A 72,089-nucleotide genomic window follows, 5' to 3' on the forward strand; every position below is an offset into this window, starting at 1 on the left:
GAAGTCATTAAAATAGAAGAAGAGAGAAGAGCAAAATAGGACTAGTGCTTATCCATAAATCAAAGTTGCATGTGTCAGAGCAAGTACACCTACCAGTCAACAAAGGACAACGCCTCTATAGCTACAACACCAAGAAAGTACAGAGATATCTAGGTCATGATTAATGCTAGATATACAAGCAAACATTTAATGCAAGATCAGATGCATTAAAATCAATGAATCCTGTGCAAACTAAAGAAGAGAATTAGATGATGGTTAGTCAAGCATCAAAATGAGGTCTGCTCACAGATGGAAGAACATTCAATAAACATCAAATGAGGACCACTACTAGAAAGAGACATTGGAGTATCAAAAGAAAAGCCAAAGCGAGACCAAACCTGGAACAAGGAAAGCGGTCTCAAACATCAGAAGAAGCCAACTCTATCAAAAGAACAGTTAAGGCAAGTCACATCATGAGAACCAGACAATTCGAGCCAATTGAATAGACAAAATACAATATGTGAAACAGACGACTATGAGTCCAATGTCATATGAATGTGTGTCAAGAACAACTTCTAGTACAACATGAAGAAATGGACCAAGCGTGATACAAAGATAAGAAGAAAGTCAACCATGCATCAGACGAAGGACAACACAAACAAAAAGACACTCCAGACAGAAACAATGTTTGTCTATTCACATTGTTGACCAGAACAAAAGAAAAAACAAAGCATTAAATTTAGACGCTGAGGCAAAGGTTAAGATTGAGATGCACAAGACCAACGGACGAAGATAAAGACTGCCATGCAAGCAATTAAAGAATCAAGTCTCAAGAAACAAACTAAGACATCATCTATAACAACACAGAAGCTCTCAACGTAAAACGCGTGATCTAAATAAAGGAACAAAGAAGAAGAGAAGAACGCAAAAGAAAAGCATGCATGTGTTAGAAAAAGTGCATTACTTTTTTAGAAAAAGACAACGGGTATATTGCTGCATGACCAAAAAAAGACAAATAATTTCTACGTCTCAAGTAAAGTCAAACACTGCTGACAACAAGACAGAGAAGAATATACGCAATGTCTAAAAATAGGAAGCAATATTTAATGCAAGATCAAATGCATTAAATGAAAGGATCAAACTAGTCATGAACGACTATATTAGCTTCAACGGACATATGCAACGGGAAAATTTTACAGACTTATAAGTATGCAATAACATCAAACTGAAAAAGGTTGGCAAGAAGCAACAAAAGAATAACTATAGGCATTGCCCTAGGCTCTAAACATTAAGCACCGAAAGTAATATCAAGCCCAAAAGAAAAATAGAGAGATCAAAGATTGATTCTTCATAGTCAAATCTACAATGTATCATTGTATCCTTCTCTGTAGTCTAAGGTGTTTCAAGTGTATCTTAGGTAAGAAACCTTAGTGAGTGTAGTAATCTTATGTATCCTCTTTGTAAAGACTAAACCACACACTCAGAATCTCTGTAAGACTAAGGTAGTGAAACCTTAGTGAGTGTAGAAACCTATGTATCCTCTCTATGAGAGTAACTCATACACTCAAACCAAACCTGTCTATCTACCATTGTAAAGCCTGAAGAGGCTAGGGAAAGAATACTTGTAAAGCTTGGAGGGGCTTGTCAAAGAATACTCACTGCTAGCCAGAAGTGACAGATAAGAGAATACTAGCACCGGTGAGTGAATCTGGCGGGTCAGGAGTGGTCGAGAATACTTGGGGAACTAGAAGTGGTTGAAGAATACTAGAGCTGGTGAGTGAAGCTAGCCAACCAGGAGTGGTTGGGAATACTCGTGGCCTGGAGAGGTCGAGAATACATGGACCAGAAGTGGTTCTGACCTGGACGGTACATAATACTCAATGCTAGCCTGATAGGCTATGGCCAAGGCCAAGGAATCCAAGAGGTGATACATTGAAGGAACCAAGAGGAATGGGATGATGGACCATGGGCCAAGGGCCCAATCACTAGAGCTATGGCTACCTTGAAGACCAGTGGACACCTTGAAGACCAGTGGGCTTTCCAAGCCCAAGGTACTCTTCAATTTGGACCACTCTATCATGAAGAGAAGGCATAGTTCTAGTTTTAAATATCTTGTACATAGTTCTCTTCTATAGGCTTATTTTCGCCTTTGTATTTGTGAGGCACTTTAGTTTCTTTTATTAGTCATTGTATATTGATTTTAGGGTGGGTTACTTGGAGAGTTTGACTCCATTTAACCTCCTTTGTTGATACACTCATTTTCTATTTTTTCAGTAGGAAAAGAGGGGTGGCATTAAGCAATGCTTGAGGGTGTGACTAGTAATTGGGACAGAATTGGGCCTAGGCAAAATTTTACATATTGGACTCATTTTGCTCCTAATTTTTCATATATTTGATTTAGCTAGGTTTCATCATCATTGGATGAACCTAACTAAACCAAATCAAACATTTTTGAAATTAATTCAAGGAGCCAAAAGAGACCAAAACCGTCCACCTTGCCTAGTCTCCTTTCTTTGACCAGATTGCTTCTCTAACCTTCAAGGAGATGAGAAGCTTGTGCTACAAGCTTCTCCTTAGCTTGCTTCCCAAGCAAGCTAAGTGAGAAGCTTGCTCCACAAGTTTCTAAACTCACCTGGAAGGTCAACTAACCTTACCATGGTTCCTAGTGAACCATGGTCAAGGTTAGCTTGCTCCTTAAGCTACCTACCTCTATATATTTGTAATTTCTTCTCTTGTAATGACTTTTGACATTTATGAGACTTAGAATTCAAAAATTCTCTCTCATTTCAAGAGTCCAATTTCGTGGAGAATCTCCTTCTCCTAGAAGCTTCACAAAGGAACTTTTCCTTTGTGTTTGGTTCCTCAAGTTTCTCTCTTTCAAGAGAAACCGAAGCACCTTGGGAAGCATCTTCAAGCTTTTGAAGCTTGAACTCATCCAAATCTTCCATTAAAGTGAAGAACCTCAAGAGAAGAAGGGACTTAACATGGTTCAACTTGAAGAACATCAATCTTCTCCAAGTAGTTCCATCAGTTTTGGTATTTAGAGCCTTGGTGCTCTTGAGGTTATGTGTTCCTAAAATTTGTTTGAATCCGTGTTGTCTCTTCCATATTTTACATGTCACTTATTGTGTTTGTTGTATGGATCTAGGTTTAATACATATTTTTATGGATCCTATATGTCACATGAGAATTGATTGATTCACATTTTGCTTGTTCCATTAATCTTGAATCAATCCGGTTTTGGTGCTTTAGGTTTCTATGAACTTGTGTGTTTTTTATTTTGTTGAGTCTTCTCTTATTCCTTATGACCTGAATCCGTGATTGGATTATGATAATGAATAGCATGTGTTTTTGGTTTATAATCTTGTGTTTTGTCTAGAGTCATGTGTAGTCATTTACATGTCATTAATTCCTAGACTAGCTTGTTTAACCTTTTGTTTTTGTGTTGTTTTTGGTCAATTCGTTTTGTGCAATTTATATACTCTTTGTACCTGACCTATATGTGCTTTGCTTTACTTGATTGAGTTCTTAATTTGCTATTAGTCCTAGCAAATTTCTTAGAGTTAGGTTTCCTTTATGTCTTGTTAAAAGTTTTGTCAAAAAAAAAATTGTTAAACACTTTTCCTACTAGGTTTCTTTGTGTCTTGCTTTGTGGCTGAAACTTTTAACAGATTTTAAGTACTCAAAACAGAGGCAAAACAGAGGTATAAGAGTTTTAAAAAAATTAGAAAAGCAAAAGAAAAAGTGCTTAAAAATTTGACCTAAAATAGCACAAAATTGTGAAGCACTAGTTGATTAACTCATTTGTATACCTCTTGTTTTGTGATAAATTTTTGGCAGAATTTTTCTTTCATTAATTCAGAGATATATTCATGTATAAAAGGCATTAAACTCCTGTACAAAAGCAAAAGAAAATGTTCAAAAAAAATTTACAAAAAGTTACAAGAAAAAGTCAAGGAGTAGAAAATTGTGTACTAATTTGTTCTCAGTTTTGACATTTATTTTTGCTTGCCTTATAAATTTTCTGTCCAGCCACTTATTGATTGTTTTGAGTCTTATTTTGTTTTATAATCTTATATTTTATTTTTTAATCTACTCTAGTGCCATTGTTAGGTTTTCCTTTGTGTGCTAGCCTTTCAAATTGTGTCTTATTTGTTGCTTGTCTTACTTTGGATTTCTTTCTAGTCTTGTCTCTTTAATTCTACCACTTGGTGTATTTTTCCTAATTGTGCTTTTTCAGTTTTTCCTACATAACTCCAGCAACTTAAGGTGTGTTGAGTGCCTCTTTGAAGGTGGGGAAAGCCAAGTACAAGGGTAGCATCTTGAAGTGTTTGTGGAAGCCTAGGAGATTGCTATTCTCTTTGGTGGAAAACTCTTGGTGGGAGACAAACACCTAGGAATAACCAACATCAAGGTTATCCCTAAGAGAGGAGAGATACACTTGGAGAGGTTGCTGCACTTGGTAGAAACTTGGAGAGGGACACAACAACAATTTTTGAGAAAATTTATGAAAACTAGTGACTAGTTTAAAGACGGAAATTTTTGTTTCAAAAATTTTCTTTGTTAAATCTGTCTCTAAGTTTGTCACTAATTTAGTGGCTAAATTTTTTTTTCTAAAATTTGGTGCATTTAGTGTGAATTTACATTTCATTTGGTGTAATTTTGCATTTCATTTATTTTTGTAAATTTTTCAATTTCTTTCATTTTTTGTACAAGGCCTTTATTAGGAGTATCTTGGAGTGCCTTTGGTGTATCTCCATCTCTTCTTAGTGTTTTCAAACTAGGGTAATACGCTTAGTACTAGTGAGAGTGGTCCTTGGAAGTCCTTGGTACTTTCCAAGCTCTCACATAGGTTTACTTGCTTAAAATGCCTAGTTTATGTTTTCTTGTCTTTATGTTTTCATGTCATTTATGTTTTAAGCAATTTATGTTTTCATGCAATTTATGTTTTCAAGCAATTTATGTTTTCAAGTCTTTAAGTTTTGATTGCATTGCTTAATTGTACACATTAGGCACTTGTTTGTTATTTTTCTTTTTGAAAAAGAAATTTGTGAAAACATTTTGGTGCAAGGAAAAGTACAAGGGGGTTTAGAGATTTTTACTTGAAGAGGCTTGGTTATTAAGTGGCTCTTTAGTAGCTCACCTCACTCCATAGTTCAATTTGTACACTTAGACCTCTAAGTGCCAAGTCTACGCACTTCAAAAATATTATTTTCTTAAAATCTATTTTTGTGTGAAGAGAAAAATCTTGTTGTTTAAAATGTCTTAACAATCCAACTATAGTGGAAGTGATAGCTCTCCTAAAATCATTTCTTACTTAACAAAAGAGCTAAAATCACTTAAACTATGGAAGAAGCAAGAGGCCTTTCAAAAAGAGAAGGAGAAAATTGAAAGAGAGGTCAAACTTGCTATCCTAGAAGAGAAGTTGAGAATTCTTAAACAAGAAGAAGAAAAATTGAAAGAAGACATGAGAAAACACAAAAGAAGAAGATAAATGAAAATCAAAAGAAAAGAAGAAATAGAAAAAAAAAAAGAAAGAACTTTGTGTAGGGAAGAGTAAAGAGGAAGAAATATGCTCTAAAGGATTTGTGACTAAAGAGAATTGTTTTAGTACTAAAAATCCTATGAAAAAAATTCTCTTTATTCATAAAGATCTTAACTCTTGCCCTCATTCTGCCACTATTCTTGAGGAGGAGATTCATAAATCCATTATTTTTAAAGAAAAAAAGTCTCAACTTCAAGATTTGGTGAAGGAGAAGTGGACTTCACTTAGTTCCACTTCTCATGCTACTTCCTTAGTGGTGCCCAAGGTAGATAGCCTTCCTTTGTGCAGGACTTTTCCTACCTTAGTTGATGGAGAAGGTTAGGAGGAGTGATGAATGTTCTTCTCCTTAGCTTTCCTTATGCACGGATCTTCTTCAAGGAAATAGAAACCAACGTGATGAACACTAGATGGAGGAGATTCTCGGATAGGAAGAAGGCTTAAGCCTTGGATGGAAGCATCCAAGCTTAAGGTGCAAGGGAAAGCTCACTTCAAAGAGGAGGAAATCCTAGAAGGGTTCCTAAGGTGAAGCTTTCTCTCATGGTGACTCTTGAACGAAATTTGGCTGAATAAGCTCTCAAATTTCATTATTCTCAAAAGTGAATACAAAAATGTGAAGGGAGGACTTAAGTATGCACGGAAATGAAGCACATAGGCACCTAAACCAAAGCTACACAAATTGGCGCCTAAAGTTTGAATTCAAATTTGAAATTTGAATTCAAACTTTGGTGCACATGTGTAAGTCCGAAAATTTAGGTACCTGTCGCCACCGGCCCGAAACGGGCTTTCGGCATTCGCGATGGATGGTTGGACTCTTTTATTTGTTTAAAAATATGGATTGCTAGAATGACTTATTCTCAAACTGAGACCTTGTCAAACGAGCAATTTTATTAAAAGGCTCACCAATCCATGTTAATCCCAAGCGGGACCCTCCATGGATTAGCGGTTTTCATAAAAAGGAAGGGTTCATGGAGTCGCCACCAATGTTTTACTCAAAACATTGGAAAAAGAAGTTTAAGGCAATCGATTCAAAAATCGACTTCGGCCATTACAACCAGAGTCGGGTAAGGGAGTCGGTTACGCGTGGGGAAGGTGTTAGCACCCCACAGCGCCCCTTTCGGGTTCCCTATGACAGATTATTTCTAAAAATAATAGTGCAAAATTACTAAATTACCCCTATTTATTCTAAACAATTATAACTTAACTATCTACATGATGACAGTTAAATATACACACAGAAAACAGTAAAAGGAAGGTCTTAAGAAGAAACCTTTGAAGCGTGCTTTTATATTCAAGTAAAACTGGGAAGCTTTTTGGCGTTCCCTCGCTCTACAAGCCCGCTCGCTCCCTCCTAGAAAATTTTAACTATGGAAATCCGGAGGATTTCCCTTCGACTCAGTTCGAGACTCAAGCAAAAAGCTCAGAACTCGAGAACTTTGTCGGATCAACTCTCCGAGTGATTTCTAGGCAGAGCACTGCTCAAAAAAAACCCAGAATACTCAAGAAGAGGGTTAAAACTCAGTGTCAAAGTGTAGAATGACGTCCAATTGACGTCATATTTATAGGGATGAGGCGCAATACGGCCTCTGGGGGTCAATACGGTCCGTATTGAAGTTTTGAACTACAATACGGCCGTATTGAATTCAGTACGGCCGTATTGAAGTTCAAAAAAACTCAATACGGCCGTATTGAGTTCAGTGCAGCCGTATTGAAGTTCAGTGCAGCCGTATTGAAGTTCAGAAACTTCAATACGGCCGTATTGAGTTCAGTGCGGCCGTATTGTAGTTTAAAATGTTCAATACGGCCGTACTGAACTTTTGGGAGGCCGTATTGGGCTTCATTCCCTCCACTTTCTTATTTTTTGCTACTCTAAGACCTCTAAACCTACAGATTGTCATCCCACGGTCTTCTAAGAGTCCCTTTGGCTGACTTTCCTTTGATCTTCGAGAGTCTTCGAGTCTTATTTCCGACCCGGACAATTTTAAGGGTCTACAGTACCAAGGTGCATTTAGGTCTGATTTGAGAGTCATTTAGGGTTAATTTGAGTGTCACATGTTCAGCCACCAATGGTGCAAAACATGTGACTCAAATGTAACTTAAATGGCTTCCAAATTAAACCTAGTTTAACCTAATTAGCATACTTTAGTATTCCTTGTATTTTCCTATTCTAATGACCTAATTACATTGGTCAAACAATTACAATGGAAAGGAAAAATTACAAGAATGAAAATGAGCCCAATATTGGGTACCAAAAGCCCAAAGGCCCATGAAGCCCAAAACTAGGCCCAACAAGCCTAAACCTAAAATGCTACTCTATGTGGTCCAAAATACAAGACCAAAATATATGATACCTATACTAACATGATGTATACAAAACATATGAAAATAGCTATAACAAAATATGGCCCATGAAAAGTTCAACTTGGGCCTTCCCAGGCCCATCAGGCCCATTGGGCCCTAACTGGCCCAAACCTTCATGTCTAGCCAACTCCTCTTGGCTCCTTCAATATGTCACCTCTTGCCTTTCTAGGCATGATTCCATCATTAGTTGTTTCAATAATGCACCCAATTTATGGAATATATTATTTGTTCGATATAATATATGAACCTTCAAGGTTCCTTGTGACAAATTCTTTTCATAACTATCCAACAAATAATATAATCCAAAATTTCTTAGGAAATTTTCTAGTTATATTTTCTTTGTTTTCTAGGAAATGCCTAGGTTACCACATAGGGTACTTTAGGCAAGATGTTCTAGTTGTTAGGATTGAGTCTTTAGTGTGCTATAGTTTTAGTTGTAGCACATTTTTAGGATTTAGTAATATCTAGTCTATGTTTAGGACAGGATCCTATTCATTATATTATAAGGTCTAGTATCATTGATTTCTTTAGGTTCCATGAAAGGATTCCTTCTAGGATATACCTTTCACATTTATTTGTTGAGAATATCACCTCTAATGAATTGAATTATATATTTGTAGGTTTGGTCAGTAATCATGAAGACCCTCGAGATTTGAGGTCAAATCCTTTTCAAGAGGGAGGGGATGATAGGCTATGGCCAAGGCCAAGGAATCCAAGAGGTGATACATTGAAGGAACCAAGAGGAATGAGATGATGGACCATGGGCCAAGGGCCCAATCACTAGAGCTATGGCCACCTTGAAGACCAGTGGACACCTTGAAGACCAGTGGACACCTTGAAGACCAGTGGGCTTTCCAAGCCCAAGGTACTCTTCAATTTGGACCACTTTATCATGAAGAGAAGACATAGTTCTAGTTTTAAATATCTTGTACATAGTTCTCTTGTATAGGCTTGTTTTTGCCTTTGTATTTGTGAGGCACTTTAGTTTCTTTTATTAGTCATTGTATATTGCTTTTAGGGTGGGTTACTTGGAGAGTTTGACTCCATTTAACCTCTTTTGTTGATACACTCATTTTTTATTTTTTTAGTAGGAAAAGAGGGGTGGCATTTAGCAATGCTTGAGGGTGTGACTAGTAATTGGGCCAGAATTGGGCCTAGGCAAAATTTTACATATTGGACTCATTTTGCTCCTAATTTTTCATATATTTGATTTAGCTAGGTTTCATCATCATTGGATGAACCTAACTAAACCAAATCAAACATTTTTTAAATTAATTCAACGAACCAAAAGAGACCAAAACTGCCCACCTTGCCTAGTCTCCTTTCTTTGACTGGATTGCTTCTCTAACCTTCAAGGAGATGAGAAGCTTGTGCTACAAGCTTCTCCTTAGCTTGCTTCCCAAGCAAGCTAAGTGAGAAGCTTGCTCCACAAGTTTCTAAAATCACCCAGAAGGTCAACTAACCTTACCATGGTTCCTAGTGAACCATGGTTAAGGTTAGCTTGCTCCTTAAGCTACCTACCTCTATATATTTATAATTTCTACTCTTGTAATGACTTTTGACATTTATGAGACTTAGAATTCAGAAATTCTCTCTCATTTCAAGAGTCCAATTTCGTGGAGAATCTCCTTCTCCTAGAAGCTTCACAAAGGAACTTTTCCTTTGTGTTTGGTACCTCAAGTTTCTCTCTTTCAAGAGAAACCGAACCACCTTGGGAAGCATCTTCAAGCTTTTGAAGCTTGAACTCATCCAAATCTTCCATTGAAATGAAGAACCTCAAGAGAAGAAGGGACTTAGCATGGTTCAACTTGAAGAACATCAATATTCTCCAAGTAGTTCCATCATAGCCTGAAGAGGCTGATAAGAAGATACTAACGTTGATGAGTGAAGTCAACGAGCCAGAAGTGGTTGACAATACTTTTGTACTTGAGTGTATATTTAGTGGAACCCTTCAGTTGAAGAGACTGGACGTAGCTCGGTCTGAGTGAACCAATATAAAATAACGTGCACTACGAATTCCTATTTCTCAGATGCATATCCTCATTTCTGATTAAATATTTGTGAAAAACTTCATCCACCCAGAATCTCTTAGTGAAATCAATTCTCAGACACAGACGCAAACTTTATTTAATATTTAATTCATTGAAAAGTTTTATCTATTACTTATCTTTAAATAAAACTATCTTGAAAAGGAAAATGCAAGAACCTTGATCATTATTGTTATATGAAACATTTTCCTTCAGTAGTCGATAAATCGTTCAAAGGCAGACCTTGTGTTAAGCAAATTCTGCATAACTATCTGGTATTTAAAAGTACATTGGACGAAGAACATTACTCTTGTGAAATGGTTATAAAATTCCTTCGTACTAACACACACATATTCAAACCCCCCTTCTATGTGTTTCATGTCCAACTTCAATTAAGGTTTCTAGAAGGAAGGGCTGCACATGGGGAGCTAAAGTGGACGTCCAAAATTTGAATTCAAATTTGAATTTGAATTCAAATTTTGGCGCCACCTTTGGACCTTAGGAGTTGGCGCCACTCACTTGATTCCTATGCCTATATATGCTTAGTTCCCTCCATTGTGTAATCACTTTGAATAGTAATGAGAATTTCTAAACTTCCATTCAGCCAATTTCTCTCAAAGTCACCCTCACCTAACCTAGTTCTCTTTGAACTTCTTCTAGGAAAAGCACCTTTGTGAGTAATCCATTACTCACCTTGCTTTGGTGCTCCATTCTTCTTCATTCTTCATTCTTCTCTCCGTCATCAAGGTTCTTCCTAGCTGGAATTTTTGTCCAGCCACCTCAAGGAGAAGATCAAGTGGTCGGAGCAAGCTTAAGGTGAAGATCATCCATCCTCCTCACCTAGGTTTTCCATCATGTACAATACAAACAGAACCTCAAACAGAGATTACAATCTGCTCAAGAAGCCAACCCCAAGGGTTTTAGCCTTCCATTAAAACGAAAATGTAGTAGAACATAGTCAACAACGAAGAAGAAGAAGAAACTAACAATCTGTCTTCATTCAAATGTAAAATGCAGTCTCAAATACAAGCAGAAAAGAAAAACGTGAAAGAATAAGCAAAATAGAGAAGAAAAAATGTAAAGGAATAAGAAAAACATCAAACTAAATTGTGGTCACATCATTAAAGGGTGGTGGCTGCATGGTTAACCTACCCTGGGTCCCTAAAACCCTAGAAAAGTCAAATGGGCCCCTAATCCAAGTCTGACCCAAAAATACAATAAAATAAATGAAAAATAAACAAAATGCTGATATGGCGCTGATATGGTGAAGTGGTGCTGACGTGGCACCTTGTCTCTTAAAGTCTAAAATATCCAAGCCCAAAAATGCTCCACAGTTAACCTAAAAATAATTAATGGACCGAAATTAGACCAAGTGAACTAGAATTAATTAAAATTCGAATTACTGGCCCAATGAAGCCCAAACAATAAAACTGAGCAATTAATAAGAAATTAAGCCCAAATCATTAATTAAAATAAGTACAAGATATGCACTGAAATATCCAAGCCCAAAAATGCTCCACAGTTAACCTAAAAATAATTAATGGACTGAAATTAGACTAAGTGAATTAGAATTAATTAAAATTTGAATTACTGGCCCAATGAAGCCCAAACAATAAAACTGTGCAATTAATAAGAAATTAAGCCCAAATCATTAATTAAAATAAGTACAAGATATGCACTGTATCTCTCAAGTGTTTAGGCTATTGTATACTCTTGAAGCACTCATGAAAAACAAGCAACAAATAGACTTGGCAAGCCTCTAAAATCAACACCTAATACATAAGCACATAAGGATCAAAACGTCATTTTAGGGTTGTAATGAGGCCAAGGACAAGGTAGAGGATAATATATGGGATAAGTAACTACAAACTAGAGGAACTAGAGGAGCAATGGGGAATAAGTCAAGAATAAGCATAAGAAGCAAACCCAGAAACCTTTAATAACCTTTACAATTAATCCTCTTTCTCTTGCCTCAAACAACTTCTTTTTCATTTTTTTTTTATTTTTTTAAGAAAGGAAAGATAGTGTGAACAATACATAGTTTTTCTCTCTTTGATTCTCAATTCATTCTCTGTTTTGAAGTTTCAAAGTGTGAAAGCTATTTATAAAAATTTCAGAACTAGATAATCGATTATTTTAAAGGATAATCAATTATTTTTTTCTTCATTATTTCTAGAAACCACTCAAGAACAAAATAATCAATTATTTTGCAGGATAATAGATCATTCCAGAGAGTGCTTCCTAGAATAATCGATTATTTCACAGATAATCGATTATTACAACAAGGTTCTTTTTACCTGTTGCTGGAATAATCGATTACATTTAATGATAATCGATTATTTTGAGTTAGTTTTCAAAAACTCAATTTTATACTTCAAAAATCTTTCCAAGTATTTTAAATCATCATCATACTCACTCTTAGTCAAATTAGATTAAAATTTACTCATGCACAAAGCATACACATGCAAAACAAGCTAATCAAAACAATACAACTCATAAGAACTTATAAGCTACCCTATTACACATCATGATATTCATATCTTCCTTTCTTGACTGATTTGTATCCTTGATTAGCTTTAACTCCTTTGTTATCATCAAAACTCTCATACTCCAAGTCTGAGTTGATTCACTACTTCATGAATCTCAACAATCTCCCCCTTTTTGATGATGACAAACCATACAAGCCACTACGTTTTGCAAACCAACATTCCACATTTTTAGATATGAGTAGCTTATCATGCCTTGTTCATATTTAGTCCTGCAAAACAAACTCAAACCTTTCTCCCCCTTTGGACAACATAAAAAACAAACAGGTATATATATGTCCAGATATAGAGAAATAAATTTTGCAGATTGCACATGTATAGATTTATGTACAAGAGTCATTTGCTCAAAATCAATGCTACAAGACTAACTTAATACCAAGAAAGCAGTCAAGCATTATCAGCATAGGCATTGTTCCAATTAATCCAAAAAAAAAAAAGAACTTGTATTAGAGAATTTGATACCACATGAACACATATGTATTTCATACACCAATGATTCCACATGATACATCAGCTACAATAAGCATTATCTCAATTATACCAGCAAATGTGCATTAACATATATGCATCAATCTTATCACACACACACACACACACACACACACATATATATATATATATAAATCAATGTTCAATTCAATCAAAAATACATACCAATGCACAAAATAAACCAATATGGAAACATCAAAATTCAAATCAAAGTAACCAAACACAATATATCCAAAATTAAAATTGTACCTGAATTAAAATTGTTCAAACCAAAGACAACCAACATAACCAAATTCAAATGTTCAAACATTAAACTCATTACAACCAAATTGAAATTTTAAACAGAAATTTAAAAACTAAAACTAGAACTTCTAAAATAGAACACTAAAACTCTTAAACGCATCACTTCGAGTTCTCTTGCATTCCAAGCTGAGCCTTAATCCTAGCAATCTCATGATCAAGGTTATCAAATCGATCAAGAATACCAGAATAATATGACTCATGTTTCCTTGACATTTCCATCACAACATCAAGCTTATTGATCATAATCTATTCAAATGGAGAAAACGCTTTAGGTTTCGGTTCTTGCTCTTGCACTGGTTCATGCTCCACTTGAGGTGGCAGTTCCTCATCATGAGATGGAACTCCATCTTCATCCATCGTCGGTTCAGGTGCTGGATGAACATCACCTTTGAACACCCATTTATCTTTTTGCTTTAGCGTCCCCATATGATGCAAAGAAGATTTTTCAATTTTATTTGAGGCATGGAGAATTATCTTTTTCTCCCCTTTAAGATCCACACCAGCTTTCTCAAAAATCCTAGATAGCAATAAAGCATAGGGTATTGGACCATCCTCCTTTCTCCTAGCCTTCCAGATACAATCATTCACAACAGACACTCAGTCTATTTTTATCTTTTTCTTAATGACGTGTATAAGAAAAATATCATCTCTAGACATTTGAGTATGGTTATGAAGCCTAGGTTTAAGCATCCAAGCTATTATGAAAGAAATCAACCTAGAGTTTTTCTTCATACCTTCAGCAGCAACCACCTTTTCAGTCCGAGGTGGAGAAGTGCATGTTGACTTATTTGGTACAACCACCTTTGATGCTAGTTTTATGACCCTCTTCTTCTCAAAGTGAGGTGGTGTTACAAAAGGTGGAGGATAGACTTGTTCAATATTTGTTGGTATATCTTAGCCTTGTCGTCAAGCTTGTTGTAGGCTATTGGTCCCTCTTCTCCCTCCTTGTGAAGAGTTTTGGTAACTTTTGTTAGACCACCAGCATCAGACATCCACTCCCTGGAGTAGATTTTCCCTTCTCTTACGCACGCAATGGCTGATGGTGGTAGGGGAGATCCTAACTTCCACGTCTAGCACGGTTCCTTTGAAGAACCTTTGAGAAATCTTCAACGAGTCATAGAACTTCTTTATCAAGCCATGATAAACTACCTCCTTGATATTGAAATATCCTAGGATCCCACAGTCTTCCAGGTTCTTGTAGATGGGTATCCCCCATTCCTCCATTTTTGCGATGTTAAAGTGATGCTCCAGATATATCACCGGCTTCTCCTTCGTGGAGAAGGTGTGAGTACAATTAGTTGCCTCACGCATTTCATCACGGATGATCACGTTTCCAACGTTCTCAACTAGTGCAGCCATTGTAGTAGATGGAGAGATTCTTAGGGTTTGAGTTCAGAGAGAAGGCTTGAGAATGCGAAGTGTCGAGCATAGAGAAGAAGATAATGAGTGCGAGGGAAGTTAAAGGATTTTTTTATAAATAAAAAATCTGTTTTTATTTTTTATTTCCTGTTTGCATAATATGATGTACTTTTCGCCGTCTCGTGCAGAGTGATGTGCAGCTTGCATTAAATTTAGGGTAAGGGATATGTCTTATCAGTTGAAAAATCCTAAATGATGGTTTATTTATTTTTATTTAAACAAATTTAATTCTTTAAATGCGAAAAATGTTTGTTTTCGACTATCCTTAACATATTCATTCGTCTATTATTAAGGATCATTAATTGAAAATATGATAGATTGAATTTTCAGACGCAAGGACCGAATATTTAGACTCATGAATATTTAGACTCATGGGAGATCAGCTAGACTATTCATCAGACTGAATTTTTAAGCATGAAAAGCATACATTAAACACATCAACCCAGGTGACGTTTTTAAGCACCAAAGCCATGCTTAATTGACGTCAAATTCCATGACGTTTTCATGGTTTTTTTTCTTCTTATTTTGCCATGCATATAAAAAACGCATATAAAACCTAAACATATATATAAAGCGTCAAAGTACATGACACTAAAACAATTTATTTTGATAAATAATTTTTTATTTAATTTATTTCAATAATATTTTTTATTTATTATGACCAAATTGCCAAATTTAAAACTTTTAAATAGAACGTCTGAAATATATTTATTTATGTATTTAAAATTCAAAATTATAAATATACAAAAGTAAATTAGATTTAAAATCATTTCCCTGCTATTGAACTAAAAAACAAAAAAATTACATTTTTTCCTCCATTAAAATTTCTTCCTCATGTTAATCAAATAACATTTCTAATTTTTTTTCTTTTCTTCCTTCTATTAAAATACTTTTTTCCATTGTTCCTTTATGATGTGGTTCAAAGGTGAGAAAAGGAAAAATTGTAATGAAAGAAAAGGAAAAAAATTAGAAGTTTTGTTTGATTTAAAAAATGCAAAAGAGATTTTAATTAAAAAAAAAGAGGAAAGATAGTCTTTTCTTATTTAATTCTCACACAAGAGAAAAAAAATATTAAAAATTTATTTTTATATTTTTATAATTTTAAAATTAAAAATATAAAGAAAAATATTTTAGACATTATAAAAAATTGTCTTAAATTCTTTTCCTTCATGTCGAAATCATTTGGTCAATAAAATAACCTTTGATTTTACATGGAATTTTTTATTTATTTTATAGTTATATTTTCATAGTATAATTTCCTTTTTCTTATATACTTATGGTTATTTTATTTAATAGTTATATATTTTTTACAATGTTGGTTTTAAATAAAAGGTTAAAATGACGTAGAATTTGTCCTCTTACAAATTTTCGATACAGAATTAGGGTTTATTAAATTCAACCCTATTGCTTATGCTACTGTTGGGTTTTCTTCTGCTATACGATTGAATTTCAATATAGGTAATGCTGCATTACCCATCTTTTCTATTTTAATTTTTCTCTTTCTTTTTTGTTTTTCCTTTTAATTTAAACGCCAGCAATAAAACACCGAGAAATAAATTTACTTTGTAGCTTTATGAATTTGCCTTGGCTGATTGCAATGGTGGATAGAAAAACTAGGGTATGTTCTTTGGGGAATTTTACATTCGAAAATTTCATTTTGCCTGTTTATAGCGTTTCTTCATTTCCCTTTTTATTTATTTGTTGGAGAAAAAAAATGGAGGATGGGGAGTTGTTCGGATAATGGTTCCTTCAATCTTCTTTCGTTTTTTTTTTTCACCTCTTATTTGTCTTCAGTTTTTGCAATGGGTTGGTGTAGGAGGTTATTGTGTTCCCATGTGTGGTTAAATTTTGGAGATGGGTGATGCAAAAGAGAGTGAGGAAGCAGGGCAGAATGTACCCTTTGCTGAAGCACAGGTTCAGCCTGAAGGTTTGGCTGCTCCTGTGTCCGTTGAGGATACTTTAAATTATGTTGAAAATTGGAAGGTGGAGGTAGACGCACCTATGGAGGATAAAAATGTGAAACCAGAAGCCAATTCAGAGTGCATTCCACAACAAAATGTTGTAAATAGCAAAAATACTCTTCACTCAGTCCCTGCAATAGACAGTGTTCAAGCTTTAAATAAAACCGAAGGTGAATATGCATCAGTTGTGAAGACCAAAGCTGAAGAAGTTCCTCAGTGTGATAAGGGCATTGAGAATGATGCTAATGTTTGTCAAAACAATGCTGATGTTGCTGACACGGCTGTAGAGGTGAAGCCGAAATCTTTTGAAGTGACTGATAGTAAAACTCACAATAATGATGACTCCAACTCCATAAACTCTGGTCATCATGAGCCTAATACTCCAGAAGCTGTTCCTGCTGATATAAAACCTGAAATCAAGAGTGGATTAGACATTGAGAATAAAATTAATGAAAAGCAGGTTGCTGTTGCACATGTAGATAATGGAAATTCGATCTCAAAGAACTTGTGTTTTTTGGATCCCGACTATTCATATGATGGTAATGAGTCAGGAACAGAAGAGGAGCAGTCAGCTTTTATGAAGGAGCTTGAAAATTTCTTTAGGGAGAGGAGCATGGAATTCAAACCACCCAAGTTCTATAAAGAGGGGCTCAATTGCCTTAAGTGAGTTATTCATGTTTGTTTTAAGTTTTCGTCTATATTTAAATATGGAACAACTTTACGGTACTCTGATATGATCACTTTTTCCTAATACTTAATTGACTGGATATAAGGTTATGGAGATCTGTAAACAGATTGGGTGGCTATGATAAGGTATTCTTTTTCTATTCTTCTTTTGCTAAAGCACTAATACAAACTTATGTAATGAATTTTGTGTGAAATGTATGATCACAATTCACAAGACATTAGATTAGGGCTCTTAATAATTCCAAATAGTGGTTACTGTAAAATTGACACCATCCGTATGTTTCATTGTTCTTCATTTTTGTGGACTGTAAAAATTTTCAAGTGTTAAGATCAGTTCTAGACATTTTAGCCAATGCAAGTAAAATAAACAATTACATGAGCGTTTTTACTCTCTCACACATAAGACCAGAGAGATTTAAACTTCTATTAGGCATTTAACATGAGTTAATCTTTAATCAGTTTGTGAAATACTTTGTTATCAAATAACAATGTATCTAGGGTCTGTTAAGATAAGCTTTTCCAGAAGAACTTTTAGGAGAAAAAATATAGAGGAAAATTAAAATAAGTTTCTCCATAAGCTTAAACTAGCTTATGCTCGAGTTAAAAATAAGATTAGAGAGCTTCTACAAATTAGGTGTGCATAAGCTAATTTTACCTTGTGAAGAAACTTATTTATTTATTTTTATATTTTTTTCTTCTAGAAGTGTTTTTTGGAAAAGTTTACCCAAACTTGTCCTAAAGCATGATATGTTTAGAGTTTGTTTGGATACAAGTTAGAGACACTTTTGAGAGCTTTTCTAGTAGAGAAACTCTCAAAAGTGCTTCAATGCGTGTATCCAAACAGGCTTAGTATGCAACTTAAACATAATTAAAAATAATATACATGGAATGGGACTTGCAACATTTAGAGATCAAGGATTTCAAAGAATGCTACATTTCCATGACAATGGCATTCCAAGAATTGTTATTCTAGATAGGGCGGTATCTCAGACAGCTATCAGTTTGTGGAAATATTTTATCATTTGACTAAATAATTACAAACAAAAAAACACATTGTTTTCACTTTTTTCCTTATTTCAAAGATTTACAGTAAATGGTGAAAACAACACTTATTGGTAGCATTTTTGTTATTATTTGTGAAAATAGAAACATAAATTATTTCGACGAACCAAAGACTCACTAAAATACTATTATGAAGATACCTACCTTCCAAATGCTCTCTTAACCAAGGTTATCAATAAGGTTATACGGAGGATGGCGGCAAGGACCTTTAAGTGCCATATTGCCATGGCGGATGCCATGGCGGTCTATGGCGGACATCATGGCGGACAAAAAAAAAAAAAAAAATATATATATATATATATATATATATAATATGATGCAAAAGTAGAAAAATAACAAACACAGTCACATATTAAAACCAACAATATAACAATCTAAAATTCATGGCATTTATAATCTATTGATAGTCATCATAAAGAAACATAAACCCCTAACCAACAAAAATAGCCATCAAAACAAAGCAACAATGTTAAAAAATAACAAAACACAATTGTCATTCCTAAAACTATTTTGTTTAATCCTAAAACAAAGCAACAATCCTCTGCCTCCCCTGACATTGTCGGATTGTCGGATGTGGTGGCAGTTGTGATGGCAAAACTCAAAGGAGGAGGAAGAAAATCTTGTCAGAGGTCACGGTGGGTGGCGTGCAGAGGTGACGGCGGAGGTGGTGGTGGCTCGCGGGGAGGCTAGGGTGGCGTGCGCGGAGGCAGCTGCGGTGGTGGTGGAGGTTATGGTGGCGCGACAGTGATGCAAGCGGAGGAGAAGAGACTTCTTAGTTCTTACGTGATGGTGGCGGCTGCGTCGGAGGCTGCGACGGTGGCAGCTGCGTCGGAGGCGACAGCGGCGGTTGAGTCGTCGGCGTCGGTGGCGGTTGCGTCGTCAGCGATGGTGGCAGATGCGGCGTGGGAGTCGGAGCAGTTGCGGGGGGGGGGGGGGAGGTTTGCACAAAAGGGACTGTAAGTGATTTAGGGTTTCTAATGCCCTATTTCATCTGTTGGGTGCCCAACCCGGAAAACAAACCCGGGTCCAAACCAGAAAATAAAAAAAAAGGCCCAAAACGAAAAAAAAAAGGGCCAAAACGAAAAACAAAAAAAAAATGGCCCAAAAACGGCGCCATGTCCGCCACGGACCGCCACGCCAAACCCGCCGTAACGGCCGCCATCTCCAAAATGGCGGAACCCCGCCATTTTCACCCTAAACCGCCATAAAGGATTGCGGCCGCCGCCGCGACGCCGTTATGGCCCCGTTATGGCGCTGCCATAACCGTTTTTTGATAACACTGCTCTTAACAATTCTGAAATATTTTCTGTTTGATTTGAAAATAAATGAATAATAGGTCATGATGCATCTTAACAGTTTGTCACTTCATATGTCACATATAAATTGCATCTATTGAAAATACTTTCAATTCTTAAGTAACTATCATATGATTTTACTGTTGAGCATGTTTGAAGGTTGTTTTCATTAATTACAGTAAGCTTCAAGTTAGTTTAGTTCTAAGCAGTTGTTTTCATTGTTGCAAATTTGCCATGATGTATGCCTAATTGAGATTATATTTATGAATAGGTCACCTCATGTAAATTGTGGCGGCAAGTGGGAGAGTCTTTCAAACCTCCGAAGTAAGGAAAAGGAACACCTTAAGGTTTCTTGTCTTCATCTTGTTTTGTAGCTCCAAAAATGAAAAGTTTCCTTATCTTAACATGTTACATTATTTTGGTCAGTTTCTGTTTAAGTATTATTGAAATTTTGTTGTGTGTTCTATCTATTTTACAAGGATGCTTTTCAACTGTTATATTCTGTATTGGAAAGTGTTGAGAGAAATTGAATTGTCCATTTGAGTTCTAATTGTTGATGGAAAACAAACTAGGATGGATGCTTCTATTTAGTTATGCATGATTGATTGATTTTCATATTGATTGTAAATCAAAATGTTGAAGCACTTTCCATTAATAAGATATGCATTTGTTTAATCTTTCAACATTTGTTCTCTAGGCCCTCTCAACTACATAAATTATTTTAGTTCTTTACCTTTTGCTGTTCTTCTTTTCTGGGGCGTGGGGGTGCAAAATGGGTGATTGGATACCAGATGTTATTTATGATATACTAAAATAATGCTATTTTCTCAATTTTTGCAGGACATGCACCACAGTTTCATGGTCTTTTCGGGTTTTTTATGAGAAGGTGATTCTAGATTAATAAGGTGTACATTAGTCTTCAGCTCTTCTGCATTTTCTTTAATGAAATTCTTTGACAAATATGTTTTCAAGATACCCTTGATTGCTCAATATTCCTGTAAATCTTATAAGTGGATCTTTTTCTTTGGAAACAAAATTGTAATGTTGGTATAGATGATGTGCATTTGCCCAAATTTATTTGTCAAATATTTATCATACTTTTCCTGATTGATATTATTTGAGTACTATAGCTATATTGCGTTACAGCACAAATTATCTTAGCTTTATGCTGTGGCCCTGAACCTTTATCAATATATTTGTGTGTCATATTCCTCTTGGTTATTATTCCTACCAGCATTAATAATAGAAATTTTTAAATGACATGTAATAATATACCGTGACATACATAGTAGCATGCTGCATGGAAAATGATTTACCAATTAAAGATGGAGTCATGTATTTTTTTTAAGTAAAACATAACTTCGTTGTTGAATAACAAATTATCTACTAGGAATCCATGGTGTTATCATTAAACTTCCATTATAGTTCTGAAAAGAGAAGTTAAATTATTCTAAGTTGTGCTTAATTTTCTAGAGGCTGTCTCTTTTTGTTATCACAGGAGTACATTTTTTTTTGGCACATATATAAACAGATTGGAATATGTTAAATTTTTGGCGATGTTTTTAATTAGTCTTTATTTGGATTTGGAGATGTCTCTGTTGGCTTTTATATAAAACCAAATAAAAAAAAAATGTAATATCATAAATTAAGGGGCATTTGATAGGAATGGGAAATAAATAATGGAATTGTTAGTTCCAATTATCCAGTTTATTTTTAAAATCTGTATATTGAAATTGTCAAAAAAGGTGTCCTCTCTGACTTTAATTGGTTTCTCTTGTACATGTAATTTTTATAAAGTGAGACCATTGTATATTGTGAAATGTAAAAGAACCAAATCATGATTAGTATGAATGGTTAGTATAGTATTTAATTTTGATCATTTATGCAATATCCCATGGTCCAGACCAGATGCTTTTTTTGCTTCTCATAAATCATAATAACTGTTGCTGCATTCTCCTAATTTATTTCACTTATCTTGTTACTAAGATGTGTAAAATTTATTAATTGTTATGAACTACTGATTAAAAATTGTATTCATTAAGAAGTTATTGGATGGTGTTATATATTTAATAACTACTGCCAATAACAAGCTTTCTGCATGCTGGTGTTTATTAATCCCTCACAAACAATGACATTTTAATCAAATTATTACTAATTTATAACTAATAGGGGTTTTACCACTACTTTCCCAGAAACATTGTCTAATGCTTCCTCCGTTCCTTTTCTCCCTACATGCACTTTTAACCAGTACATAGGGTACATTTTCTGTTGGCCACAATATCTGTTCTTTAACCATCCTTGTGCTAGAGTTCAATGACATATGGACTTATTTAGTTAGCATTTTACCTATTTGAAAAGTGTCAGAAAACAATCTCAAGTATTGTGTAAAACTATCAACTTTTTTATGTTCACTATCTATTTCATTATTGCTGTTTTTGATATGCTACTCCAGGCACTTCTTGACTATGAAAGACATAAAACAAAAGGTGGTGAGCTGAATCTACCTATTACTTCCCATTCAGAGCCAATGAATTTTGAAAATCAGGTAATATATTTAATTGTGTATATTATCATTTTACAAGCAATATAATGGCCAACTGGGTCAATTTTTTTGTTGAGTTTATGAACTTCTGACAAGATCATTCTCTGAAATGAGATAGGACCTGTTGGAAACGAAAACCACATTTGGCATCTCCATTTTATTATTTATCAATTTCATGCTATTGGTTGTATCCGTAATGGGGTTGAAATTCTCATTCACATTCTATCCTAAAGTTATTTGTTGTTTTAAGGAAGGGACTATTTTATGATCTCTCCAAATTCAAATTGCTGGACATTTTTTTTAATGATTAGTAGTTTTAGCTGTGCTTATATTTTTCACTTCTAAGGATCATTTGAAGATTGTTCTGAAATGAGATAGCATTATTGTCTTGTAGTAGCTGCCTTAAAAAAATTAAATTATATGCTGAGCTGTCTCCTCTCCGTTACAAAACGGCTGTCTATGCCTTAGTTATGACTATATGTGTTTGGACATGTTTTGACCATAGAAAGCCACATCCAAATGGTTACAAACGTGATAGCAACAATGGATAGCTTTTAAAAGACGTGGAAAATCATGCCACAAATGCATATGCATGGACGCTGTGTGTTGGCAGACTCTGATTAAAGGATTTAGGATTCCCTACAGTTGAAAAACTACTGCAGGGTGGTACGGTCATGATCCCATGGGTATAAAATATAAAATCAAAAGTTAAGATTTTGTGCAGTTGAAAAAGCAACTGCAAGGAATCCATTTCCCTTATTAAAAGGGTCTAGGTTTAGATAAAATAAGAGGGTTGTTAATAGCTTAATTGAGGAGTGTAGGACCCCAAATATGTTGATAATGGATAATCTACTTGTATTCAAAAAAGAGGGGAAAGGGGAAGGGTTAGAATCAGCTGAGAAATGGGAGAAGGAAATTGGAGGGAGAGAACTGTCTCTCAAATAACTGTGTGAAGGTAGGAAAGGAATCATCTCTGGCACTAGTTGTGTTCTTTGATTTTAATCTATATTTCATTGATAATAGTGGAGAATGATTGGTCGCAGTGAATATTAATTAGTTTTTCTCATACACTGGTCCAGTTAAAGGAAAGTATTGAGTGGATGTTGGGTTTAAGGCATTATTAACCTTGTCAATTTTTGTGTGAAATTTTCTTTAATGTTATTTGAAATTGGTCTGAATTTGTAACTTGCAAGCAAGGTTATCAATCTCGAGAGTTTACGTAATCTCGTGAAGGCTCCGTAAACTCGTATCGTAAACTCGTCTTGTAAACTCGTAAGAGATTACTCAATAAAAAAATTATAAAAATAATTAGAAATAACATAATAATTGAACATTTTAACTCCATAGTAAAATAACAAATTACATTAATAATAAAAAAAAGTAAAAATAAGTGAAAACCCTAACCAGAGTCGCGGAGAAGTAGAGTCATGTACTAGCAGAGTCGTGTACTTGAGAAGTCGCGCGACTCGCGAAGGAGAAGACAGACGATCGCACACAGAGAAGAGTGGTTGCGGAGGAGAACGGTGGTTCACGCACGGAGAAGAGTGGTTCGCAAAGGAGAACGGTGGTTTGCGCACAGAGAAGAGTGGTTCGTGGAGGAGAACGATGGTTCGCGGAGGAGAACACACGGAGAAGAATGCGCAGCAGTTTGCCTTTGTCGTGGAGAAGACAGCGGTGCCGCGGAGGAGATCATTCGAGAGTGAAATGAGAGTCACTGAGTCAGTTCTCAGCCCTAACCCAAGACAAGTGTTTTGTTTATTTGAAAAAAAAAGTGATCTCTTAAACTCAGGACTGATCTTGCAATATTACATGAGATCACACGAGATCACCGAGATTACTCAAAAATGAGTTTACTCCTAAGTTATACAGGTAAGCTATCCTAATCTTGTAAACTCGTTTACGAGTTATCACTAGAGATTGACAACCTTGCTTGCAAGGCACTAAATTTTCTCCTTTATTTGTGCTAGGCTTTGCAAGTGGAACTATTTATGTCATAAGTAGCACTACTGCGATAATTATACTTATTTGTCTTGCAATCTCTTTCCTTTTAAGTGTGTCCAGGGTTCAGCATCAGGTAGGGCACGGAGAGATGCTGCAGCAAGGGCTATGCAGGGTTGGCACTCACAACGTCTCCTTAGCAATGGTGAAGTTGGTGATCCTATTATTAAGGTTTGGTGAATTTTTGTGATGGTGACTCATCTTCTCTTTAATTTTATTTTTACTGACAAATAATTGTTTAATACTTTGTTTTTCATAGGATAGGAATTCTTTGTCTACGCAAAAGCGTGAAAAGCAGCTTAGAAGCATCAGTACGGAATTCATCCTATTGCTATCATTTTTAACTTTAATAATTTCTCAATGATTCTAAAGATTCTCCCCCGTTACTGGCTCAGATTTACTTAAACGCAAGAAACCTTCAGACATGGATAATGCAGTCAAAATGGCACTTAGTAAACCATCTAAACCACAGTTGAGACACGTTACTTCATTTCTCCTTTTATCACGATTGTGTTGTGCTTAAATTCTTAATCTACTTGTATAATTGTCGATCCATGAAATATGTTATTAATTTATACCGTTAATAGAGGTTTTTACTTTTTCATTTTGATTCATTTGCTGAATTGCCTCTGTTGGTATGTGTGGTGGACTAGATTGGGGATATCTGTGGTAGACATTGGACCTCCTGCTGATTGGGTAAAAATCAACGTTCAAAAAACTGTAAGTTTATCTCATGTTCAGATTGCATATAATGTGTGCAATTATGTAAATTTACTCATCAAATGAAAGCTTTGTTCACAGAAAGATTGTTTTGAGGTCTATGCTTTAGTTCCTGGCCTTCTTCGGGAAGAGGTAATAAGCTATTTTTTTTTTCTATAATAATAGCAGTTCTGCACTAATATTAGAAATTTTGGCTTTATAATTTTCACTGTTCCTTGCTAAATTGGCAAGCATATTAGTGGTGTCAATCCCCCTTTTCATATATAAATATAATGAACTTAAATATTGTATAGCAAGGGCATCTGCAGTTTTTGAGCTACATACCTGCACATCTGCGTGTTTACTTTCCTAATTTTTTTTCTCTTTTAAAAATAAAGATTGTAGAAATTAGATGGGTTTGGGATATGGGGTTCAGAGTTAACGTCTAGTAAAGGGCTTTCATTGACCCATTTTACATTTTCCTTTCTAGTATTTATGTAAGGTTTGTTAGTTACTAAACTTTGCCTTTAGCTTTGGATGCAATAACCATAAATTTAAAAGTGTAATTTTAAGTTACCAAAATGCAATTGAATCGAGTATAATCTATTTACTTCATGAGATCAGGTGCGTGTTCAATCAGACCCAGCTGGACGCTTGGTCATTAGTGGTGAGCCCGAGCATTCTGACAATCCATGGGGGGTGACACCATTCAAGAAGGTAGATTCTCTTTTTATTTTGACGGGAAGGATCTATCCGCCTTTATCATTCTCTTCGATTTGATAACTTAATTATCTTACAATACCTTTATATCTATGGTCTCTACGTGCTGCGATTTATTCTCACAAAAATACAACTTTAATACTTGTGACTGACTTCGGTGAAAGCTACCAGTTTTATAACACGTTAGTAGTACTTGTTAACAAAAAATATATTGTGCTTTCCATCTTAAAACATTAATGTTGGCACATTTTTTAATTCTATCTTTAATGTTTCTCTAGGTTGTCAGCTTGCCTTCAAGAATTGATACTCAACAGACGTCAGCTGTGGTGACCTTGCATGGACAGTTGTTTGTTCGAGTTCCATTTGAGCAATCAGAATAGATAAGGCTCATATGAACTATGAACTAATTTACCATGGCTTATAGGATAATTGACCCCCAAGCTTCCAAGTTCCACTAACTTTGAATTCTGTTAACAATATTTATTTAAAATTTCCAACAAATTTTCTCTGGTCAAGCTTTAAGATTTTAACCATTTCAGCTAGGTAGGGTTTTCTAATTGTTGAAAATCATACCATAATAAAGTGGCAGCGTTGGTAGTGAAATTACAGTTGGCTGTTGATCTTTTGTTTGTAAACACAATACTCTGCTACATTTGCTTCAATATTTCATTAATAAAATCACATTATTAATCTTTCCCCAAATCTAAGAGGTAAAAGAATAACATGATCAATGTTATATGGTCTAGCAAGTATAACTTCTAGTTCTGTCCAATTAATACCTCTAATCATGACTCCATGATTAATGTAAGGATCAAATTTTGATCTTTGACAAACTAATATAAATGTCGAATAACTTGAATTAACGATTTTTATTTAATTTAAAAATTATTTTAATATTTAAAAAAAATACATAAAAAGTATAGCTCGATAATTTTCAATTTTTAAACCTAAATTTCCTTTTATGTTCTATATGATAATCTATTAAATCTGAAACACGTTTAGTTGAAATTTTTTCCTTTTAAAACCAGATTCTCTAGTAGGTCAAGATCCCCAACCATTAAAACTATTAATTAAACTATTAAAAAAGTAATTTAAGATTTAAACTGCAGCTCCTGCAGTTATTTGCAGAGGATTAATATCCCTCAGTTGTATGTTCAACAATTCGACTATTTCCAGAAAACGGTCTTGAATATCGCCTTAGCAATTGCAATTGTTTTCCTTGCATAAATGAAATGCGGGATATGAAGCAACTGTCTAGTAACTTACTTTTGGGTCAATTGATTTCACAAACTTGATAAATCGGATATATGATTAATAATTATCTAAGTTAATGATAAAATCTGTATTTCGAAAAAATAAATAACAATACAATTTTTACAAATCTGACAACTTTTCTTCTCACAAAATTTTCTCAAGTAGTTACCATGGAAGCCAAGTCCAATTCTTCATCGGAGTCTATCACCTCTACGTAATCGTAATAGGCATTCACCTGCCCCACAGAACAACATACAATTATCAATTTTATACAAATTTTATTATTACAAACTTCAGATATAATGTAATTAAACCCATTAATTCAAAGAGTCCCTGATACCCTCAATGTATAGAAAATTCATTAGATATCTAGACGATCATATATTCATTGACATTCAGGTGAGTATGATTGTTTTACCTTCGGCCTTGGAGTAACTGCTGAAAAGCCATGAAATGTAGGATTATCAAAATTCGGGGGTTCTAGGACTACATAGGCACCTTTGTTGTTATACCTCTCCTCCGTTGCCTGAAGGAAAATGAAAAACAGTCCAACATTTAACAAATAAAATTATTAATATTTACAAGTCAAAGCCAAAGCCCCTCTCTGAACTCGTCTGCATTCCAAAACTTAGTCGTTGCATTAACCATTATTTCTTCTGAAATGAATCAACGCAAAAGTCCTAAAATCCTAAATCCCAAAAGGAGGGTTATCATAGCTGGTGACAGACACAGTTCGTTTTATTTTGTATAAGGAATAAATATATTAACTAGTCATAAACTTACTCTGACCAGTGGTTGCTATCTATGTTTTATTCAATCGTAAAGCTATGTGGGTAAATCTCAAAAAGAGGAAAAAAAAATTATGCAAATAATACATCTTCAAGAACATAATAACAGGTCCGTGTGATCTTTTCCTTTCGTGAAGTGTTGCAACAAAGAAATGAAATGAAAGAAGTCTCCAAATAAATTTAAGTTACAATTTTCCTATCCTTCGGAATTGTTTCCTCATAAATGCAAGGTAGTCAAAATCGCATGTAAGGACATAGAATCGTCTGATTCAACAATTTCACCCCCCCCTACATCCCATAACCCAAACTTAACCTATCTTGTATTCAATATATCACACGACATGAACGTTCAGCACAGGAACAGTCCATGCACGCACCTTTCTTTTCTTATTCTTCACATATCACAACTGCAAGACTGTAAGGGCAATGCTCTATCCCTAAAGCTACCAAAGTCGTTCACTAATTCCATGGATGTCAAAATCGAGTTTTAACTCATAAAAACTACCAAGTTTACAAGTTCAGATGCACCAACCTTTTTAACTTGGTTACAAAATCGTTTTTAGTGGAATTGCGTAATCTCAAGCAAGCTTGAGTAGTAGACATGATCACAATTGCAAGTGTATGCATGATTCAATGTGTCTACAATGGTGACTACATGAGACCCCAAAATGACAAAAAAAAGGATGTTTCAAGTTAGTTTTTTTCTTTCTCCCACAATGTGTTTCCCGCACGATTTGGTGTGTTGTACTCTAAACCCAAAAATGCAGAGACCATAAGCTCTCATGGGGTGTTATTTGCACGTTTGTCTTATGCTTGTCGACGTCAAATCTCGTTGGGATTCTGGTCAGCATTCTTTGTTCTAGTCGGCATGAAGGTTCTCTATTCTTGTAGGGTTCTCTATTGCTTCTTTGTTGTGGTTCCGGGGTTGTTCTCTTGGTGTCGTGGTTCAAGATTCCCGTGGTTTTGAGTACTCATTTAAGTTAATTTTTAAATGTTGTCACTTTAAGAACTTGTACTTATATTTTTTATGCATTGATTTGGTGTAGTTTGATCTTATTAAGTAGTAATGTACTACTACTAAACTTTGCAACTTTATTATTGTAATTTTCTATTTTACTTTAATATTGAGTTGAAATGTTTAGATATTATATTATTTATAGATATTTAATGTTTTTTATATTAAGTAAACTCAAATGAGTTTATGGAACCTCCACAAGTTTACATAAATTCTCAAGTTTGACAACCTTGTCTGCTTCCCTTAGACTTCTCCACCACATTCGAGGTAATCTCCCATTTCACTACACTATTTTGTTCCATTGCGACTCTACCTTTGTGGTTCAGGACCATTTTTTATCTCTGTATTTGTGTCTCCATTTCTAAATTTCACGCTTCCCATCTATTATTTCAATTTTAGAGTCTATTTTTTTATTATTATTGAAGATGTCAACAACAACATCAGGTGGTGTGGTCAGCCGTCTTTAATGTAAATATGATGTGTTAATAGTGATCAAAATAAGTTTAATGTAAATACCGTCAGAAAGTACTATAAGGAGGGGTTTATCACTTGGCTATAACATAGAAAGATGTTGGAGCTTGCAAGAATGTTCCAAATTAAGTGAAAAAAAAAAAGAAAAAAAAGTGGAATATTGTTTATAATTTACAATAAAATTTGATGAAAAAAACAAAATCTAATGTGTTTGAGGATGAAGAGGACGTATAAGTTGGTGATAAAAGGAAGAATAATAAAACTAAAATTGGTAGCTCTTAATACATTTTTAGGAAAATGTATATATGCACACAAGCCACAAAGAATGTCATGTTCAAGAAGGATATGCGAGACAATATGTAAATATATTGCAAGGTTTTCCTACATCAAGCCATACCATTCAATATGGCTGGCAAGGAGTGAAGAATTTGCAATTATGCTCAAGCCTGTTTCAAACCATGGTCGAGGATTTAAAAAACCATCTTACCATGAATTAGAGTGAAATACTTGAAGGAAGAAATTGAGGCTACAAATCAATCTTTAGAAGCACATAGAGATGCATGAAAGAGAACAAGGTGCACCATAATGACTGATTGGTGGACTCAAGAGGACAATATTAAATTTTCTAGTGAACAGTCCAAAGGGAACATTTTTTTCTCAAGTTTGTTGACCAAACAAAGAAAATATTAAATTTTCCAGTGAACAGTCCAAAGGGAACAATTTTTTCTTACATCTATTGATGCATTTGTTGTATTCGAAACAGATGATAAGAGCTTTGTGATGATAGATAAGATTGTTAGAGGTTGGTGAAGAGAATGTTGATGCAATGTTGCAACAGACAGTGCAGCAAACTACAAAGCTGTTGATGCAATATTGATGGCAAAGTGGCCAAAAATGTATTGGGCACCTTACGCAGCACATTGTATTGACTTGATGTTGGAAGACTTTGAAAAGAGGATGCCCATTCATCAAGAGACAATTCCAAAGGGAAGAAAATGACTATTTATATTTATTTAGGAAGCTATCTTGTTTCTCTTCTACAGCACTTCAATAAAGGAGAATAGGGTCTTAACTCGCTTTGCAACATCCTACTTAGCTTTAGGTTGCCTTTTTGAGAATAAAGGACCTTTGATTAGAATCGTCAAAAGCAAGCAATGGAAAGACAAGTTTTCAAATACAAAGGATGGATGATGATTGGGGATGTGGTTCTAGATAACAAGTTTTGGAAGAATGTGGTAATTTGTCTAAGGGGTGCATCTCTAATTAAAGTGTTTTGAATGGTGGATTCAGATAACAAACCAGTCATGGGATATATTTACGAGGTAATGGACCAGGCTAAGGAGAAGATGGAAAAAAACTTGAATGGTGTAAAAAAAAGTACCTATTATTATTAACGTTGTTTTGTGGTTTTGGTTTCAAAAGCAATTAACTAATTAAGCAAGCGCTAATTCTATTTATTTTATTCTTTACTATTTAGTTATGAGCCTTTACGGAATATCATTGATGAAAGATGGGACAAGCAACTTCAATGACCATTGCATGTTGTGGCCTATTATCTGAATCCTGAATTGCATTATGATTCTAACTTTAAAGTTGATTTGGAAGTTAAAGAGAGTTTAATTACATGTATACAAAGGATGGTGCAGGATCAAACGTTGATTGCTGTTCAAATAGAAGATTTCAAGGCACAAAACATGGTGTTTGGTCATCCTATGGCAATTAGGGCAGTTGGTAAGAAGACTCTAGCAACTTGGTGGGAGACTTGTGGAGATAAACATCCAAAGCTCCAAAAGTTTGCTATTCAGGTCCTATGTTTGACATGCAATTCTTTTGGATGTGAGCATAACTAGAATGCATTGAAGATGATAATTAAGATTTCATTTGAATTGTAAATTATGTTAGTAGTAGAGTTACCCATTACCAAATTTGCATTTTTCTTTAGGTCCACACAAAGAGAAGAAATCATTTGAAGCAAAAGACAATGAATGATGTTTTTGTCATGGCTAATTTAAAATTGGCTAAGCTGCCTAAGAAAAAGCAAGCTTAGAGATGATCGTCTAAGATTGAGTTATTTGAAGAGTTGTTTGATGATCTTTCATTCGATGAAGAGTGGATTATGGAAAATGATGACGAAGAAGTGGAAGAGAACAAAGATTTGGATCCTCCAAATCCAAATGAGGATGAGGATGATGTTCTTGGTGATGGGGCTCATCTTGCTAATATGGTTAATGAAGGGCAAGAAGAAGATGATGGAAGAAATAAGGATATCTTAAGTGATTATTATTTTAATTTGGAGGATCTATTTGAGCCATAAAGTTGGTCTATTAGAGGTCTAAACTAGGTGGTTTATGTTGTTTTGTTACTGTATTTTTACTTTATAAGTTGTTTTGTTGGTTATTTCAATTTTGTATGGAGTTTAAATATTGACTTTATTATGCTTATGAATCTGTTATTATCAATTTAAGCTTAATTAAGTATTCCATGTGTTATGATGCCTTTTTCCCCCACTTATTTATACTATGTTGATTCTGACCTTTCAAATAAATGCAATGTGCCGCAAAAGAGGTCCAACAAAATTTTGTCCTTTTATGCATATTGACAATTGAATAAACTTTTATTTAGTTGTAAATTTTGGTAGTTAAGATCAAAATCAGGTTTACTCTGATTTGATTTATTCTCTTTTATTATGGGAGATTTAGTTGGATGGGATCAATATCAGATTATTCAAATCTGATTTGATTCTCCTTTATTATTTCTCCTTATCTTATCTTTACATTTATTTTGTAATTAAGGTGATTAGGATTTCTTCTAATCATTTTTGTCTATATAATCTCCTCATGTAATTCTGATAAATGTACAAAAATAAATCTTTTTCTTCTCTAAATTATATGGTATCAGAGTTTTGGCTCTGATCCTGTGTTTGCCTACCATGATTTCTGAAAATTCTAGATGCAATGAAGTTGCATCATCATTGTTTGTAGCCTTAAATGGAGAAAACATGAGACAAAAGGGCGACTCCAAGTCACTTCTTTTAACAAAGGAACAATTGGATCACTTATACATCTTTTCATTGTAAATATCAGTTAAGTCATCATCTTCTCCAGCCCAAAAAGGTATTTCCTTTTCTAATGCCCTTGTTAGCGCCAAACAAAATTCTAAAGCTCCATGGATCGGTGATTCTAGAGCTACTAACCACAAGAGAAATTGTTCAAAATTGTTCTCCACATATAGTCCTTGTGCAAGTCATAAAATGATTAGAATTGCATATGGTACATTATCTACTATAGCTAGTGTTGGTTTCACTCCTATATCTAAATCTTTAACCCTTCACAATGTCCTCCATGTCCCAAATTTGTCATGTAACCTTTTGTCCATTAGTAAATTGACACACGATCAAAATTCTTTGGCTATTTTTGACTCCTCTACTTGCAAATTTCAAGAGTTGAGTTCGGGTAGGATGACTAGTAGTACTAAGGAGGTTGATGGACTTTATCTCTTTGAGGATGAAGCTAATTCTAAAGAAAAAACCCAGGATAGCTGTCTCAATTCAGTTTTTGTTCATGAAAATGAAAAAATAATGCTATGGGTTTACTTGATGAAAACCAAATGTGAAGTTGAGAGCATTTTCAAAAAAACAAATTTCACATGCTCCTTTTGATGTTTTCACAACTTTTTTCCCAAATAATAGACTCTCTTGTACTTTACCCCTAAGAATTTTTGGGTGTTCAACTTTTGTGCATACTCATGAGCCAAATCAAAGTAAAATTGAACCTAGAGCAAAAAGGATACAAATGATTTGATCATGTTTCCAAGAAAACCTTTGTTTTTATGGATGTTACTTTTTTGAAAAGACTCCTTTTTTCCAAAATCATCTTCAGGGGGAGAAAAGAGAAAAATGTTTTCAAACCTCAGATTTTCCTATCTTACAAACTTTACAAAATTCAGATTTATTAACTTTTGATTCCATACATAATGAAGGAAGTTTAGAGACTCAAAACAAGGGTGAACCAAGTCAACAAAATAAATACAGCATTTTAGAAACTATTTCAAAAGCTGAAATTTCAAATTTACAAGTGGTGTCAAATTCTGAAATGATTGAAACTAAGCAAAATGAGACAGTTGCAATGGGTAATAAGGGTGTAGCACACTTTGATCTTGTCTATTCTAGAAAGAAAAAAAATCAAAGAATAGAGCCAAATGATCCTCAAGACTGCCATGAATCCAATGATCCATCTGGTAACAATTTTTCTAATTTTGTCCAACCTGTTCAAACTATAGTTGAATTTGTCCTTGATGATTCTGGCCTTCCTATTGCTATTAGAAAGGGTATTAGATCGTGTACAAAGCATCCTATCTCAAATTTTTATGAAAACTTATCCCCCCATTTCGAGCTTTTACTTCATAAATGAGAAAAACAAAAATTCCAAAAGATATACAGGCTGCTACGAGGGTTCCTAAGTGGAAGGAAGCCGTCTTGGAGGAGATGAAATCTCTAGAGAAGAATCAAACTTGGAAAAAAGTTGACTTGCCCAAAGGAAAGACAATTGTCGAGTGTAAATGGGTGTTTACCATCAAGTATGAGGAAAATGGATCTATTGGGAGATACAAAGCCATGTTAGTTGCTAAAGGTTTTATTTAGACTTGTGGTGTTGATTACTCATAAACCTTTGCTCCTGTTGCGAAGTTAAACACCATCAGAGTTCTTTTTTCATTAGCTGCAAATTTAGATTGGCCATTGCAACAACTAGACATAAAGAATGTCTTTTTAAATGGGGATTTAGAGGAAGAAGTTTATATGGATGCGCCTCCAAGTTTTGAATCACATTTTAATCAAAAAGTATGCAGGCTTCAAAAGCCTCTCTTTGGATTGAAACAGTCACGTAGAACTTGGTTTGAGAAATTTGCCCAGTTTGTTAAGACGCAAAGATTTGTTCCATGCCAAAGTGACCATAAAATGTTTGTAAAACATTCTTCTATAGGAAAAATGGTTGTTTTGATTGTTTATGTGGATGACATTGTGATTATTGGAGATGATTTTAATGAAATAAATAAGTTGAAAGCTTCTTTTGCAGCTGAGTTTGAGATTAAAGACCTTGGATCCTTCAAATATTTTTTGGGGATGGAGGTAGCAAGATCAAAGAAAGGAATTGTTGTCTCAAATAGAAAGTATATTTTACATCTTAAAGAAATTGGGACGATGGTTTGCAAGCCAACTGAAACTTCTATAGATCCTAATAAAAAACTTTGAAGTGAAGAGAAAGGTGATCCAGTAGATACTTGGTACCAAAGATTAGTGAGAAGATTGATTTATCTATCTCATACATGACCAGACATAGCCCTTTTAAGTTTAGTGAGTCAATTCATGCACTCACCACATGAAGAACACCTTGAGGTAGTCTATAGGATCTTGAGTTATTTAAAAAGTGCTCCAAGAAGAGGGCTATTTTTTAAGAAAATTGGGCAGCAAGGAATGTAAGTGTTCCCTAATGCAGACTGGGTTAGATCCATTATTGAACGAAAGTCAACATTTGGCTATTGTACATTTATTTGGGAAATTTTGGTTACTTGGAGAAGCAAAAAACATAATGTTGTGGCTAGAAGTAGTGCAGAGCCTGAATATAGGGAAATGGCACAACAAGTTTGTGAAATTCTATGGCTTAACAGAAGAATACAGAAGAGTTACAACTTCCTATAACTCTACCCATAAAGTTGTATTGTGACAACAAAGCTGCAATTAGTATTTTCCAAAATCTAATTCAACATGATCGAACCAAGCATGTAGAAATTGACAAGCATTTTATAAAAGAGAATGTGGATGCAGGCCAAATTCGCATGCCATTTGTTCCTTCTTCACAACAAGTGGCAAACATTCTTTCAAAAGGATAGTTTAGACCTAATTTTGAATTCTTTGTCAAGTTAGACATGTTAGACATCTACACACCAACTTGAGGGGGGTGTTAACAGCTGAATATACTTTCATTTAATTGTAAATTTGGGTAGTTAAGATCAAAATCGGGCTTACTCTGATTTGATTGCTTACTCTAATTTGATTTTATTCTCTTTTATTATGCGAGATTTAGTTAGATAGGATCAATATCAGATTATTCAAATCTGATTTGATTCTCTTGTATTTTCTTCTCCAATGCACCTAGTGTTTTTGCCACCCTTAATAGTACTAGATTACTCTCCCTTCTAGTGTAATGATTATTTACTGTCTATTGACATAATACAGTAAGATATTATAAAATCTAATAATATCGATATTGGAAAAAATAACTTATCGCAACAATTTGCCAAGTGAGGTTCCTCTTGACAAATTTTGCGATCCTGTTACTAATATCAATATTATTGGAAAATATAATCTCTTATAGTATTATGTAAATAGACAATAAATAGTCACTACATTTTGCTGGGTTGCACATAGAATAGAAGGGAGAGTAATTTGGTACTATTAAGGGTGGCAAAAACACTAGGTGCATTTTTCTTACCTTTACATTTATTTTGTAATCAGGGTGATTAGGATTGCTTCTAATCATTTCTGTCTATATAATCCCCTCATGTAATTCTGATCAATGAACAAAAATAAAGATCTTTTCTTCTCTAAATTACAATGCATCAACATTTCCCCCAACAACTTTGTAATTTATTGCGTTGTCCGTCACAATGTGAACTACATTTTCTTCCTCAATCTCTTCAACAACACCATCAAGAATCTTACATACTTTGTGCTGTTTTCTTCTCTCTATTTTGGAAACATCAATAGACCTCAAAAATACCGTTCCTTCAAGGCTATTCACCAAGAAATTCAATACTTTCCCCATCTTGTCTATCCACCAATCAATTATTATGGGCACCCAAGTTTCTTTCATTGAGCTTTACGTTCTTGCAAAATCACCATTGTCAAAACTCTATTTCTTCCTTCAAATACCTCACTTTAATCTCGTGATAGGATGGTGGGTAAAATCCTTGGCCATGTTTAACAATTAATTAACACAGAATATGAATTTCTTCACCTCTTGCCACATTGAATGATTGATATGGCATCATTGTAGAAATATCTCACAATTGCTTGACAAGTTTCCCCTCTTACATTCCTCATATACGAGCCATGACTATGGCTTGGGTGAACTCATACCCATTTTACTAAATATTTCCTAACTTCCAACATCAACCACCTCATTGTTTTTTCTTCTTTTTACACTAGTTTCAAGATCCCGTTATAGATTCTACCTGAACTTCACTTTTTGCTTAGTTTTGCTTTCTCACCATAGACAATGTCCCACATTTCCTTGCTCACATCATCAATAACAGCTTTGCAAGGTTCAACTTCCTTATTTGTTTGAAACAAGTGATGCTTCAACTGATAAGCATCTCCTGTTACTACCTTTGAACAACATTTGCATTGAATCTTTCTACTGTCTTCAACTGAAATCCCATGTTTCCATGCCACCTCACTCTTGTCCCCTGGAGCATTCCTTGGCAATTTAAAAGACACTAAATACAGGATTAGCACCAGAGCTAGCAGTGCCAGCATTACTGAGTTTGAACTAACTGCATCACAACTAGCTTTTGAAGCCAATTTTAGTGGAGAAACAGCAGAACAAAGACAGAGGAACAGAGAGACTGAGCCAAACTTAGGCATGTGTGGCAGAATAAACAAGGCAGAGAGAGTGAAAAAGAAGCAGACCAACAAAATGAAGGAGATGAGAGAAGAGATAAGAGGCAGATGTACAAGGCAGAACCACGAAACAGAACAAAGGGGATGAGACATGAGGCAGTGACAGTGATGCACCAAAAAGAACCAGAAGAGAGACGCAACTGAAACAAACCAAAAAGTGAAAAAGCCAAAACTTTTTTGTCTAGGGTTTTTGTGGAACTGGGTAAAAAAGGGCCCATGGAATTTTGGGTTCAGATTAAAAAATGGATCAACAATCAACATGAAATTTATAGGGATCACAAAAACCTACTTAGTTTACTTGGTAATCCCACCAATTAAAAAATAAAATAAAATAAGAGGTTTCCTGAGTTTGGGATTGCCAATGGCAGATTATACAACCAATGACCACACAATTTTACAAGTTAACACAATTTTAAGGTGATAGTGGTCACCTTTTTCCTATAAGAGCTGATATATATTTTCTAGATTGCTAAAACGCTCTTGTTAACATATAAATGACAAACGAATGGAATGAAAACATCAACAAAGCATTTCAAGAAATTTAAGGGTAAGCTAGACTCCTAGAGTATGAGGCTCCCAATAGTGTGGGGTTTGGAGAGGGTCAGATATATTCAACCTTTATCCCACAAGACAAAAAGCTTGTTTCCACAACCAGAACCTGGGCAACTAAGTCACAATGCAGTAAAAACTTACCACTGGGCAAAGGATCAACTTCCATAATTAATTGAAGGACAAAACTTAGGTACAATTCTTTAGGTGCAGTTGGTGTTGTTCTCCAATAAGTGTTGGAGTTTTACATCAACATTATGCACTTGTATTTAATGTAGATCTCATTAATATATATTTACATATACTACCGAAGTAAAACTCAACACTGTTTGGAGAACAACACCAATCGTACCTAAGGAACTACACCTAAGTTTTGTATTTAATTTAATATTAGTCGTTATTGTTCCTAATTATATATTAATATTATATATATCATACAAATACAGTCAGCTTTTAAAAGGAGAATGGCAATTGGCAAGTAACATGTGTGGTTTTATATTTTTACCCACTCAACCTATGAATGATACTATCCCTTAACACACACACACCCCCTCCCCTGCCCAAAACAAAGATTTTAACATCAGCAAATTCTGTTGAGGCTTGCAGTATGTAACCAGTAAAAAGCCCTGATACATAAGGAAAAGATTGGAGTATAGACCATGTGTAGCCAAGACAATTATTAACAAACCTGAAATTGTGGGTAATCTGGAGCACTAAACACAGTAACCAGCTTTCCAGAATCTACAATATGATCAATAGTGTAACCTTCATCCATTCCACCAAAACCATCCCTTTTTTCCCTAGCATCAGGACCTTCATGTGACCTGATGACCAACTGAAAATTAAAAATATAAGTGACAATCCATATATCAGAAATAATCCTAAACACGAGTTACCAAGATATACAAGAAATTATGTATCATACCGTATATACAAAGAAGCAACATAAGAACATAGAATATTGCAGAACCATGAGACAAAATAGTAGGTAAGCACTCAGAGCATTTAGTCATTATGTAGTTTATTAAACATTAAGGTTCAGAGTAACATGTACATCTGATTGCTCATATAAACAAGCTAAATCAGTAGTTAGACACTAAGTAAAGCTTGAATTGTGAAGCAAATAAGTGAACATGGAGAGCACAATGAAAATCTTAAAAAAATAAGGGCAAAAAGTTATATAAATAACAAATAAAGTGATTATATAAGCATAAAATAATCAACATATACAATAATAATAAAAATCTATTTGACTCACGTTTATGTTTATAAAGTGTACAATTGATGCAAACTATCTACTAATTTAATCTGAAAATTACTGTTCAAAGGTAGTTTCAAATACCAAAGGATGGAATACATGTGAAACACAGACCAAACTTGCTTTCTTTAGTGTTAGTGCTTCAAAGCTTTGATACTTTTCCACCATGATGTACTTGGCTTTAGCAATATGTCAATAACATAACATAATAACATATATAAATATCAACTCAACTTGATAACCTGTTACATACTTACGTGTCCAGTTGGTTTACACTGATTCAAAGAATAACTGATGGAGAGCAAAGGTGCATTATTTTCATGTTCATCAAGATTTTCAGTAGCTGATGCTTAAATTTGTATTGGTTGTGTTAGATATTTTAGCTACTGAAGAGTCATTTTTCTATTGATTTTACAAGTTAACTTGGCCAAGAAAAGTCCAATCTTGCAATTAGGGCGATAGGCAAATAATTATAGAAAGTCCAAAAGTCATCAACTAAGCCACTTAAGGGCCTAGTTAGTTTTAGATACATATCGGATCTATAAAAATAAATATCTTCTATGTAACTTCAACAGAATTAAGAAATCAGTAACTAGTACCAAGTGAAGTATATTCAAAAAGCTATCTTTTGGTGTTCTTTTCCCCTAAGAATTAAATTTCTATTTGTAAACAAGTTAAGATTACAATTCATTCTGATCATATCAGATTTCTCACCAAAGAGGTGGACTCCTACCACAAAAACTCTTCATCCCTCTGTCCTACCTATCCTATTTTTATAATTTCCCTTTCCATCTAATCTAAACCTAAACGAATTCCCTGACTGCATCAAATACACTGCATTAAACTTAGGTTTCAATCAGTATCATTATTGGCTAGTACAGTAAATAAAAGTAAATTATTCAGCCACCGAAGGTCCCAAGTACATATTTAACAACAAACTTACTTTTACTTTTCGGGGTTTTACTCCTTTTATTTCCCCTCTCTTTGAAAGTTATCTGAAATAGTAGCTATCAATATCTAACCACTTGATTTACCATTCCTTTTTCCCTAGATTTTTTTTTTATCGTGTGTTCACTTCAATATCATGTTAAGCAAAAGTCTGAAGCTGGTAAAAGAGGATACATGCACTCATGATATCAATGTACAACAAATAATTCTTCTCTCAGAAATATGATATGATAAAATTTCTTATAGATAATAACAACTTAGAAATAATATAACGATTTGAGATAATCCATCAAGACAATCAAATGCATCACTATAAAATTATGAAGTAAACTTATTTTATTACCTTCAGTTGGTACTTCTTCAAAAATTCTTCAGTACAATCAGGACCCCACAACAAGCCAATGCCTCTTTCTTTGTTTGGAGCAAGACCAGGAGTTTTTGATGGATCGGACCACAAAACATCACCAGGAATCAAGTTTGGGCCTTCCCAAGGAGGATCCAGCACTGATCTACGAGCCTTAGACAATTCTTCCAAGGAACCTAGAGATAGAATTTTGCTATCATGGTTAACATTAATCTTCCGGTTCTTCTTTCCTTTAAACCTCTTTGATGGTGTCACAGTTACACTGCGGAAAAGTCCTCCATGAGCTGTGTATACACACCCAGCTATAATAGAAGCCAAAGGAAGACCTTCAAAGCACCCCAAACATTTCCGGTACACATGCTTACCTTTATCACCATACTTTACCATTACTTCTTTCTCAAAACCATAAACTGATGTACAGTATTTTGATTCATGATTCCCTCGTAACATATATATGTTATGTGGCATGAATACCTGACACAGTAATTATCGTGCTATCAATATCATAAAAGTATATAAAAAAAATTACCCCCTTCCTCAATGTTCATAAGGGAATAACCATATTTCGAGCAATTAAATCTTTCAGTCAAACAAAAGCCTTATCCCACCAAATGAGGTCAGCTACACTACTAAGACAAATTAGCATAAAAAATTAAGACAATCAAAGCAGTGGCATACTAGCATCTATCTGTATAAACTGTAAAACAAAGTGTGGCACATGATTTACATAAACTCTGCACATTAACCATTAAAGCTGTTACATTAATACCACAAAATTCAACAAACACAAAAAGCTTTTGAACTGACTCAAGTGTGAATGTTCATGGAAAGCATTAAAAGCAGAGACAACAGAATCCAAAAACTGAAACTTCAATTTCATCGAATGAAAAAATTAAAACTAGAAAATGATTGAAAAGTTTGAAAATTCACCTTACAAGCCATTCTTTTCTAGAAAATAATGAGTTTAATTTTCATGCATCAAGATCTTTACATTGTCAATCAATCTGAAATCATCCTTGGGTTGAGTCTTAAGATTTTCATTATAAAACTCAACAAACTTATTCTGTGATCGAATGAACTTTTACACTGTGAGTGAATTTAAATAATAACAAAACAAATCTAAATCACATTATATACATATTTTAGCAAAAATACATTAGGACTATCATTTTTTAATTATACTTTTGGGTTAACCCGAATTATTTCATGCAGAGACTAATCTCTCGAATTATAGGAAAACAGCATCTACATCTATACAAGTACAAACTGTTCAACAAAGTGTAGCGCATTTGATCAAATAAATTGATGTAGCACAGTAGCATACTAATAGCATACAAATTCAAAACACACAAAATGCTCTCAAACTGAATCAAGTGCGTATAGAGATACTTAACAAAAAACTGTACATGTTTACCTTCCAAGCCAACAAGAGTAAGAAGGTTTCAAGGCCCCAAGCTCCTCGATCCACGTAATCGCCGTTGAAGACGAAGATTCGATCTCGGGAGGGGAACCCGGCATCTCGGAGGAGGAAAAGCAGATCGTGCAATTGGCCGTGAACGTCGCCGACGACGACGACGGAGGCGGCGGAGGAGGAGGAAGAGGAATCGTCGGGGCTAGGGCGGAAGGGGTCTATGGTGACGCAATTGGGCTCCTTGTGGAGAATCTTGGAGGCGATGAGGATGAGAGAGTCGAAGACGTGGACGGGGAGAGCCGAGGGGAACTCCGACGGAGGGAGGTTCCGCGAAGACCAATCGAAGCACGACATCAGGTTCTCTATCCATTCCATGCTCAGGTTCCCGTTCTCCGGCCACCATATTGGGACGCGCAGCTCTGGCGGCGGGGTCGGACGCGATGGCGGAGGAGGAGGTGATGACGGTGGCTGTGGGGTTTCGTCAGCGGTGGTGGAGACGCCGTTGGTTGTTGCGGAATCCGGTGGTTGTGGCTCTGCTGCTGCTGCTGAATCAGCTTGGAGGGTCATGGTAGATGAACGGAGTTGGAGAAGGAATTTAAATTCTTGCTTCACATGCATATATATAATCACCTAATTTGGGGGTTAAAATTTTAGTAATTATATTTTTATTAAACTTCTTAAAAAATTATTAATTTTTTGAACACTAATTATGTAAATTGTAAAGTGTTATAATTATTTTAAATTATTTTAGTGTTATTAAGTTGAGTTGTTTTGTGTTGAAGAATTTTAGAATTCGATAATTTCTAATGAATTTTATTAATGTTAGGAGATTTTTTGAGTAATAGACCAGTTTAACCCTAATAGGAAAAGTGTTTATATTTAGATTAAAGTTTCATAAATTCAAGTTCTCAAAAATATAGAGAGAAAGTTCTGTAAAGAAGGGTTATGGTATGTAAACTTCTCTTTTCTCTAAATCTTCCTTCACTCCCTCCTTAATCTTATTGTGTTATCTTGTTGATGAATTCAGGTGCTTAAAGACTTGAGTCCAATTACTCAATTCGTTTAGGTGTAGCAGTGTGGAGTTTTGGAGTTCTCTTCTTCCATACTTTTTGGATTGATCTTGAGGTAAGAAAAGTTAGATTTATTATGTTTTGGATGAGCTACTAGTTGGTGAATGATTTCTAAGGTGCATGTGTGAAAATTCAAAGATTTGTGATTGTGTTGGTGAATTCAAAGTGAAAAAACATGTGGGAACTTTGGTTTTTGGGTTGTGAATAAAATGTGTTGATTCAATGTGAAAATATTGTTGCATGTTGGTTTTTGAGTTGGTTTTGTATTGCTTGTGTTGAGTAAGATCGTTATTTAGTGTTACATGTGTTGGATATTTGCTGAGTTTCAAGTTTTAGGTCAAAATCAAGTTTTGCACATATAGAATTTTGATATCGCGTTGGGCGTGCCTTCAAGGCATCGAGCATCGTTCCAACATGAAGCTATTTATCTCAATCACGCTGGTTGTAGGATTGGTGGCACTAGAGTAAGTAGAGAAACTCGTCTCAAGTTGGAATGGCACCGAGCATCAGAACATTAGGAGGTCTCTGACTTAGTGAGAGGGGACCCAAGGTTTCCCAATGTGACCAAATCAAAGTTCTTTGTTTGGATGATGTTAGGTGCTGTATGGTGACATTGGCGTGAGTTAGGCAAAGATTCTCTACCTAAAATGAGGTTGGGCGTGGCACTTTGTCACGCTAGGTGCAAGGTTTTAGGGGCCTTTGCTTATTCACGCAGAGTGTGAGTTGTGTAGCGCCAAGTATGGGTGAGGTAGAGAGTTACCTACTTGGTGGTGCTAGGCATTGGGTGTGTGGCACTGAATCTTGATTGTTGAAAGAAAACATATTGTTTGATTTGAAGAATTATTAAATACTTGTTGATTGAGTTGTTTGATGATTAAATGAGGATGAAGAAGTTGCATGGATGTTGTATGTGATGATTGTGTTGTGTGTTGTTAGATTAAAGTTGAAATAAGTTGTAGGTTATGTGGTTGTGTAGCTATATTGAAATTACTATATCCATGAAGTTGTTGTGTTGTTGTGGTGGTGAATGTTGATAATGTTTTAGGCATTTAGGCATGGTTTTTTTGAGTTGTGATGACCAACCTAGGACTAGAGGAAAGGTTCCAAAATTTGCATATCTCATAGTGTGGATATTGTGTTGTGGACTTGTGGTACTTCGATAGCCCAACTTTGTTGAAAACCCTTATTGGGAAGTTGACCCTTGAAGTAGATAGTTATGTTGAATCTCCTCTAGGACTTAGTTGGTATCATGCGTGGGCAAGGTCGAGGCACATGTTTATAAAGTGATCATAGTATATAAGGGTTAGGTCGAGCTATACTATTACAAGTGATCGACCAAGTAAAATTCAAAGTTGGAAACTTAATTCCTAGCCAAGTATCCAAATGGTGTAGTATTTGGAGGGTAGTTAGTGGGCTAATCTCATAGAAGGCTTAGTTAAGCTAGCTAATATCATAATAGGTCAATACCCAACTATTCTACCCTAACAGTGGTACTAGACTTTCTTGATTAAATGACAACATTCGAAAAACCAAGTATTTGTATTGTAGATTGATATTGAATTTGTAGCTTATCTAGCAAGTCAAAAAGATCACCATTTGTTGTTGGTTCGGTAAGGTCAAGTCACTTAAACTATTCACCTTATGTTGTAGGAGATATCCTAGTTGAAATGCGTAATGACACATGTAGTTGTTGTGTTGTGTATATGATATGTTGATTTAATTGTGTTGTTCATATGCATTGTTGATTTTAGATAAAGTATGTTGATTTTATTTGAAAACTGAGTTGTTAATGTGGTGTTTAAGTTGACATTATATTGTAGCAAATGTTGTAAAGTTGGTAGAGTTGAATGTGTTGAAATGCTGATGTTGAAAAATATGAGTTATGTTGTAAAATCTTGTTGTATATGTTGATACTTTAAACCCTAGCTTACCCTTGCGTGTTTCTATGTAGATGAACTATGGTAATCATACTTGATATGGGAGAAGAGCAAGGATAGTTTGAGATGCATTACAATGGAGACCATATGGATGATGATGGAGTGAAGAGATTTTGGTACTACTACTATGTAGTACTATGTATAGGAGTTGCATGACTAGTAACTTAGGTTATAAAGTTTACTTTTATCGCATTGTTGTACTTATATTGCACATATTATGTAGTTGCTTTATCTTTATATGCAAGCAATATAGTACATATTCTCACATCTATAAGTATATAACTCTAAGTCAGGAGTTGTTTAGTTACAGGTAGTTATACCGTTTAGTGTAGGGATCATAGCAAGTCGTGCACTAATTCCTTTTTTTTTTACATCTTAATTATATTTTATTTTTAATTAAATTTGTTTATAATTGATTTTTTAATGTAGTTTTAAAGTCTCCTCAAATATCATTATTGAATATGTTAGGTAAAATTTATCTATTACTAAATTTGTCGCATAAAATTAATCTATTAGGGTCTTTATCGATGGAAACATCATATTAAACCCAACTAATTTAAGTTGTAATTGTCAATGATGTTATTGTTGGTTTCAATAGATTAAACTAAGTTGTTTTTAAAACTAATGTATATAGTGGTGCATAGCATAAGAAAATGATGGATTGATCATTCATGGTAATCAACAAAGAGCGATCAAGAATGTCTATGTTTATTACAATTACAAAGATTGATATGTAAAAAGAATGTTTGTGTTTAATTGTGTTTAATACAATTACACTATTTATGAATAAAAAAAAGTTTTGTACGCATAACCATTTTAACTTTGTGCGCACAAGTCTTCTTTAGTTTGTCTCTTTCCCTAATTTTGTTCACCTTTTATCGTGCTAGCAAATGTTTTTTCATCGAAGAATTAAAAAAAATTTGGTTCCTCTACTGGCCAAAACGACAAATATTACACATATTCAAACAATTTTGAAACAAAAGTTTCAAAAAGGTTAAATCAATCATTCATAGAAGTGGAAATATTTTAACATTTTTCAACTTTTCAATCGTCGACAATGGGGTTCTTTGTCTTACATGACCTTGGGGTTCCTTGTCTTACATGGCCTAGAAATCCTAGGTCAAAATGGGACATTCCCAATCTGGAACAGGTCGTTTTGACCCAAGTTGTTATGAGTCAACTTCAAATCCAGAATGGATCGTTTCGATTTTGGAATGGGCCTTTCTAGATTCAAAAATTGTTCATAATAGACCAGTTCAAAACACCTCATTCTGGTGACCGAAATAGCCCGTTCTAATAAAGTTTGACGTCTATATATATGAGCATCGTGTACAGTGCTCAAGATTGAAAAAATTTCCTACTAAAGCCCCATATAGCTCAAATTCTTCTCTTTCTCTCCCTCCTTGTATTTATTGAGATTTGTGAGGTAAATTATAGTGTGTAAGGTAGCCAAAAAGCACCTCAAGTCTACCTTATTGGAAGTACATTCTATAAAAGCTCGTTCAAGAGGTATTTCCATTAAATTCTTTCTCCATTATCTACTATTTCTATTATAAACATTGTCATAAATAAAAGCAACCATGTAGACGTCTTAGGATCAAGCGTGTAATTTTAAATTAAATATGAAAATAACCATTAATAAAAGGGAACTAAATATCTGAACTTTTATTCTCCATCATGTTAATTTCATCATAGGGTACCGATATAGGATATTGTAAGTTGCCTAATACCTTCTCTACATGTAATCGATCCCGAACCCAACTTTGGCTCTAAGGGCCATTTTGGTATTTTTTTTAAAAATATTTTCTTTTTTTGATGTTTTGAGTAAAACATCGGTAGCGACTCCTTCAAACTCTTTTCTAAAACCATTGATTAGGAATTAGTCTGGTGTCTAGACATTCCTTAATCGATGAGGTTTTTAAAATGGAGGTCCAAACCATTTGTGGGAAATATCAAAATTTATCGAGTTTCAACATCTATAATACAAAATCATTCATTATATATCATTTATGATGTTTGATAATCAAATCATCTTTGTCTATATTATTTCTTAACAAATTGAAAGGAATAAAAAACTTCTTTAGTACTTGGACTACAAAAAGGAACTCAGACATGTTTTGCATCAAAGAAAAGACAAGCAAATCCCTTAAAGCATGCGAAGTCTCATAAAAAGAAGTTTCTAATTGAAACACGCAATAGTTCCTCACTTTTGGAATCTTTATGTGATAAGTAGTTTCCTTGATTAGATAGGAATTAACAATTTGGTGAAACACATTTATAGCTCATATTTAATACACTAATGAACATTTCCACTAGTGGAAAAGGGAGTTTTAACTTCAGTTATTTAGGATTTTTAAAGTTAATTTTCAAACTAACTTTATCTCGAGTGACATGTGTAACAACCCAATTTTTCGCTGGGCCAAGGGCCCAATTCGTTGCCCAGAACGGGCCATTTCAAAAGTGAAACAGGCCGTTCCAAAATAAGAAAATGCTTAGAAAATGAAGTGGGAGAACGGATCGTTCCAATTGGAGAACGGGCCCTTCTGGTTTGGAGAACGGGCCATTCTGGAGGGAGAACGGGCCATTTTGGAGGGAGAACGGGTCGTTCTGCTGGGTTTGAGAACGGGCCGTTCCGGTTTTAGAACAGGCCGTTCCAGTTGAGAAATTTGCGTAGGTTTGAAGGGTCCAGAAAGGGCATTCCACTTTTGGAACGGGCCGTTCCGGTAGGTGAGCCTGAAATCCTATAAATAGCGCCCCTCACCTGTCATTTTCACACATCTCTCATTCTCTCTTTCTATTATCTTCTGTTCTCTCTTCTTTCCGTCTTCTTCTCTCTGAAGACCAAGGGGCACTTAGAGGAGGAGACCAAGAGATCCATGTTTAGTTCAACTACTATTTATCCAGGTACGGGAGAAAAGGGAATTATTTATATGTAGAGTTACATGAGGGAATTGGGTAGAGGAAGAATCCTTAGGATTATGAGTAATTTTATAATTATTTCTGTTTGAATGATTATTGGTCTTATTTGATTCTGTATGTATTTAGGAATATGGATATATGATTAATTGGTAAAAATGATGCTCTAGGAGAGAGAACGAAATTATAGAAAAGTGCCTGTAAATTAGGTTGTGAAAATTTGGATGATTTCTGTTTGGGGAATTGATGATCTCATTAGATTCGGTATGTGTTGAGGATTATAAATGTGCTAATAATTTGTAAGAATGAGGATCTGGGAGAGAGAACGAAATTGTAGAAAAGTGCCTTGAGCTAGGTTTTGGAACAATTGGAGATTTTACTGTTTATGTTGAAATTATATTAAATTGGTAATTCTGTTGAGTATTATATTAATTTATGAATATTATTATATCAATTGATAAGAATTGACAATTTATATGTGAATTGCTTGAGGTGTATGAAACCCTTATTTTTTTGGACTTATCCGTGGTGTGTATGTGATATGTTCTTGAGCTATAAGATGAGATGTGATGAATGTGAATATGATTATGATTGAGGTTCCTCACATCAATGACTAGGGATGGCACGGCCCCTGGGTAATTCATGCTACAGGGAGGGCGTGACCCTGGCATGATGTGGGATGAGTGAGACAATTAACACGTATCACTTATGTCAGTTGTGGCGTGGCCTTGACATAGTGTTAATTGTAAGAATTGTGTGGATTGTGATGTGATTGTGGTTCTTCACACCTATGACCAGGGGTGAGCACGGCTCGGGATTGTTACATGGGTATCGTGACCTTGGTTAACATGTCAGGGGTGAGCACGGCCCTGAGTTAGGGGTAACGTGACCTCGGCACAGTGTTATATCAGGGGTGAGCACGACCTTGGATTGTTACATGGGTATCGTGACCTTGGTTAACATGTCGGGGGTGAGCACGACCCTGGGTTAGGGGTAATGTGATCTTGGCACAGTGTTATATCAGGGGTGAGCACGGCCTTGGATTATTACATGGGTATCGTGACATTGGTTAACATGTCGGGGGTGAGCACGGCCCTGGGTTAGGGGTAACGTGACCTCGGCACAGTGTTATATCAGGGGTGAGCACGGCCTTGGATTGTTACGTGGGTATTGTGACCTTGAATAACATGTCGGGGTGAGCACGACCCTGGGCTAGATATGCTACAGGGGGATCGTGACCTTGGAACAGTGTTATATCGGGGGTGAGCACGACCTTGGATTGTTAAATGGGTAACGTGACCTTGGCATAGTGTGAAGTGTATGATTTGTGATGATTGGTGTGATTGCGAATTATGATGTGATGATGATGTATGATTGATCGAGTTATGATCTGTTGAAATGTTTATGAATATTTTATTAAGTATAGGGTCATAATGAGACGATATGTTGCGTTTTCCTTATGTGCTTTATATATAGATGCTTTATTTTCTCACCGTACAATTTATGGATGTTTTAGGTGAGGAAGATCCAGCTATGAGTGGCATCTAGAGTGTCAACAATTGATTTATGGGTATGCTCTGATATTGTGACATCGGGGCAGAGAATTTCTAGGACATGAATTGTATTTGTATATGGAGTTGAGCCTATTATTTTGAAAACATTTTGTAACCTCTTATGTTTTATTTTCCAAGTTTCATTTTCAGAATATTTTGGATATTGAAGAATGTTTCTAAAGGTTTTATGTGAACCCTTTTACCTATTTTGAAAATTTGATTTCCTTAGTTTATCTATATTATTACAATATATGTGTTGGGGTAGTAAGGGTGTCACATTTAGTGGTATCAGAGCAGGTCGATCCAATCGGCCGTGAGTTATGAGTCTACTATGCTTGTTTGGTAGATTAATAATGTGATGAGTTGAATGTTGAACTTATTGATGTGCTAATGTGATGATTGATTGTGTTGTTTATTTATTTGTGTGCATTGTGTTCTCAGGATTTGTCTGATAGACATGATATAACTTGATGATGCTATTTTTGATTGCTCTTTGTTATTCTCATGATTGCTTAATTGTTTTGGTACTTCTTGCTTATGTAAGAAGTAGTGGTTGGGTGGCATCGCTCGTGTTGCGAGCATAGGTGCAAGTAGTGGTAGAAGACAAGTTATCTTGCTAACCAACTAGAACTAGTGAAACCTTGGATGTGGGTGAGAAATTGACTTATCGAAGGTATTTAGAGTTTACGATTGGTGGCATTTCTGAATGCTATAGTTGTAGTGATTGAATTCAAGAGGTTATGTGTCGAGCATTAGAGCTTTGAGTGTTCTTGATGAAAGGTCAAAGTGTTGGTGATTTCCTTAAGTTTTGATGCTTGCATATTAATCTTGTTAAGGGTTAGGTTGCATGAGGATTTTATTTCAGCTCTAAGTCTTTCGTGGAATAGGTGAGTTATTTTCATTTAGGGATTGTAGTTGGAAGCTTGGATATGAGTTTAAGGTAGAAAAAAGTAAGTTTGGGAGGGTTGAGGTATTTTGTGGGATGTTAGTGCACTATTGTTGTCTAGTGTAGAAGATGTTTTCGCTGTAGTTTTGGTATGCCAGTAGGAGTACCGTATTGATAGATTTAGATTTTGTGGTCTTCATGAAACTTGTAGTCTTGGGAGTGATCTTTTCAATGACACTGGAATCAGGTAAAATGAAGGCTTAGAACTCCAGTTATAGTTAGTAGAGGCTAGTTGTAAGCGTTAAATATATCTGTTGTGATTTTTGAATTGTTAGCTAAGAAGAGGATCTATTCAGAATCTCATGTCTTCATAAGAGTTATAGCTTATTCTTTTATCTTTCTTTTGAGATAGGATTGAGATCTTTGGACAAGTGTAACTCTCTAGGTATCATTTTCCTTGATAGTTATTGATGGGAGATGTATGTTATCATGAAGTTTTTGAGTTACTAGGCAATGCAAGGATAAAAATGATTTTGTTATGATGTTCTGAGGTATTGTCATGTGGATTGTAAGGTTGTTCAAGGTTGTATGATGCTATGTGGTAAAGTTAAGTTCATGCACATGCTATATGGTGTAAAATAGTGATAGATTCATATATATGATTGGGAAGGATATATATGAAGGTTTGAATAAGTATTCTAATATGATTTGATATGCATGTATGTGGATATGAGGATAGATGACCTTATGGATTAATTAGTGAATGGTTGTGTGTTTAGTGAGATTGACCTTAAGATGTGATATCATCATATTAGAGTTAATTCTGAAGATGTATCCAAGATAGATTTAGGCTAAATTATCTAAGTATGATTTTTGTTGTATGAGGTAAGTGTTCTAGGCCCTGTAGTTTCTTGCGCGGATATAACGTAGATCTACCTATGGTAGAAGTTGTGCTTAAGTGGGAGATACCAAAAGTCAATTAGTGAGGTTAGGAGTTTTATTGGGATAATTTATAGGAAATTTATTGAATAAATTTTAAGATAGCGGTTCACAGTTTAGGCTGTTCTCGTTCTCTCGTCGCTACTACGGGAATCGTTGTTGCTTTCTTTTCCTCTGGTTATTAAGATGTTTCAGTTCACCAGGTTGTCTCTTGTCTACCCGCGGATTCAGCAGTAGTTCGAAACTCCCCAAAGCTTTTCGTCGCTTACTTCTCTGGGTCGCTTACTATTACCTTTGACTGGATTGACTAGGAAAGAGTTGCCTTTGTATGGGATAACAAATGTGAGAGTAGTTTTCAAACTCTTAAGGAAAGATTGACTAGTGTTAATACTACCGTATTTTAGTAAGTATTATATGGTATATAGTGATGCTTCTAAGATGGGTTGGTTGGAGTATGGATGCAAGAAGGAAGGGTAGTAGCTTATGTGTCTAGGTAATTGAAAATTCATGAGAGGAATTACCTTACCTATGATTTTAAGTTAGTAGTTGTAATATTTAGAGACACTTAGAGACATTGCCTATATGATTCTAAGCTTGAGATATTTATTGATCGTTAGAGCCTTAATTATCTGTTGACTGAAGGAGTTAATTATGTGACAAAAGAGAGTTTAATTTCTGGAGGACTAATATTTCAAACTTAGTTGTTAATTGAGTAAAGCCATTGTGGTGACCGATGTTTTGTGTAGGAAACCTTTATATTTATCTTCCCTTATGATCAGAGAGATGAATCCTTTTGACTCAAATTAGAGACTTAAGTTGGGCTTATAAGGTTACCTTTAGTAGTGTGAGACTAAGTATGAATTGAGTAATGAATGGATTGTTGAAGGAATTTGGAGAAGCATAATTAGTTGATTCATTTTGGTGACAAGATATAAGGCTATAGGATGAGGTGATGGATAAGAGTTTGACTTGGGTGTAGATGGAGTGGTGAAATTAGAGATCTGATATGAATACTAAGTGTACTTACGCTTAGGTGCTTGATCTTTAGAAATGATCATAAAAGTAAAACCAATATTGTGGCAGATGTCTTGATTATGATGACCTCTGATATATCATTTTTGATGATTTAAGGGTTGGATTTGATTGAAGAATTTAAAGACTTATGCTTGGTGTGTGAGATTATCCTTAGGAGCATTGAATTGATTATGTTGAAAGTGACTAGTGAATTAATGGATGAGATTAGAGAAGCCTAGGAGTCAGATCCTTTCTTAGGGAACCAAGTGGAGAAGATTGGTAGAAGTATAAATAACCATTTTTGAGTAGAAATCGACATTGTTTTGAGGTGCATGAACAAACTTGGGTGCGTAGTAACCTTGAATTAAGAAAGATGATTTTAGAGGAAGGACATAACAGTACTCTTAACATATATTTAGGAGCTAATGAGATGTATCGGGACCTTAGGAGGATCAGAGTGGTACAGCAGAAGTGAAGTGACCTAAGGTGAAGAGAGGAGTAGAGAAATTGTATACTCGTGTTTAGTATGCTAGAAGTCTTTAGGAATTTTTGTAGCACTTAGACGTCCCATTTTGGAAGTAAGATGATGAGTGGATGGACCTTAATTGTAGGTTTGTCTGAGACGCTTAAGAGATTGATTCTAATTGTGTTTTAGTGGATAGGCTCGCCAAGTTTACTTGTCTTACCCTTAGACATTCCTTGGTGAAATTGATAGAGTTGTACATGAATAAAGTAGTGAGGTTGCATAAGAATTAGAAAGTAAGAAGCGAGGAGTCTACCATTGCAAAAATTTCGGGGACGAAATTTCATAAAGGAGGGGAGTATTGTAACAGCCCAATTTTTTGCTGGGCCAAGGGCCTAATTCGTTGCCCGGAACGGCTCGTTTCAAAAGTGAAATGGGCCGTTCCGAAATAAGAAAATGCTTAGAAAATGAAGTGGGAGAACGGGCCGTTCCAATTGGAGAACGGGCCGTTCTGGAGGGAGAATGGGCCGTTCTGGAGGGAGAACGGGCCGTTCTGGAGGGAGAACGAGCCGTTCTACTAGGTTTGAGAACGGGCCGTTCCGGTTTGAGAACGTGCCGTTCCAGTTGAGAAATTTGCGTAGGTTTGAAGGGTTCAGAACGGGCGTTCCACTTTTGGAACGGGTCGTTCCAGTAGGTGAGCCTGAAATCCAACAAATAGCGCCCCTCACCTGTCATTTTCACACATCTCTCATTCTCTCTTTCTATTATCTTCTGTACTCTCTTCTTTCCCTCTTCTTCTCTCTGAAGACCAAGGGGCACTTAGAGGAGGACACCAAGAGATCCCTATTTAGTTCAACTGCTGTTTATCCAGGTACGGGAGAAAAGGGAATTATTTATATGTATAGTTACATGAGGGAACTGGGTAGAGGAAGAATCTTTAGGATTATGAGTAATTTTATAATTATTTCTGTTTGAATGATTATTGGTCTTATTTGATTCTGTATGTATTTAGGAATATGAATATATGATTAATTGGTAAAAATGATGCTCTAGGAGAGAGAACAAAATTATAGAAAAGTGCCTGTAAATTAGGTTGTGAAAATTTGGATGATTTCTGTTTGGGGAATTGATGATCTCATTAGATTCGGTATGTGTTGAGGATTATAAATGTGCTAATAATTTGTAAGAACGAGGATCTGGGAGAGAGAACGAAATTGTAGAAAAGTGCCTTGAGCTAGGTTTTGGAACAATTGGAGATTTTACTGTTTATGTTGAAATTATATTAAATTGGTAATTCTGTTGAGTATTATATTAATTTATGAATATTATTATATCAATTGATAAGAATTGACAATTTATATGTGAATTGCTTGAGGTGTATGAAACCCTTATTTTGTTGGAGTTATCCGTGGTGTGTATGTGATATGTTCTTGAGCTATAAGATGAGATGTGATGAATGTGTATATGATTATGATTGAGGTTCCTCACATCAATGACTAGGGATGGCACGGCCCCTGGGTAAGTGATGCTACAGGGAGGGCGTGACCCTGGCATGATGTGGGATGAGTGAGACAATTAACACGTATCACTTATGTCAGTTGTGGCGTGGCCTTGACATAGTGTTAATTGTAAGAATTGTGTGGATTGTGATGTGATTGTGGTTCTTCACACCTATGACCAGGGGTGAGCACGGCCCGGGATTGTTACATGGGTATCGTGACCTTGGCACAATGTTATATCAGGGGTGAGCACGGCCTTGGATTATTACATGGGTATCGTGACCTTGGTTAACATGTCGGGGGTGAGCACGGCCCTGGGTTAGGGGTAACGTGACCTCGGCACAGTGTTATATCAGGGGTGAGCACGGCCTTGGATTGTTATGTGGGTATCGTGACCTTGAATAACATGTCGGGGGTGAGCACGACCCTGGGCTAGATATGCTACAGGGGGATCGTGACCTTGACACAGTGTTATATCGGGGGTGAGCACGACCTTGGATTGTTAAATGGGTAACGTGACCTTGGCTTAGTGTGAAGTGCAAGATTTGTGATGATTGGTGTGATTGCGAATTATGACGTGATGATGATGTATGATTGATCGAGTTATGATCTGTTGAAATGTTTATGAATATTTTATTAAGTATAGAGTCATAATGAGACGATATGTTGCGTTTTCCTTATGTGCTTTATATATAGATGCTTTCTTTTCTCACCGTACAATTTGTGGATGTTTTAGGTGAGGAAGATCCAGCTATGAGTGGCATCTAGAGTGTCAACAGTTGATTTATGGGTATGCTCTGATATTATGACATCGGGGCAGAGAATTTCTAGGACATGAGTTGTATTTGTATACGGAATGAGCCTATTATTTTGAAAACATTTTGTAACCTCTTATGTTTTATTTTCCAAGTTTCATTTTCAGAATATTTTGGATATTGAAGAATGTTTCTAAAGGTTTTATGTGAACCCTTTTACCTATTTTGAAAATTTGATTTCCTTAGTTTATCTATATTATTACAATATATGTGTTGGGGTAGTAAGGGTGTCACAACATGGGTAATGGTTGTTGTTACATCATATTTTGGTTTGACATAGTAATTTCAATGTTAATGTCAGTTGTTTTTAATTAATGTAAAATGTATTTACATTTTAAGTCAGTTAAAGTAGCATCTGACTTAAACTTTGAGGACATTTTAAGTCGGTTAAAGTTAGAGCTGACTTAAAATTTAGGTTTTTTTAATATTGTATCTATTTTTGTGGCATACCAAATATTCCATTACAATTTAAAAATTTCAAGCAGATAGACAATTTTGAAATTCATTATAAACAATATAAATAAAATTGAAATTCAACAAATTGACATAAGTAAGCTAAATAAGTTACTTATAAGAACATCAAATCATTCGTAACATATCAACCACGTAATCCTTTAATACTTAACTACTAACTAGTAGATCCTCTAAACCTATAATAAACTAAGGGTTCTTAACTATGCTTGAGTTGAAGCACAAACCTTGCTCATTCATGTTGTATTTCCAAAATCTCATCTTGAGGCAACAGGTGAGCATCCTTGAATAACTGAAACAAAATATCATGTTAGTGCACAATGTATATCAAAAATATCAAATTAGAAATATTGTAAGTTGTTAAATGTACAAATTATGTTACTTGTTTCCATGAATCATTAATACTTGCACTAATGATTGTCTACATCCAATACATCACATAATACCCACAATCATATGTATCTTTTTTGCATATTACACTAAAATGATAATTAAATTTGAAAGAAATTAATTAATGTATTAAAAGATAATATTTATAAAATGATAATATAGATCACTTACATTGGGATAAATGTGATGTTCCTTCCTCTTGCACCGAGCCTTCCACTCGCTATATTACTAGCAGCCACAACACTAGTTGTATAAAATGAAAATGTAAGAAATTATCCTTGTAACTAATCCAACTATGCCCTCAAGAAATTCAAAATTACCCTTGTAATAAGGATTTGATTTCTTTGGTGGGTTTCCAATGCAAGGAACAAAACCACACCATAACATATTCCTTAGGAATAAGGACAATCAACTTCTAATGGATATTGAAATGAAAAAAAAATCAATTAAGATAAAAAAACTAATGAATTAATTAAATTTAAATTACACTAACCCACTGATATAAGGATCTAGAAAAATATGTCTTCTTAAGGTGCTCATACATGTTTACACGTAAGTTTGGGTATCCACCATGTTGATCCCATATTTTTCAATGGATTGAGGCTCAAGGAAACCATACACTTGTGTGTTTCCTTTTTTTTTGCACTTAATTGATTCAAGTACCTACAATGATAAAATAAATGTCAAACAAAATTAAAGAAATAATGAATTACTTAATAAAATAATTAAATTAATTATATTATTCATAATTGTATAACTGAAATGTTTAGCATAGACTTTCTCCTAGTATCTTTAAAACATGCAAGTTTATGTACAATTGGACCTATGAATTGTCCAAACCAAAGAGTGAATGGTCTCATTGCACCTGTAAGGAAGATTGCAAGAAAGATGAAGAAATGTCTAGAAGTTTAGCTATAGGATCATCTACAGGTTCTGACCTAAACACGGGTAGAACTTGTTTTGAAGGACTGGTCACATCCTAAACAATGAACACAAGTTTGTTTATGAATTGAAATAATACTAATTAATTCAAATATCATTAGATAAAAAAGCTTAAGTAATTTACCTTAACTAGAGCTAAAATTGTCTTCACCAGATACCTCATGTAGACACTAATTTTTGTCCAAGGCACAAAAAATAAAGACTTGGAAGTTCCTAAGCTACAGAGGAGTGACCATAGAAGACTCCGAGGTATCTCAATAAATGTCTAAAATGAATAAAGAAGAGGTCATCTCATACCTCTGACTAAATTTTCCTAATCTGACCATTGAGATAGAAGAAAAATGTCTTAGGAGGCTATCATCTAAAATCTAGCCTGATCAAATGGTTAATAATTTTGCTAAGGGGTCAAAATCATCATTGGTTTGTGCTTGATGATCTTATTTCGAACAACGTTTCTTCTTTGATGGTACCTCTCATTACATACCTAATTTCAACAATCCCACTGTTGAAGTTAAAGATCAATGTCTTGAGAAAATACCATAAAAAACCAGCACGATCCAATTGCTAACGAGTTCTCTAGAGACCTTATACAACATCTTAAAAATTAGTTTTTTGTGGTTTTAGTCCCACATCTAAAAAACACAAAGGACTAAGTCAACATCTAACAATTCTCAGAGGATTTTGCCTCCTAGATGATTATATAAGTAACCCCATGGCAAAGGGAATACTACACTTCTCTCCCTCTCTAACTCCTTTCTGACTAATTCAGAACAATGTTCTAAAAACTTTTGGTTAAGAAATCCTTTAGCCTTTGCAAGGATTTTAGTAGTTTTTCTAGTAAAATGTTTTCTTGAGTGTTTGAGAGGAATTTTTGTAGAGCGTCGGAGGACTGCCAAAAAACATCCTCAAGAATTGTTTACTGCTTTCTTTTTTATAAACTCTTATATATTGCTTTCTTTACTACTTTTGAATACATGTTTAGAATTGTTTTCATAATGTAATTGTTTAATCTCTTTTATTTGAATAAATATGGGTAAAAATGTAAATTAAAATAATATTTTTTAATAAATTTGTCATAGTGTATTAATTTTAGGCGTTGTAGGGTGCCTAACACCTTCCCTAGACGTAATCAACCCCCAAACCCAACTCTGGCTATGCATGCCTAAGTTCAATTTTCGAAAACCTTTTCTTTTTTTGATGTTTTGAGTAAAATATTGTTGGCGACTCCATGAACCTGTAACACCTTTTCAAAAACCACCATTAGAGGTTTAGTCCAATTATAGGACATTAATGGGGCCCATGGGCCAAGGTCCCAATCACTGGGGCAATGGTCAAGAGGTTGGAGGAAGAATGGACCAATAATCAAGAAAAGCCTATAGTGCTCTTTAGTTGGGTTGTGCACTAAAGCCCATGTAGAGTAGGGTTGACCCATTAGGCTTGTAATTTTGTTTGTGGGCCTTGTATTTTGGCCAAGTAGCATAGGATTTTGGGCCTTGTAATTTTCGGCCATTTCTAGACTTATGAATAATTAAGCACATGTGCCATCTCATTTACATGTAATTTAGCTTGCATTTAGTTGGCATTTGAACCATGTGACTGGCCAAGTGGAGTGGCACACATGGCATGACTCAAATGCAAGCCAAATCATAAGCAAATGAGACTTGCACATAGCTAGATCCAAATTTGAATATTTGAATTCAAATTTGGCGCCTAAGGTTAACTTAAACCATACCATGGTTTATTTTAACCTTAGGTTAAGGCTAGCTTCTCCTACACACTTCTTAGGCCTATATATTCTCTTTGGTCATGTACTCTCATCACTTTTGGCATTTGAATGAGAATTAATCTTCTTAGAGATTCTAAATTCTCCCAGCGAAAGTCACGAAGGAGAAATCTCTTCTCTTAGTTTCCTTGAGACTTCCTCTTTGTAGCTTTAGGTTAGAACACTCTTCTAATTCGAGAAAGCTAGCTCACCGTGGAAGCAACATTCTTCTTCTAGCACCGAATCTCCTCCTTGAATTCTTCTCAAGGACTTTGCAAGAAGAAGTTGAAGACTATTCCATGAAGTTTCAAGTAATCGAAACTTTATCAGACATTTCGAAGCTGATGAGATTTTTAGGGTCTAACCATCGATTTGCATAGAACCTTCCTTAAGATGAAACATGATAAGTCCCCATGTATGTTCTTTATGGGATCTGGTCGCGACAAATGGCGACTCCATTAGGGACAAGCTAAGAGGGTCAGGCCCACTTAGTGACAAATTTATTAAAAATAAGTAAGGATTTCCCAACCAAGGCATTAGCCATCATATTAGCTTTACTTAGGTGGTAACCTAATATATGGTTTATCTTATTGAACATATAAGCTCCCACTAAATGGTCCATAAAGTCATCTATCGTGGGAAAATGATATTATTTTTTGTTGTCACCATGTTGAGTTAATGATTATGTATGCACAACCTCATACTCTTAATTTTGTTCTTCATTAAAAGGACAGGCGCTCCTCAAGGTTATACACCAAGCCTTAAAAACTATTTCTTAACCCACTCCTTTAATTTTTACTTAACCTCGACTAGGTTTAAGGGAAACATATTATAGGGTGTTATAGATATAGGTCCATTTCCAGGTATTACATTTATGTAAAACTTTATCTCACGGTCAGATGGTAGACAAGACATGTCCTAAAAAAAACTTTAGGAAACTCACCGACTACAAGTATCTCATTCACTATCACCTTACTAGCAAACTTCAAAGAAGCTAGCATCCTTTATACTTGGACATCCTTGTTTAGAGAAGCCTTAATCTGATTAGCAACCAAAATGTCCTTATTTTTACTCTTGACAAACTAACCAAAGACAATAGTTTTATTAGAATAGTTTAGTGGGATATGGATGAAAGATAATCGATCATTTCCTAGAATGATATGTAATTGACTAAGGGGAAACAAATCAAGTCAACTTCAAAATATTCATCAACAATTTGTAAAAGGCATTTTAGGAAAACATCAAAAGTAGAAACTGGCCCACTATTTGGCGTCTCCACTACAAGCTCGAATTTTAAGCCAAACATATGCAATTTCAATTTAGAAACACAAGCATGTGATATGAATGAATGAGTCACACAAGAATCATACAAGACAACTAAAGGAACTCCACTAATGAAACACCTATCTTGGATCAAGTCATTAGATTATGAGGCTTCAACACCACTTAGAGTAAAGACTCCCTTAAAAGCCTTTGGTTTATTGGCCTTAAAGCCACTCTCACTTGCACTCGCTATCTCCATCAAGAACTGGGCAATCTTTTAACCTTTAATCTCTACCAACAAATCACTAGTTATTCTTAACATACCTACTCTCACACTACTATGGATAATCCCAACTCATATCCCTAATGGTGTGTTTGGATGAGGGATTTTACAAATTCAAGGAATTTAAAATTCTAGGTATTTGAATTACTTTAATTTTAATTTTTATCATTCTAAAAATATTTTGTTTAGATAAGTCAATTTCAAATTTTTAAAATTTTAAATTTTTATTTTGGATATAGTAATTTGATTCCACCATGATAAAATTGATTTTAAAAATATATTCATATGTTGAGATTTTTAAATTAAATTATATGAAAAATAAATATTAATTAATTTTAAAATATTTAATAATTTTAAATTTTAATATTAAATAATATTTAATAATTTTAAAATGTTTTTAAATATTCAATAATTAAAATAATGAAGAGATATGAAAAAATATATAAGTAAAATAAGAAAAACAAATATGAGAAATTTCAAATTCTTACCTTTTTTTTTGAGAATTTGAAATTCTACTATTTTAAAGAATTTCATAAATGCTTGGATTTCAAATTCTTTGTAAATTCTCCACCAAACAAATTATTTCACCTCAAAAAATTTAAAATTCTCCAAATAAATGAATTATCCTATTTAAATTTTCCATCCAAACACACTATGATCAAATTCATCGATTATCAAGACTAACATATAACAAATAACATTTTACCATAAAATTTATTTAAAAAAATATATTAACATTACAAAAAATAATAATTTCAAACCAATAAATACAATAAAATATATAATTATCTGACAAACGTTTATTATATTAACATAGTATACAATGAATAAAATAATATATATATATATATATATATATTTATATATATATTATAATTAAATATGAAAACTTTTACATGTTATTTTAAATCTGTCCAAAATTAATAATTAATATTTTATTATGTCTTTATGGTGTGTTTGGATGAGGGATTTTACAAATTCAAGGAATTTAAAATTTTTGGTATTTGAATTACTTTAATTTCAATTTTTATCATTCTAAAAATATTTTGTTTGGATAAGTCAATTTCAAATTTTTAAAATTTTAAATTTTTAGTTTGGATATAGTAATTTGATTCCACAATGATAAAATTGATTTTAAAAATATATTCATATGTTGAGATTTTTAAATTAAATTATATAAAAAATAAATATTAATTAATTTTAAAATATTTAATAATTTTAAATTTTAATATTAAATAATATTTAATAATTTTAATATTGATATTAAGATAAATATTTTTTTTATATTGATTATTGTTCGTTAGAACACCATTTATAATTATTATATATTAAAATTTTTATAGAAATAGCATTTTGAATAATAAAAATTTGAGGGATATTTACATAGAATTTTTTTTTACGGGAACTTTTGTTGCAGTGTCCTATACGTGAATTTTTGTTATGCGGATTTCTTTTAAAAAAAATTAGTTCAATTTATTTTTTGTTGTATTTATTTTAAAATCGTCTATAATTAATACAATTAATTTTTATTATGCCGTTATAATTTCAGTTTCTTATAATCTATATTTTTTGTGAGAAATTTCAGAGGGAAATAATACTTTAGAGGTTTTTTCCTTTTAAGATTATCCATAATTAATAATTAATAATTAATATAATTAAAATCTTATAATTAATATTTTTATTTTAACAAAAATTTATTATTTATAATTAATATTTAATAATTATTATAATTAATGTTTTATCATGCCTTTATAGTTTTTATAACTGTCTGAACACACCAAAATGAGAATAATGCATAGATTTGTACACTGTCACATTGTGCAATTAAGATTGACTTAAAAAGAATTAATTTGTACTACGTATACTAACAAGATGCATTCAATTTTTGGTAGCTCTTCATTTAAGAACTCCATAATGAAGTGTGCTTGACTTGAAGTGGTTTAGGGATGAAAGACCTTTTGAAAAATTTCCTAAAATGAGCATGAGTGAGAGCAAAACACATTAAAAAGTTTTGTGTGGGTTTGTAGGGACAGTCATTGATCCTAAAGGTGAACAAACATCCCAAAAAGGGTTACCTACAAACGATTCATGAAGGATTCTAACCAATAAGAAGTTATATTTAAAGTATCATTATGTAAATAATCATGGTGTGGAGTCATTAAGACGTCATAATCTGAAGGGTACTACAATTTTAATTTACTATAATTAATTTTTTGTGTGTGATAAATATAGTGAAGAAATCGTATTGTGAAGAGAAATTATTGTATACAGATAATATAGAAAAGAAAAATTATTGCATGAAGAATTTATGGCGAAGTTGTCCACTTTATTATAAGTAAGATAAGATTAAAATCTTTAAATAACATTAAATTCATTCAAACTGTATGAATTATATATATATATATATATATATATATATATATATATATATATATATATATATATATATAGTTTCATATCAACATTTAACTGTATTGAAGGTTTGAGTTCATTGTTCTAAAATCAAAATAAGATGAAGACTATCATTTCAGTTTTGATCGTTTTGCTTGTTCTTTCTATTGGGATTGGTATGCATTGCTTTTCACTTATTTCAGTTATTCATTAATTTAAGATTCTAGAGTTTTATTTATATTCATTTTTTTCATCAAGTTTCTGAATTTGAGATTAACTTATTTCTTTCATACGATGTTGTATTGAACATTGTATGTGTATCGGCATAGAAAATGAAGGGCCAGTGAAAGTCATAGAGGCAAGAAGTTGTGAAGAAAAATTATACGAGAATGATTGTCAAGAAAACAAGTGTAATGCAGATTGTCATAGGAAACATGGAAACTTAGCAAGTGGTATGTGCAATGCTATAGAAGATTGCATATGTAATTTTCCATGTTAAATGTTTGAACTTCTTCTCCGGTGTCGTTCCTATGAATGTTAGTTTATGTAATAGGCGATGCTGAATTGAAATAAAATAAATTTACTATTTGGGATTATATATTTATTTTATACTTCTAATACCATTTTAGAGTATGAGAATTTTTTAATTCATGCATGTTTTTACTTTAACATAGTCTGAAAATAGAGATAAAATTATTAGAAATCATATATATATATATATATATATATATATATAATATAGATAAATCTATTATTATTTTAATGTCAAAAAATCCTTCAATAAAATTTATTCACAAGTTATCAATGACATTTAATTTTTTTTTTTTTTTTGCAACTAGGTTTGTGGCACAAATACATATAGTTGTCATTAAGGTTTCTTAAGAAAAATAATTGAAATAAAATTCTTTAAAAATTAAAGGCCTATAAAGTAAAATTTTTAGTTTGTGATACATAGTCATAAAGACAATTATCTCTAATTAAATGTGAAATTTTAAGATAACTTTAAAATATTTATATTATATTAAAATAATAAAAAAAATAATATTAGCATGACAGTTTGATCTCGACACCAACATACTACACTAATTTAAAACTTTGATACAGTTTCTTAAGTGCAGTTGGTGTCATTTTCCAATAATAGTTGAAGTTTTACCTTAGTATTATGTAAATGCATTTAATACGCATCTCATTAATAAACATGTACGCATACTATTGAGGTAAAACTTCAATTTTAATTGATTGGAAAACAATATCAACCCCACCAAAAAATCCTGTACCTAAATTTTCTACTTGAAAACTAAACTTAAGATTGTGTTCTTTAGAAAAATGTTAATGCATGTGCTGGTTGAATTTAGTCAAGGATATTTTTTTATTATAGAAAATACAAATAAAAAGAAAGAGGTTATAAATATCATGTTCTTCCTGGGGATGTCAACGGAACGAGATGGATATGGGTAGTAACTCATCATTACTTTTCACGTCTAATAAATATCCATTTCGTACCTATCCTCAGAACCACTTATATTTTTTAATATCCACGGATATTCATGAGTCCTTACAAGTATTTACTAAAAGAATATATCTTAAAAATATTCAACAAAATATTTTAATCATACATTTTTTTAGTTATTTGTTACAATTTTTTTTTCTTTCAAAAGTTATAAAAATTTGCAAAAAAAAAAAAAGTTTGAAGATATTATAACTAAAATTCAAATAAATTCTGCACAAAAAAGTTTGAAGATAATAAAATTAAAATTCAAATATTCTTCACAATTATACTAATAACAATAAGTGACTTAGAAACTGAATTTTAAATGTTCAACAACATATAATTAAAGTTCAAAAAATAATTATTAAAATAAAATATTTTGATTACACATAAATCAAAATAAGAGATAATAAAGTACAATACTTATTATTATAAGTTCAAACAAACTCCAAATAAATCAAATTCATACAAGTCAAAATAAAATTACAAAAGTCAATAAAATCATGTTCAATACAATGTTGAAAGCATCTTAAGAATTAGAATATTAGTGGGTTCAACACAATAAAGTCAATATATATATATATATATATATATATATATATATATATGAGGGTATTTGTGTAAATTAAATATTATCGGGTACGTGTATTTTCTAGTATAGATACTATAATACTCGTACCTACCTCATTAACATGCAGGAATAGAAAATACTCGTACTTGTTGAAGTTTAGCGGAAAACACACAAAAGGGGGGGGGGGTTGAATGTGTGTGTACGAAGGATTTTAAAAACATTTTCGCAAAGGAACTTCCTTCCATCTGAAAATAATATTTCAAGCACTTAGAGACTGTGCAGGATTAATTAAGAGAACTCTGAGTCTGAAGATCTATCGTCTAGTTTCTTAAGTCAAACAAATATAATTTTGTTTAAATATCGTTTGAAAATAAGTAGTGGACGAAGTTTTTCAGTGAGATATATCAATGTAAATAAAACTGCGTTTGTAAAACAAAGAAATGATGCATAGAATTTTATACTGGTTCACTCGTCTTGAGCTACGTCCAGTCTCCTTCAGCTGAAGGGTTCCACTAATCACAACAGATTACAAGTATTCTTAACCACTTCTGGTTCGTCAACTTCACTTGTCGACGCTAGTATTCTTAAACCACTTCTGGTTCTTCGAGTATTCTCAACCACTCCTGGTTCGTCAACTTCACTTGTTGACGCTAGAATTCTTAAACCACTTTTGGTTCTCCAAGTGTGAAAGAAAATATGCACAAATGTTTTGATGATGCCAAAGTGATTATAAAGCATTGAAGAAGAATCAAGGTTGAGCTAAAGCAAATTGACACAAGAACAAGATCTCAAGTGTTACATAGATAAGTTTTATCAACTTAGCTAAGAATGTAAAAGAATCTTTTAGAATTGCAAGTATGCTTGGCCTTGAGAATAAGTTTTCAAAAATCTCAAATTAATCTTTTTAAATCTAAACAAGTTTTAAATCTTTTGGAAGTAAGTAAAAATGTTTTCAAAAGACTTAACAAAAGCTTTAAAGAATAGTTCAAATCATTTCTTAAAAGAGATTTGTGAAAGAGATTATTGAGATGAAGTTTTCTACATAAAAGTTTTTGAAACAATAAAAAATATATGTTCTGGTAATCCATTACCAGACCTTGTAATCCATTACCAGAATAAGAAACTTCAAAGTTCAAATTCTGAATACAAAATGTGTTCTGGTATTCGATTACCAGACCTTGTAATGGATTACCAGAAGATGAAAACTTGAAAATTTGAATTTAAATGATACAACGTTTCAAACATTTTGAACTAAAACCATTGTAATCGATTACCAAGTCTTGTAATCGATTACCAGAACCTATTTTCTGAAAAATTATAGAGAGTTACAACTTTTCATGAAAAGACATAACCTAAGAAACAATTGTCTATAAATACCTATAATTTTTCAGAGGAAGGTTACGAACTCTAATGTGAAAATCTATTTACAAAAACTACTTGGCCAAAATTATTTGCAAAAATCTCTAAAGAGTTCATCAAGTTCTTAGAAAGTGTAATATCTACTCTTCAAAGAGAGTCATTCTGTAATACCCAATTGATCATTGGATCTGTGAAGGAGAAAGAGTTTTTCTCCTTGTTGGTTTTTGAATCTCAACAAAGGAAAGGAAGTTCCGAGGTGTTGGAGGATTCAAGTCTTGTAAGGTTTACAAGAATAGTGGAAATCTCAAGTGGGAGACTTGAGGACTGGACGTAGGCAGGATTGGTTGAACCAGTATAAAATTGAGTTTGCAATTCTTCTTTCCCTACACTTTTAATTACTTGTTATTAATTGTGATTAATTAGTTTGCATCATCATTAATTGTTTACATATAAATTTATCTAAGGAATTGAATTTGTATGAAAGTATTTCGGAAAACTTTTATAAGAGGAAAATTTGGAAAACTTAATTCACCCCCCCTCTTAAGTTATACGAGGCGATTTGACTAACAAGTGGTATCAAGAGTAGGTTTCTTGTATAAGGCTTAAAAGCTTCAAGAATAAAAAAAATGACCTCTTCAAATTTTTATTTCCCGAAGGAAACTCCATTAATAAACCTCCTATATTCAATGGTGAAGGGTATCATTATTGGAAATCTAGGATGCAAATTTTTATAGAAGCCATAGATTTAAACATATGGGATTCTGTTGAAAATTGTCCTTTCATTCCCACTATTGTAGTAGGAAATGAAATTAAAAATCTACCCAAAGATCAATGGAGTGATAATGACAAAAGAAAAGTTCAATACAATTTGAAAGCCAAAAATATAATTACTTCTGCATTAGGCATAGATGAATATTTTAGAATTTCAAATTGTACAAGTGCAAAAGAAATATGGGATACATTAAAAGTAACACATGAAGGCACTAATGATGTTAAAAGATCTAGGATAAATACTAATAGAGGACCATCCATGGAGCTTCATGTGGGACCCATCACTAGACCAATGGCTACGAGATTGGAAGAGGTTAGGGAAGTCAAAATCCTAGAAGACATGCTTCTCAAGATTAATACACTAATCACTCTCCTAAGCTTTGGTAGCCTAGAATTTATTTTTATGTCTTTTTTGCCCTTGTCTTTGATTTTCCATTTTCACCCTTGTATTTTGGGGTTTCTTAGACATAGGATCTATTTTACTTGTATTTCCAATTTTACCCTTGTATTTTGGGGTATCTTAGCCATAAGATTTATTTTCTTTTGTATTTCCCATTTTACCCTTGTATTATGGGGTGCTTTAGATCATATGTTTTTAATTTTGGGCTAAGGTATTTGATTAGGGTGGGAACAAAAATCTAGACATATTTTTGTGGCTATTGGACCTATTTTTGGTGTTAGAAAGGCTTAGGCCCAAGTGGAGGGCAAAGGTTGCATGGTCTTATCATGCACCTAGATGTAGCCTAACTAATCCCAAAGATTCCGTCCTTGACCACCAAGTTGCATCTAGGGTTAATTTGCATTTCATTTGGTGTGCATTTTGCTTATGAATTTCGGCCATGCACTGTCCAAATGCAACCCTAGATGCCTCCCACTCTTATAAATACCCTAGGTTAGACATCATGTAAATACTTTGGAAATTGAATATAAAGAGAGCATTTTTGCCTTTATATCATCCTTAGTCACCCTTGGCTAAATCCGGCCACCACCCATCCTATCTCCACCTTGAGAGCTAAACCCTAGAAGTGGCCTTCATCTACCTTGAAGTGAGCCAAACCCTAGAGTGCCCTCTCAAACCTTTCATCAAACACTTCACCCACACTCTCCATTTTCGTCCATTCCACCTTATTCCTTCTCTAAATCACGCATCACCCTTGGAGGACTTGATCCTTGGAGTAGTCGTCCTCTCCCTTGCTCATCATCTCAAGTTCATGCAAGCTAGGATGCCATCAAGTGGTATTAGAGCCTATGTTTTTCAAGGGTAACTTCTTATTTTCTTTTTGTATTTCCGGTCATGTTCATGTGTCTTCTTGCTTGTCTCTAAAGTTGTGTTAAAGTGGGTCATCATCTTGATATACTTTCATGATCCATATTTCTTCTTTGATGTGTTGATTCATGCCATACTCATTCTTGTGAATCATCTTGGTGTTATAGGCTTCTTTGCTTAAGTTCTTACCATTTTTCTTTTAAGTTTGAGTTGCTGGAAATTTTGGGCTGCATGATAAATATTGATGAAATGATGATTTTTATTTTGTAATCCATCCGGTTTTGTCATAAAATTGTCTCTTTTGAACCCACCTTGAAAAAATTCCAAGTATTCATGCTTAAACCTTGAAAAGATAAAAAAAAATGACATGTATGCCACTTGTTTGATGTAATGGCCGTGAGTCTATAGTGTGCTTTAGAGAGTCAATCATGAATGCTAATTAGTTCTAGCATGTTCTACATTCCTAAAATATCATGTGTGATTAATTTCTTTGCACATACTTGCTTTAAAATTTTCGGCCACTTTGTGTATTCCTTGGTGCACTTAACATGCCTATGTATTGTTTGATGTTTTGAGTATGAAAATTCCTTTTATGTGCAAATTCTTGTTGCTGGACATTGCACATTAAAAACCTTAAGAAGACACTCAAAACTTGTCTCTTTAAGCCATTGTAAGTTGCTAAGAGGATACTCCCAGGACTTACTCATCAAACTAACAAACACAAGGGTAAAACCCAAGCAAAGGAGAACTATAAAATAAATAAAAAAGAGTATTGGCTGGACTTTTGGACCTCAAAACCGTGACCTAGTCAAGTGTCAAAAGGAACAAAAGAAACAAAATCAAAAGAATCAAAGACATTAGAAAAAGAGAAAAAGAAAATGCAAAGAATAATAAGGAAATAAAACAAATACTTGCAAAATTAGTTGAGGGGAGAGAAACTAGTGGATCCAAACCTAGGATTGTTCCAACTAGATCTCAAATAGGCAAAGAAGTTAGAGTCCCTAGGAGTATGCATGAGGAAGAAAATACAACAAGAGAGGTAGAACTTAGAAGAAAAGAAAAAGAAAAGAAAATAGAAACAAAAAAAAAAGATAAAAAAAAATGTTGGACCAAAAAGGACTTGTTGCTAGACTTGTGGACTTGGACCATTACCTTTGCTTTGGAGTTGGACTTGTGACATTTTGAACCTATTTTGAGACCTTAAAAGTGGCTGGACCAAATTCACAAAGGACTTAAATCAAGTGGACTAAAACACTAATCCATTATAGTGCCATTCTAAGATTACTCTTTTGTGTGCTTCCTTTTTAATTGTGTCTTAATTTTTTAGTTTGTCTTTTCTTTGGCCTCTTTTGTTTTGTCTCAATCATTTCTCTCTAAGTTTAGCCTTTCCTAATTGTGCATTTTCATTTTTTATTTCTTGGACTCTTGCTCTTTGGGTTGGTTTCATTTTGAATGTAGGTGAAGAACCTATCTAGCAAACTAGCAAACCTTTGGTGGATTTGAGTGGAGGAGTGAACCGAATCTAAACCTAGTTCTTTGGAGGGATTTCCACTACACAAAAGGAGTGTTTAAACACTTGGAGAGGAATAACCAAAGTTTGCTCATTGTGAAGGAACCCAATTGGAGGAATTAAAGACCTAAATTCTTTTTCTTTTCATTCTTGCTTGATTACTTTTGGGCCACTTGTATTTGGGCCTTATTTCTTTATCTTGGTTTGTAATTGGCCATTTTTAAACCTCTTCATTTTGGTTTTAGTTCGTGTATTTGAAGCTGATTTGAAAACATTCACCTAGGACTTCGACTAGTATATGCTTTAGTTGCTTTCTTTGCATGTTTTAAAGCTTTTGGTAGCATAATTACTTAGGACTTTATTTTTGTCTCAATTTTCGTTTAGAAGGATTGCTTTTGCGTACTAGGGGGAACGTGCACACACACACTTTATTATTTTGCCAAATTGTTTTGTGAGAAAAGTGTGAAAAGGCTTAGTGATTTTTACTTGATAAGGCTTGGTTATTAAGTGATTCCTAGTAGTCCACCTCCCTTTGATAGTTCACTTTGTACACTTAGGCCTTTTCCTACCTATCTTGAACCTTGAAAACCATTTGTGAAAACCTTTTTATCACTCATTCTTTGTGAAAACCCTTTTCAAACCTTTTTGAAAACAACTTTGTGAAAACCTTTTGATCAAAGATGAGTGATCATTCTAGTGTACATGGTCATAACTCATATAGTTCTAGGTCTAGTGTTAGGGATGAACTTAGGCAATTAAAAGAGTACCTAAGAAAAAAAGAAGAGGAGAATATAAAAAGAGAGGAAGAGTTAAGAAGAAGAGAAAGAGAAAATGAAAAAAATAATGAAGAGACAAAAAAGTTGCTTGCTAGGTTAGTTGTGGGGGGGGGGGGCTAGTGGTTCAAGACCAAGAGTCACTTCCCCTAAATCCTCAAAAAGCAAGGGGCATATGGTACCCTCAATTGTTCATGAGGAGGAGGGGCATCATACCCCACCTCCAAGTAATATCTTCTATAGTAGTCATCACAATGATGATTACTATCAAAGACCCCCAAGGCAACATAGACATAGGGAGTCTTCCAATAGGGAACCCAACATCACTCTTCCCCCATTCCATGGCAAAGACAATGTTGAAACTTATTTGGATTGAGAAATGAAAGTAGAACAATTATTTTCTTGCCATGGAGTGAGAAGAAAGAATGGTTTCCTTGGCAACCCTTAGCTTCCAAGGGCATGCCATGTATTGGTGGACCTCCTTAGCTCCGTAGTGCCTTAAGAAGGAGGCATATTCCTCCATACTATGATCGAGAGCTTATGGACAAGCTTCAAAGATTGAAACAAGGATCCTCTAGTGTGGAAGAATATGGGCAAGCTATAGAGTTGCTAATGATGAGGGCTAGTGATCGAAGCCGTATCCGGTCAAATAATTGCAATTAAATGTAATACTAGGAAGTGACTCCTAGGTCGTCTCCCAAGGACCGTCTTTTACTGTTAAAGGCTTAAACACACAAAGTGGGGGGGGGGGGTTTGTTCAGAATTCAGTTATAACACAATAAAACGCAGATAACACAACAAGTAAAATAGATTGGCTCCTTGTTCGGATTGCAAAACTCTTTTATCCCTGGTTCTCAAAAGATTACTCTATTAACCACTTAATCCTTGTTCCATCCGAGTTAACCAACTAAGCGAAGATTAACTCAAGATTTCCCTACACGAATTAAGCAAACGTATACAACATCAACCTCTTCACAGATTAAGCAATTGTGGTACAGCCCATTAAGCATGGACACATTCAAACAGAGGTTAAATGAAGAAGAACAAAGCAGAACAGAGATAAACACACAGACCCAACCTCAAACAGAGATTACAATCCACAACAAGAAGCCAACCCAGGGGTTTTTAGCCTTCCATTAAAATAGATCAGAAATGAAAATACAAACAGAAAAGGAAAACGAAAATGCAAGGAAGAGAAGGAAAACAAAATGAGATGAACAATCTGTATTCAAGATGAAAATGGAGTCTCACATTACAACCAGTAAAACTAAAGAAAACGTGAAGAAAAATGGAGAGCAACCAAAGAAAAATGGAAGCAAAACGTAAAGGAAACAGAACAGGGAAGCCCAAAAACGTCCAAAACCTAAAGAGACCAAAACGTGAACTCTCTAGCTCCAACAGCAAAGAAAAACGTGAATGCAATACAAAGAGAGGCTACTGTTCACGTAGCCACATTAGACCCCTCATCTAGTGGCTGCCAAGTCAGCCCTACCCTAGGGTCTTATGAGCAAAAAACGAATTGGGCCCAATAAAATACAAGTCTGACCCAACTACAATAAAATAGACTAAAAAACTAAAAATGAATGCTGAGGTGGAAAATGGGTGCAGTAGTGACATGGCAGATGACGTGGCAGCTCCACTTGAAGTCCAGAAATTAATTCCAAGCCCAAATAATTATTAAACAGCCCTGAAAATAAAACTTGGAATAATTAGATTCAGAAAATTCAAATTAGTTAAAATATGAATTACCGGTCCAATTAAAGCCCAAATAGAAAACAGTGTAGAATATCAACAATTAAGCACAAATCGGAGATTAAAATAAGTACAGAAAGGTAAGAAAATAAGGGAAAATATTGGCTCATCAAATTCCCCCACACTTAGCCTTTTGCACTCCTGGGCAAAATCAAAAAGCAGAGCAAGGAACAATTCCAAAGACATCAAAGAGAGTGACACAACAGGAAGAAACAGAAACAAGAATACAAACAAGAAAACAAATAGATTTACACAATCCTCAATGAATCCTGGGAAAAGAAAAGGAGTAGACAACATCCAACACACAAAGAGTCAGAGAAACCAAATACTTATGGAAATCATCCAAGCATTTCAAAACATGGCAACACAATCAATCAGCTCAAGAGGTGATTCAAAAGCAGAGAACCTCACAAGATGCACTGTATCATTGTATCTCTCAAGTGTCTAGGCAACTGTATACTGATGGAAAACTTGTTTGGAGAATCCGGATTGATGTGAATCCTCTTCAAGTTCCTCCCTAGATCTTCGGCTCCTTGATTCTTCCTAAGCTTTGCTAAGGTCTCCAATGGAGGAGGAGACCTTAGAACCACCACGGTTTGGTGGAGAACTCTCCCAAGAGGCGCCACTCCTTGATGAA

General features: G+C 34.2%; 2 protein-coding genes and 1 long non-coding RNA gene across 6 annotated transcripts; 2 read left to right on the plus strand and 1 right to left on the minus strand.

Moving 5' to 3' along the window:
- The first annotated feature begins 15,993 nt into the window (after window positions 1-15,993).
- On the plus strand, window positions 15,994-26,332 carry LOC109793182 (AT-rich interactive domain-containing protein 6). 4 transcript variants are annotated; one of them, XM_020352645.3, is made up of 13 exons: window positions 15,994-16,124; window positions 16,483-17,290; window positions 17,401-17,440; window positions 19,943-19,995; window positions 20,512-20,557; window positions 22,124-22,216; window positions 24,266-24,382; window positions 24,471-24,522; window positions 24,607-24,682; window positions 24,865-24,931; window positions 25,013-25,063; window positions 25,535-25,627; window positions 25,909-26,332. In XM_020352645.3, exons 2-13 carry the CDS (start codon window positions 16,521-16,523, stop codon window positions 26,008-26,010), a joined length of 1,560 nt encoding a protein of 519 aa, XP_020208234.2. In that variant the 5' UTR covers window positions 15,994-16,124; window positions 16,483-16,520; the 3' UTR covers window positions 26,011-26,332. The 4 variants fall into 4 exon arrangements, with proteins under 4 accessions (XP_020208234.2, XP_020208235.2, XP_029126140.2 ...); XM_020352646.3 differs by having other exon boundaries at window positions 16,048-16,124; window positions 16,461-17,290; XM_029270307.2 differs by lacking the exon at window positions 15,994-16,124 and having other exon boundaries at window positions 16,147-17,290.
- Window positions 26,333-26,911: 579 nt separating this feature from the next.
- On the minus strand, window positions 26,912-41,965 carry PP7 (serine/threonine phosphatase 7). The gene is made up of 5 exons (XM_020352648.3): window positions 41,370-41,965; window positions 39,935-40,429; window positions 38,074-38,220; window positions 27,303-27,410; window positions 26,912-27,119 (listed from the first exon to the last, which is right to left on the minus strand). The coding sequence occupies exons 1-5, from the start codon at window positions 41,931-41,933 to the stop codon at window positions 27,042-27,044; spliced, it is 1,392 nt and encodes a 463-aa protein (XP_020208237.1). The 5' UTR covers window positions 41,934-41,965; the 3' UTR covers window positions 26,912-27,041.
- A 20,080-nt stretch (window positions 41,966-62,045) lies between these two features.
- LOC109792945 (uncharacterized) lies at window positions 62,046-62,564 on the plus strand. Its single transcript, XR_002239258.1, has 2 exons — window positions 62,046-62,136; window positions 62,290-62,564. It is a non-coding gene; the product is annotated as an uncharacterized LOC109792945 (long non-coding RNA).
- Window positions 62,565-72,089: the final 9,525 nt, after the last annotated feature.

Source organism: Cajanus cajan, chromosome 5 (genome assembly GCF_000230855.2).
Source record: "Cajanus cajan strain Asha chromosome 5, NIPB_CcT2T_4, whole genome shotgun sequence".
NCBI classification, from domain to species: Eukaryota; Viridiplantae; Streptophyta; class Magnoliopsida; order Fabales; family Fabaceae; genus Cajanus; species Cajanus cajan.

Excerpts from the sequence above, each read along its gene's own strand:
- LOC109793182 (XM_020352645.3), top strand. The coding sequence starts at position 16,521 with ATGGGTGATGCAAAAGAGAGTGAGGAAGCAGGGCAGAATGTACCCTTT. Across the intron at positions 24,523-24,606 it reads AAAGCAGCTTAGAAGCATCA|ATTTACTTAAACGCAAGAAA; the intron begins GTACGGAATTCA and ends TTACTGGCTCAG. Across the intron at positions 25,628-25,908 it reads GGGTGACACCATTCAAGAAG|GTTGTCAGCTTGCCTTCAAG; the intron begins GTAGATTCTCTT and ends ATGTTTCTCTAG.
- PP7 (XM_020352648.3), bottom strand. The coding sequence starts at position 41,933 with ATGACCCTCCAAGCTGATTCAGCAGCAGCAGCAGAGCCACAACCACCG. Across the intron at positions 38,221-39,934 it reads TGAAGAAGTACCAACTGAAG|TTGGTCATCAGGTCACATGA; the intron begins GTAATAAAATAA and ends TTTAATTTTCAG. Across the intron at positions 27,120-27,302 it reads CAGTTACTCCAAGGCCGAAG|GTGAATGCCTATTACGATTA; the intron begins GTAAAACAATCA and ends TCTGTGGGGCAG.